This window comes from Limanda limanda, chromosome 4 (assembly GCF_963576545.1).
Source record: "Limanda limanda chromosome 4, fLimLim1.1, whole genome shotgun sequence".
Taxonomy (NCBI): Eukaryota; Metazoa; Chordata; class Actinopteri; order Pleuronectiformes; family Pleuronectidae; genus Limanda; species Limanda limanda.
This window is the reverse complement of record NC_083639.1, coordinates 26970316-27040884: the sequence shown is the minus strand read 5'-3', so window position 1 is coordinate 27040884 and position 70569 is coordinate 26970316. Positions and strand designations below refer to the sequence as shown.

The following is a 70569-nucleotide window of genomic DNA, read 5'->3' as shown; positions in this document are numbered from 1 at the left end:
TGGCGGAAGAGATGAATTAAAGACACGTGTTTCAGTTTAGTGAATGAATCCAATGTAACTTTATCTATTTTTAAAGAGAGAAAATCTATTCGGTAAACCGTCGAAAAACAGGCGCGATTGAGGAAACAGAAATTATCTTTTCAACCAAATTCAAACTAATTTTGACCTAGATGCACTTTTAGTTTATAAGAGTAAACGATGAGCACTTGCTTGAGTTGGGTTGTGCACAGTAAACGTTTGGGGTTTAAATAAAGATCCGTATTTAAGGAACAGCCTCGGACAGGTGTCGAGAAGAAGAAGAAGAGTTCCGCCACCTGTTTAAATGTCTCATTCGTTCTATTAACCAACAGATTCTCCTACAGCTGAAGATAACGTCATCAAATGTTTGGTTTTTTGAACAGTCCAAAAGCCAAAAATATTGAACTTATTACAACAGAGAAGGAAACTCAACGACCTCTCAACAAGAAGGTGAAACCGTTCGATCTATTTTTACTTGACTATTTATTTAAATAGTTGACAGTAAATTTTCTGTCGACCATCGATGGACAAATCAAATAATCGTTTTAAGCTCAGCGGTGACGTTCATACGCTATTTTTCACCCTGGAGTGAAATGAGTGAAGATCACAGGATGTCTTCTCAACTGCAAGGACCCTTCAAAATAAGAGTCCCTTCTTTCTCTCTGACTCTCTCTCCTAGTCTTCTTGTTTTAGAACATCACTTGTCTGAGCTGATGTGACCAAAGTGCCCTTGAGCAAGACCTGACACTGTCTGAATTCAGTTTGCGTTTTCTCCCGAGTCAGATTCTGGTTATTTCTTCCTCACGTTGCTCTGCTTTATATCCGCTGTCAGTATTTTTAGCTCTTTTCTTTATAAAATAATGATATAAAACAGAAACTTACAGGTTAATCTATATTTTTTGTCCTTTTCTGGCGGGCGGAGCCGATATAAAAAGCAGCGTTTTTACACACAGAATAAAACACAAGTCTGTTACGAGGAGTTTCATCGTTCACTCCCCCTCCCCCTCCTCCTCCTCCTCCTCCACATATAGTGAGGGTGTGTTCAGTTTGTCCTCTATTTTCAGAGTGATGGGCTCTATCACACATATGGGAGTCCATGAGAGGGAGCACATGTTTTCCAGTCCCAGGCAGCCCGGGTGGGCGGGTGGCGTTCCCCTCCTGAGACCTGCCTGGGAAGTGAAACATGGATCCGTGTCATCAGGCCTCCGACTCGCCCGTCTTCTTCCCCTCGTCCCCAGCCTCACTCTCCTCCGACGGGCTGATGCTGAGCACGAGGAACTGTCCGTCAGCGGCCGGCGGGTTGGCCGGACGACTCGAGGCGGCGATCAGACGACTCTGCTCCTCCAGATCCTGGAAGGACAAAGCTGGAGTTAGAGATCAAATCTAGATAAACCCCTGTCTGTCTGTCGCTCACACATCTGGAGAACCGTTCATCTGATCGGCTTCACACTCGACATGTGAATCGTTCAGGGCCCAGGGGGGTGCAGAGGGGGAGTTGGTGCAATTCAGACACATGATATGTTCAATATTAATATTTGGGGGGGGGGGGTTAGGGTTAAAGGATCAAAGGTCACCTTCTCTATCTGTCTCTGTTTGCTGAGTTCCTCCTGCTGTTTCTCTTTGGCCTTGTCCTGCTCCTTCCTCTTCTCCACTGCCTTTCGGTCCTGCACATACCCCCCCCCCCACCCCAAAAAAATGATTCACATCCACAACAACACCAGAAGGAATCATCGTAACATCCACACAATGAGGGAGTCGGCTCATAGACTGTTTATCAGGATGGATGATACGTCTCTACTTCCTTCCACCATCCAGAAATGAAGCCAAAATATCACAGATACAAACGCTGCCATCTTAAGAACTCCATGAAATGATAGAAACCATCTTCCACTACCATGAAGGAGGCAGGATTTATCACAGATATATATATATATAAGGCTAGATGTCTCGGCCAACGGAGACAAACGTTCGCACATGGCGGCCATCTTGCAACGGGCTCACCCATAACATTGTGTTGTAGTGGTACGTACTTTTTAAATAACCATAACTTGTTCAATTTTCAACCGATTTTGAAACGGTTTGGTTTGTTATAAACGTCAGAGATGTAGTTATGACACTGCATACTTATGAATAATTATGTTATTTTCTAAAAAATAGTATAATGTTCTAAAATAGGTACAAATATACATCAAGAATTATTTTATTTTATTTAAAAAGGACATGTACCACTACCAACACAATGTTATGGGTGGGCGGGCCGCCTGTGGCAAGATGGCCGCCATGTGCCGACATTCGACTCCGTTGGCCGGAAACACGGACGAGACATCTAGCCTTTATATATACATATCTATGGGATTCATGACCTATAATGTATCCAGCCACCAGGGGGCGACACAGACACTTTGGCTTCACTTTTGGGGAGTTGCCATGTCGACAGTCTTTAACCACAGTTTCTAATGAGTCTCACCATCTCGGAGTGGAAGGCGATCTGCTTGGCCAGACCGACACTGTCACAGATCTGAAACACATGAAGGAGAAGAGGCAGGTCAGACAAGACAGAGGGACACAACGGGGGGGTCAGACGAACGGATGGAGAGAGAGAGAGAGAGAGTGAGACCTTCTCTCCGTCGTTGTTGGACTCAAAGATGTAGCAGACGGCTCGGCTGTCGCCCCCCCGCTCACTCGCCGGCTGCAAGATGAAGCCAAACAGCCTCTTGTTGTCCTGATGGGACGAACACTGGACCACGCTGGACAGAGGGAACTGCAGCGGGAGAGAGGAGGAGGAGGAGGAGGAGGAGGAGGAGGAGGAGGAGGAGGAGGAGGGGGAGGAGGAGGAGGAGGAGGAGGAGGAGGAGGAGGGGGAGGAGGAGGAGGAGGAGGCCAAAAGAGAAAGATCAAAATAGAACCAATCATGAACAATTAGACACTGAAACAAAAAACAAGGATCTAATGAAGGAAGATCTCTTACCCTGAGTCGAGTGACTTGTGTCTGAGGATCAATGAGCCTGAAAGAAATAACGTACTTTCATTAAAATACTAAACTGTTTAGAAAAAGAGTTGAGCAAACAGCTAAGACCCAAAGGTCTCCTTATGAAATCCACATTCGAACTCACTGGATCCAGATGTTTATTTGGATCTGCACCAAGTTCCAAACACTAAATATCAGTCCACTAAATATGCTTGTTTTTATTCTTCTATCTCTAAATGTTAGAGTGGAAAACATAAATCCTAGATCCACCTCTTCAACAACATTTCATGCAAATCGGTTGAGTAGTTTTTGTGTATTAAATATTTATGTCTCGATGATGTTTGGGTGACTTTATGACTCTGTGGTATTTCCTCAAGTCAGGACAAACTTTAAAGATTTAACTACACACGACTAATCATCCAGGAATAACTTTAATACGATTCTGTGTGAAGTTATGTTTCACTAACGGTGATCAAAGACTCTTCTGCTCTGTCCTACACGTTCACACTGTGGCTGTAATGAACACTTACAGTCTGTAGAGGGCGCTACTGGGGCTGAAACACTCAACAGCAGATTCCTGTGTTTCCTCACAGCACAACATTTCTAAGTCGTTCAGATTTGGCTTCACCATGACAACACAGTGGCTGCGTGGTTCTTACTTGAGGCAGTCGCAGGTCACCAGCAGGTGGGACTCCGTCATCCTGAAGATGTTGTGGATGGCTCTGGCCGCCAGGATCTGTCTCATGGTCTCAGAGATGACGTCTGGGGCCTCGGCCGCCCTCACCTCCATGGAGCCCAGGAAGCGCACGATGAAGAGCTGGTGGAGGATCGATTCTGGACCACGTGGTCACAGGAAAGATTACACACACAAAAAATACCACACATACAAGAAAAGTTTTACAGTCCAATTTATATATAATACAAGACTGAATATAATCACAATTGTAAGATATAGAAAGTAAAAACGATAGACGTTACCTTCACTCTCTTCTGATGTGCTGTCTCCAGACTCTCCGAACGGATTACTCCTTCTGAAGGACACACACACACACACACACGCACACACACACACACACACACACACACACACACACACTTCATTGCAGATAAACCAGGAAGGATGAACACAACGTTTTCTAGCTTCACTCTGCACCACAGAGTGTAAAAAGTTCTGAACACAATGTCCAGCACTCCCACAACACAAAGGGAAAGTATATCATAGAACACTTTGAGGAGGACTCACTAATGACAGATAATAATTCTATAGTAGCTGTGGAGCATGAAACATTTTTCTTTATCAATGTTTTTAGTGTATTAGTAAGTGGATCTCCTCAGGTTGAGTGGGTGACGTTGGGATATTTTTGGCGAAGATCTCTTTTTGCATTGATCCTGTTTAGTCTTGTACACAAACACACACACACACACACACACACACACACACACACACAAACAAACACACACAAACAAACACACACACACACCTGCCGGACTGCGCCGCCGCCTTGCTCTGCCCTGAGATTTCTTCGCTGACGGGGGAAATGATGTCAAACTGGATGGGTGTTTCCGGGGCAACCAGGGCGTCCAATGAGAGAACGGAGATAGCGGGCGACGCCTCGGACCCCACGGAGCTGATACTGCTTGCTCGGCCCACCCGTCCTTTACTGGGATGGAAAGAGAAGTGTTTAGAGATCTGACCTGGCAGCTGATAGGTTGTGAGGTCAGTGTCAGTGAACTACCTGCTGGGTCTCATGCTCTCGTGTCTCTGCTGGAAGGACGGTGATGGCGTCACAGCCTCAATCGCTGATTGGTTGACTCTGGCGGCCAGCTCCTGCCAATGAGAAGACAGGACAGTCAGCTTCAACCAACAGGAAAACAATTTGAAAGCATCTTGTCCTCTGCTTCTTGTTACTAGGGTTGCAAAGGGGCGGAAAGTTTCCATGGGAAGTTAAGGTCGGGAATTTTGAAAAAATAAAAACTACGCAAATTAAACGGTAAGCAATAAAAACATCATTCAAACTCTATTTTAAAGATGTATGGAATGTTGAGTTTCAACCCTCCACTGTGCATTCTTCCATCACATGCACAGATAACTCCCAGCATCCTTCACTCTACAGCAGGGCTATTGAGGCCTGCTGTAGTGTGCAGGACTAGTCAGGTAAGTTTCCATGATATTACTGGGAAAATATATTATCATGCTTATTGAGGATTGTTCATCTGTTCATCTAGACTATTTCCATTAATTTATCAATCAATTGTAAAATATTTTCACAGACGATTCCAATTGTTTGGCGAACTATTTATATCTCTGGCATTGCATTAGTGTTTTTTTACAAACTTTCTTCTCCTCTTATTCTACAGAACAATGCCATGTGCACTCTCTCATGTGTGGAGACATTTCACCCCATCCAATGTAGAAGGAAAGGCTGTGTACATCTGCAAATACTGTGCAAAGACCTATGTTAAGAATGACACAACGATGCAGAAGCATATAGTCAAGTGCCCAAAGTTTCCTCAGGGCTCAAATCAGCCTATGACAAAACAAAATGTTTATATTTATGTCTGTATATGACAAGGTAAATACAGTTAGTATAAATTACTCACAACATTTCCAGTTTATTCCCGTTAATTCCCGTATCTTCCCGTAAATTCCTGTATATTCCCGTTAATTCCCATGGAAAGTTTCCAACTTTGAATATTCCCGGAATTTTGCAACCCTACTTGTTACCCTTGTTTCATATCGATCCATTGATGTTTAATTAGATTCACAACATTGCCAAAACTATGTGGACACCTAAACACAGCACTGACCAAACCCAGAGCTGTTGTTGGTAGCAGATGACTACATCTACAAATATCTGTCAAAGTTTCCTCTGTGACCTTTGACTGGGATGGAAGTAAATGAGGGAAAGACGGACACTGACCTCTGCGTTCTCACTCAGGTAGATCCTCTTGGAGATGTTGTTTATGGTGGAGATCCACTGGAGGAGGAAGCAGCAGATGGACAAAGTGAGAAATCACCAGAACAGCAGACAGACGTCACAAGCAGGAGAGAGAGAATCAAGTTACCTCCTCACAGTCCTTCCTGGTCTCCGCCTGCAGCGTCACGACTCTGACGGGAAACAAAGAGGGAGAAAGTGGCGTCAGTGCTTAAAATGACCAGAGCGTCCGATGGGAGTAACAGTGGAAAGAAGGGAGAGCGCTCTGACTTCTTGCCATCGAAGGACGTGACCTGGAAGCAGAAGCGGCGGTCGTCGCTGTCCACTGCCATGACGGAGCTGTTGTCCAGGTCGGTGAGCAGCCCCCCCGCCACCTCTCCGCGGCCCTGCTGCATCAGGTTACCCCCCTGAGTGAAGAAGTACTGTCGCTCCCAGGATGAAGACACCAGACCGGTTTTACTGAGAGACACACAGAGGAGGCACGTCAACAAACTCACAACAAGGGACGTGTCAACAACTTATTGGTAATTTCACCAGCAGAGCAGCAGCGAGCAGGTCCAAGCTCATGATATATAAAAACTACCAAACAGTGTATATAACAAGAAACACTTTGACTAAACATCAGTGTGATTAGAACGAGCAAAATGACTTTAACCCCTTCTGGGAAAATGTTATGTACTCTGACTTCTTAGTTGTTGCATGTCCCATCTGCTAACATGGAGAAGGTGGGGTTTATGACCTATACTGCAGCCAGCCACCAGGGGGTGATCAAGATGGTTTAGTGTCACTTTTATGTTGTCCATCTTTATATTCAGTCTGCGTCAATGAGTGTGTGTTTCTGTGTGTGTGTGTGTGTCTCTTACTTGCGGATGTACAGGTAGCCTTGTTTCCTGGTCAGGTTGCGACAGACAGGTGAGTGGGCGGGGTCAAGGTCACACGGCGCATACAGCGTGTCACATGATGTCTCTGTCTGCTGGATGGTCTGCTGCATCTGCCCCACCTCCGCCTCCATCTCCCGACGCACACTTAACACACACACACATGTTTAAAACTTGAGTTAATGTTGATAATAACTTTGTACTGAAGATTTTGAACATAGAACGGACAAAGGGAGGAGGAATGTAGGACGGTTCTTGAAGGAGGCGGGTCGGTGGAGGGTTTTTACTTCTGGACGCTGGTTCCTATGGTTCCCAGGAAGTCTTCCCACTGCTGGGTGAGGTTTTCTGACCCCAGCTTGAAGAAACTGATCTGCACAGAGAAAACACCAGAAACAGAAAATGACTGATTCCAAATGAACCTGTTCACTGCAACAACTACAACATCACAGCAATGTTTCTAACAGACTTGTGACTGACAGTCGCAGCTTCACTTGTCAGAACGAGGTCCAGCAAGTCAATACTGAACCATAGATCAGTAAAAAAGACTGAGAAGTTGTTAAAAGCCAGTGTTTTAAAACCTCTAAAATATGAGGAATTCTTACAGTGGCAGCTCTTCTAGTTCAGGATTGTCGGTTGTGTGTGTGTGTGTGTGTGTGTGTACCTGGGCCTGCATGTAGCCCAGCAGAGGCTCCAGCAGGGCGGTCTTCTTCTTGTACTGTAATGTGTTCAGTGAGCAGAAGTAGTGCATCATGGTCTGGTGCTGTTTCTTGCGGGAGGTGTAGACGTCCTCCACGACCTCGGCCCGCATCTTCAAAACAAACAAGACTTCTCAGCTCAGCTTCTCAGATAATATATCGTATACTGAGATATTATCATGTGGTCACAGATATTATATTTAAATTGATGATTGTATTGTAAAATGTTCATAAAGGAACAGAACTTTTACAGAACCCTAACAACTGGATAATGAAGAAGTTAAATGTTTATTTTATGAGTCTTAATTGTTTCTGCTGAAGTTTCAGTGTGGACACTCAATTGGGTAACAGAACTCATTTCAAAGCTTTATCTGAATTTTCCTAGTGACAAAATTACACAGTTCTCAAATAGAACATATTTATACATAAGAAATTAAGTGACCTAGGTGTTTAGTATTTAACTGTGGTATTAAAGTACTGAAGAATAAACCCACTGATGCCAGTACCTTGTCATTGTCCCTCTTCTTGGACAGGCGGCTGTATCGATTATTCGCTGTGTCATGATCTGCACACAGAAACAGACAAACGTTCATTTTGAAAAGGTGAAACATATTTTCATCATCTTTCCTTTTGTCCAGCTCGGCAGAAACAAGTTAGCATCGATCAAGACAAAAAACAAAAATGAGGTGAATATCAAACAATTGTATTTTTCCAGTCAAACGAAAGATGATCAGAAATGCATCAATCGAAACAACCTGACAAAGAGTAAAGATGATTTTACCATCGCTGGATATCTGGAAGACTTCTTTCAGAGTGAGGATCTCTGGAAAGAGACAAGAAAAACATAGATAAGTTATAGAAGAAGTTAAAGTATAAGGGTTGGTTTATTGGTAAATTAACCACATACAGAATAAACACATACTATCATAAGTGAACATTGTGTGTGTGTGTGTGTGTGTGTGTGTCCTACCCTTCAGGTCTCTTTCTTTGAACTGAGTGATGGGAAACATCATGGCGTCTGCGAGTTGCGTGGACAAGACAGCGTGACAGGAACTCAACTAGCAGGAGACAGACAGAGAAGAAGGACATTTCTAATCGTGAATCAGTTTTACAGATAAACAGCTCGTTAGTCGTCCGACTTCTTTGCATATTAGAGCAGATAGTCTGTGTCGCGCCCTAAAAGTAAAGCAAGACACAAATCTGTGTTTGTGTTCTCTCACCTCATCGATGACTGTTGCAAACTGCTGCAGGGTGGAGCTCATCACCTCATCATCGCCCCCTAGAGGAAAACGCTGCACACAACAACAACAACACCACAGAAGACATGAAACTGTGAACTCATTTCATGTGTTTTGCTGCCGTGGAGAAAGGATATATTTTATATAAAGGAGCCGAATGAATCATCTTTCTCACAGCCAAGAAATGACTGTTGCTTACAGATGATGAGAATGTGTTTTTTCTCGAGAATTAAATATCAGAAACATGTGTGTAGTCTCATAATCAGCATACCCTTATATTGAATATTAGGCTCATTCCATGTCAAATCATCACATAACATCACTTTGTGCTTCACCCTCACGGATATTAATGGAATTTGTCGTGCTGATTCGATCACATGAGAAACCAATGGAACCGGAATAAAAACAGCCAACCACTTAGATAGATAAGGAGCTGAAAATAACCTTTTAAACTATATGAGAAACTATATTTATCTCTGACCTCGGTATAGAAGATATGACAGGTCTGAGTCCCCTGTCAAAAATATTAGAACACTGTTATATCATATTTAGGAGCTGAGGCACGTCACGTATCGGTTCCATAAGTCCGTCAAGTGACCGAATCAGCAGGACAAATGTTCATTTAGAGCTGGCAGCCGGGTGTTGTGTTGGTAGAAAGCGGGTCACCTGTTTGTCGTACTCTTTCAGCAGCCTGGAGGTCAGGTGTGTGGCGGCACTGAGCTCGTTCTGGAATCATAAAACAGGCACAGCGCTGAGCATCTGGAAACACACTATTCAATCAGCTACATATTCACGTTGCTGTGTGTGTGTGTTTGTGTGTGTGTGTGTGTGTGTGTGTGTGTGTGTGTGTGTGTGTGTGTACCTGCGCGTCATAAATCCTCTGCATTGCCTGATAAAGCTGTGTACAGTAGTTGGAGACGGCTGCAGTGTCCTCCTCGAACACTCCCAGCAGAGAGCGGGTCTGCACACAGAGAACACAACAAAGTGGTGAAATGAAGCCCGTGTTAAATCATAAACCCTCCCTCCTCCCTGTGTAACTGCCAACAACCAAACCAGCCTGGATCCACACCTGCTGCCCGTCCCCCCCGGGGCAGTCTGGTATCAAGGTGCGTCTCAACTGCATTTTGTGTGAGAGGTAAAAAACTGTTTAATGCAAAAGTCGGCACTGAGAGAATAATTCAATCGCCACGCACGTATGTCTGTTGGCAAGGGTTCAGAAATCAACATTTTGGAATTTAAGATTTGCCCAAGATTTTGCAAACAACTAAGAGTTTTGGCATCAGTGTAGTAAACTGCAAAGCTTTTGGCCGATGATCTGTGAGGCCAAGATTCATGGAATGAGCTTTCCGATGGACAAGCCCTTCATTACAGTGAGTGCCTGGCCATGTCCAACTCCTCAAATTATAACAACATTTTCCTTCTATCTATCTATCTATCTATCTATCTATCTATCTATCTATCTATCTATCTATCTATCTATCTATCTATCTATTTATATGTCTATCTATATATGTATGTATGTATCTATGTATGTATCTATGTATCTATCTATCTATTTGTCTGTCTATCTATGTATCTATCTGTATATCTATATATCTATCTATGTATCTATGTATCTGTCTATCCACCCATCTATCTATCTATCTATCTATTCATCTCATGGTCAACCACTCAAATTATTTACTCACACAGTCGTTCCATTAATCTGACAGACGTCATACTGGTCATTGCTGACTGGGAATCCATCCATCTGCACTGACTGGGAATCCATCTGCACTGACTGGGAATCCATCTGCACTGACTGGGAATCCACCTGCACTGACTGGGAATCCACTTTCACTGACTGGGAATCCATCTGCACTGACTGGGAATCCATCTGCACTCACTGGGAATCCATCCATCTGCACTGACTGGGAATCCACTTGCACTGACTGGGAATCCATCTGCACTGACTGGGAATCCACCTGCACTGACTGGGAATCCACTTGCACTGACTGGGAATCCATCTGCACTGACTGGGAATCCACTTGCACTGACTGGGAATCCACCTGCACTCACTGGGAATCCACCTGCACTGACTGGGAATCCATCTGCACTGACTGGGAATCCATCTGCACTGACTGGGAATCCACTTGCACTGACTGGGAATCCACCTGCACTCACTGGGAATCCACCTGCAGCTCCACAGACTCCAGCTCCGGATCTGAGGTCGAGTCCCGAACCCGAACCTGCTGCTGGGCCTGAAGCATCTGTCCTCCCCGGCTCGGAGTGACAGGAAGCAGCTGGATGACACTTCCGCCTGACTTAGCAGCATTTAGCTCGGTGGCTAAGGAAGTAGCAGCCTGCTCATGATTAAAACGAGCTCATCTCAGTGTAAACAAACAGCTGGGCTGATGTTTGACACTTTGACCCTTTGACTCCATCGCTAAGAAGCCGGGGACCAGCGGGCGGGTCGCGGGTGAGAGCTGCCCGCTGCACAGCTCCGGTTCCCCGGCCCGGTGATCACCATCTCCCCGCTGGTTGTTGTTGGCAAACACCGAGGCTACACAGACAGCTAGCCTTGTTAGCATGCATGCTAGCTGGAGGCTCCGGGGAAAAGGCGTGTGTTACCTGCGGGCTGTCCTCCAGAGTCTCCTCTATCGGCAGCTTCTCTATCCCGGGCATGGCTGCGGCGGGCTCGCGGGGAATCGGTGCCGATCGACGGGGAAAAGACGCAAGAAATCACCGCTACAGCTCCAGAAGCTCCAGAAGCTCCAGGAAACCTCCGACACCCCAAAACAGATCCGCCCAGCTGCAGGAGGCCCGCCCCCTGGCTGCATTCTGATTGGTTAGGAAGTGACAGCCACGGTGGTGATTGGTTGGTTGTTTAAAGGGTGGGAGAGGCGCCATGTTGGATCTGAGCAGTGTCGCTGTTCCGCTGTGTTCGTGTGGAAACCAGAGCCAAAATGGCGGCGGGAGGGATTCTGCAGGTGTTTGTGGGATCGTAAAAGGAAACAGTCAAAAAAAACCTTCACTTAACTTTATAACAATACTTTGCACAACCCTCCATTGGTGCTTATAGTATTTTTAGATATTATATTTTATATTTATACTTGTGCAAATACACCACAGCAAATATCTTATATGTGTAAACCTGCTCTGCAATAAAACCTGATTGTGATTCAGTGTGTTCGTGCATAAAGTTGTCAGCTATTTTGAGGAACAGAAACGTGGGGGAATAAAAAAAAAAGTCAGAATTACCAATAGGATATTAATATTGATCATTTGTTGTTACTATTTTGGATGATAAAGTTTATTTTAAAAGACTGGGGCAAGTGTTGTGGAAGTTTTCTGGAAGCTGGTGAAAGGAGAACTCCGGCAGCAGCTGATGTCTCATGCAGATGATCTGCAAAATATATAAAGATAAATACATATACGTACATATTTATATTATTAATAATAATAACAATACTTCTTTAAGGATGCAAATAAAATCTTTGAACTTCTTTAAAAAGGACACTTAATGTCACTGGTGAGGCTACAACAAAGGACCTGTCAGGAGGCCATGAGTCCCCTTCTTCCAGTTGTAAAAAAATTAAAGTGTATATAATATAGTATATCAAAAATATCCTGGATGCAGGTGCTGCTATGTTGCTTTTGACATGATTTGGAGTCAGATACGCACTGTGGTGACGGTGGAGTGGAGTCAGGGTGTCGATGCATCAAATTACAAAAACTTACCGAAATAATTAACATTTTAACATCAGTGAATCAGACATCGGAGAATTTTTTTTTTTTTTATACTAACATTTTTAATTTGAGTTTGTCCCATCTATTAACATTAAGAAGGAGAAGGTTTATGATCTGCACTGCAACCAACCACCAGGGGGCAATCAACGTGATTTGGCTTCTCTTTTGGGCAGCTCTCATGTCGTCCATAATTACACACAGCCTATGGTCAACGGGGGGGGGGGGGGGGGGGGGGGGGGGGGGACCAGGGCACCATGAGGAAACTATTTCTTTACCACAGCAGCTCAGACTGTGGAGGCTGAACATGGGCAGCTCCAACTGTCCATAAGGGGGTTGTAGGTCTCAACACTCAGCTGGGTCCTGGTTTCATTTGCACAGTCACAAGAGTTTGCTTCTTAGGAAAATACAATAATTTGTTGCTGTAGGATGATTATTTGTGCGAATAAGCATCCTACAGTATGTTGGGTAAAACTTCAATCTAATCCATGCCATGTTAACCTGGTTAAGTTACAGCTCGTCTTCGGTCAGGCAGGTGGTTGATGGAGCAGAGGACGTCCTCAAAGACTCGACCTTCATGTTCCACGCTCCAGGAAGGTCTGGGACACAGAAGCCGTCTCCTCAGAGCAGGACAGGATGTGGTACAAGTCCTGCACCAGCCACCAGATGTTCCTGCTGCACTTCCTCAGGCACAGCTGTTCCTCTGGGAAGAGGCAGAAGGCCTGAACCGTCCCTGATACCGAGAAGTGGTCTGCAGCTGCCAGGACCTCCACCACATGATCCTCTGTCACGGGAACAGAGTGGGTGGAGGCGTAATTGATGATAAGGTGCATCATCTCGGGGATAGTGTGCATCTGCTCCTCGGAGATCGTGCATGTGCCAGTGAAGAGTGTGTTGTGGGATCAGCAGTGATCAGGGTCAACAGGTTTATGGAAAGTCCAGTTCCTTATCACAGTTGTAACATCTGGAACTTTTGGACCAAACAGGAAATCTGTGCCTGCACTGAATTCTACGAGTTAATTTTATTGTTACGTTCATTAAAGTCAAAGATATGTGGATGGGAATATTGCTTTAAAGATGATTCATCTCTCTGATTAATGGACTGATTGTTTCAAGCTCTAACATTATTGACTGCAAGCATTTGTACTCATTTTTGGCCACAAGAGGGCGACATACAGACGTTGTAGTAGTGCAGTCCTGAGAGGGGAGATGGACAGAAACTTTTTTACAATATATATTCTCTCTCCTTTTTTGGGGGGGAGAATCATACTCCAACTTTTGCTTTTTGTGCTCGACTGTTTTATAGAAATTTTTTAATGTATTTGTCTGATGATTTGTTACCGACTCAGATTTTCTGACAATGAATCAAGGTGTTAGAGTCTAGAAAGGACCCCATGCTGACATCTGATTGGCCCTTGAGGTGCCTGTCAATAGTTTTTTAAAAGTACTAATCACTGACTATTTTTTATTTGACTATTTTATTGCTTATTTTTATTCTCTTGTTTACCTCATTGTATCGGCTGCTGCAACCAGTTAATTTCCCCAGGTAGGGATCAACAAATTATTTCTTATCTTTTCTTATCAATGCTAACAACAAATATGACAATTTGTCTAGAAATGTTATTTTCCAGTCAACTTCTTAAAAGTGCATGTTGTGCTCTCTCTCTCTCTCTCTCTCTCTCTCTCTCTCTCTCTCTCTCTCTCTCTCACACACACACACACCTCCTCTCCTCCTCCTCCTCCTCCTCTCAGAGTTGCTCAGACTTGAGGGAGGAATGGCGGCTCCTCGCACTTTCTTCATCTCCCTCTCCACCTTCTTTCTGCTTTTATATGTTCCTGGTGGATCTACGACCTCAGGAACCAGGAACCCGAACCAGGAGAAATGTGGCTTCAAGGTAGAAAACTCTAAACTTTACTTCCATCGTGTAGATGTAACGACACGAAGCCTGAAGCTGATCCTGGGTCGATCGTCTCTAAAACTCTCCAGGCTCCTGCTGCTCGGTGCTTTCTGCTGGTTTCACTTCAGTTGTACTGGTGATAAACTGGTGTGTGACTGTTGGGTTTAGTTTCATCTTCAGTTTGTTAGTTTAATCTTCAGTTTGTTATTTTAATCCTAACTTCTCTGTGTGGATCGTCCCTCTCGACACCTTCCTTACCTGCGCGGAGCTGCAGCTCACGTTTTACGCACGGACCAGACTGCAACTTTAAAAAAGTTATATTTTCTAACTTTGAAGACGTTTTAAAAAGCAACTTTTCATCTGTTTTTATTACAGCAAGTGTTTTCCTTAGATGTGGCTCATGGTGCAGGATTTATATCCAATAAAATCTCACCTTTTAGAACCATTACTTTCTGAACAGACAGTTAAAAGGTAAAGTACAAACTAAACTTAACGAACATTTGAATGATATGTATCAGATCTATGCAGATTTTTAAAGACGACTTCCTAAGCTCAATGATTGTGTTTTTGAAAACATCACAATGATATAAACTGAAATGTAATGATTCAAGGAGAGATAAATTGCATAAATACACTAAGAGATATGATATAATATCTTTATATACAATTACAATAACAAACTTCATGTAGCCCAAAGAGAACCAGAAAATCAATGGTTAGAAATACACAGATTCCATTTTATTCCATGTTAATTTTGAGAGGTGAATTACAGTTTGTTAATGAGATGACCTGCATTGTGTGTGTGTAGATAAAAACAGGAATATATCTATAGAAAAATGTCAGAAGATATCTCACAAATTCTAAAGCAAATGAAAACAAATTGCTGGATCCTCCTCCTGATCCGGATCGGCTCAAAGAACGTCCTGGCTTCTCCCCTGACCCAAATCACATCAGTCCACCAAGCTGCATGGAAATCCGTTCTGTAGTTTGTGTGTAATCTTGTTTAAAAACCAATCCAGCTACACACAGGCCGAGGGGAAGCCTCCCTGTCGGAGGTAACGATCCGACCCGCCACCTCCACATTGTTCTGTGTCACAACCTCACAGCAGCTTTTTGTTCCTGAACATGAATGAAGCAGCTTTTGATCTGTGCTGCACTTTGAAGAGGCTTCGGAACTCACAGCTTCTCAGTGGGTTTCATCCCCGGTGGCTCCTGGGTCCACATCATGGTCCACATCCCAGCTTCAGACCAGGCCACATGAATGTTTGTTGTTTGTGCAGTTCTGCATCCATGTTGTCTCTCGTCATTGGTACAAATGGAGTTTGAGAAAGATTTCTGTGACGTCCCCAAAGATCATAGTGTTTCTACGAGTTTCTGCTGCTCAGAGTTTGAAAATACCGACACAATTAATCTGTTGGTCAATTAATGGTCAAAATAATGACAGACAAACCTTTAGAGATTGATGTGAAAACTGTGTGTGTGTGTGTGTGTTAGTGTGTGTGTGTGTGTGTGTGTGACAGATGTGTTTGCAAAGTTTGTGATTTTATATTCTTTTTCAAGTTTGAGTCATGGAAAGTAGAATTATCTGATCGTGTGTGTGTGTGTGTGTGTGTGTGTGTGTGTGTGTGTGTGTGTGTGTGTGTGTGTGTGCACGTGTGTGTGTTATCCTAGTTTCCTCTCCCTGGCTTTGAAGTGTTTTCTACAGGAAGCTTCACACTGTTTACTCTGAAGAAACATTCCTTCCTGCGACCCTCCTCTTCCACCACCCCCCTACCACACGCACACAACCACACACACACACACACACCTCCCCCTCTCTCTCCCTGCTTCCCCTCTCTTTTCAGAAACGCACACTTCAAAGGCGGCTTGACGGGGGGTGCAAGGACTTGCTATTCTACAGGTGTGAAGTTATTAGAGCTGTGTGTGCGTGTGTGTGTGTGTCACATAAATGCTTTGCCAGTTCCCCATGTGTGCGTCTACTTGAAAGGTCGGGTCAGGTATGTTCCACTGAGATAATGAGTTAATTACCTGGTTATTCCATTGGCTATTTTGATCGACAATTAATCAATTAAGTCTTTTGTTCTAAACATTCTTTGGCTCGAGGACGATTAAACATTTGTCTCTGTTATAACAGGGATCAGGATCAATAAAGTGTTGTTCTATCTATTGTGGTTTTTGTCAGGACGGCAGAGTTCACAGGTTAGCAACAACGTCCTGGTTTGGCCGTGGCTTTGACTTTAAATTCCCCATATGTGTGAATGGTTGTCTCTGACATGTTGGTCCGATGTGCTGGTGACACATGTCGCCTCTCGCACCGTGTCACCTGGGATCGGCTGACATTGGCTGGAAGGTAACATCAGTAATGAGGAAGCTTGGCCTCTGGCAGCCCAGGTGGAGATGTGTGGTGTGTGTTAGAAGAAGCATTGAGATGTTGCCTGGAGCCGGGATGAGGATCTGGCTTCAGAGGTCTGGTAACCTCACTTCCATCTAACTCAACACCCCCGGAGTTCTTTCATTTTCAAACCTGTAGCCTTCAGATCAAACCGATGCTGCACTCGAGTCACTTGATCACTTTATCAGACTTCACCGAGTTCCCTCTGGAGCCACTAGGGGCTCTTTCCACTCCTCTGCACAGAGTTCTCTTCCACACCTGAAAGCAGACCTTCGTGTGGAGAACATGTGGAATTCCCCTTCCAGTGTCAAGATGGACAAACAATCAGGTTTCTTCAGAGTCACTGAAGCACTTAAAGGAAACTTTCTTCTTCACTGGATGTTTCAGGCCGAGGCAGGAGGCCGACCGATGATTGAGATGCTTCTCTCTCTCTCTCTCTGGTTCAACACATCTGTTGAAGTCATCACATCGGTCTCAGCGGAGGAAGACTCACCAGGAAATCATTCAGCTTCCTCCTCTCTCTCTGTTCCGCTCTCTTTTCTTCATCCTTCTTTCTCTCTCCCCCTCCCCTCGCTTTTCAACGCAGGTTTCCACTGAGTAACCATGTCACGTATCCCATCATCCTCTGGGGGTCCGATGTGTTTTTGGCATCAGGAGGCCTCGGAGGGCGTCACGGCTGGGTGGGCGTCCGATGTGAAACACGTGTGGTTTTCTGGTTTTCTGGGGACTGGATCAGGCGGAGGATGAAGGGTCGATGCTTGACCTTCACCTCCTCCATAAAAAAACGAAATATCTCTTCATCCTCTCCGGTTTTTCTTGGGAATGAGATTCTCGGCTCAGCACCAAAAATGAGGAAACTGATTTTTCCATTAATGGACAGACTGAGAATGTGTCAGGCAGAGAACTTGGAGACGTACAGAAGATACTATTAGCTCCCCAGAAGAGAAGCTATGTATTGGTCGCTCCCCCTGGTGGCTGGCTGGAGTATAGGTCACAAATCCCAACTAAACAGTCAAATTGCATGTTTTAAAAATTTGGTAAAACGTTGACATCGGATCCTGACTCGCGATTGGTCGAGCGTGTGAATACAGCGGCTCCGCTACTGCGTTGAACTCTGGTTACGGATGATGTCACCAGTGCAAGTTGGCAGCAGCCATGACCGGGATGTTTTGGCTTCATTTCTGTACACTGGGAGGAAGTGTATGTAATTATGTAATATGCAAATCACACTTCCTGTGATTTGCATATTAAGTTTTGAACGGGCTGGTATTTCTGTCACGTTGCACAGAACAGGTGCGTGTGTGTGTGTGTGTGTGTGTGTGTGTGTGTGTGTGTGTGTGTGTGTGTGTGTGTGTGTGTGTGTGTGTGTGTGTGTGTGTGTGTGTGTGTGTGTGTGTGTGTGTGTGTGTGTGTGTGTGTGTGTGTGTGTGTGTGTGTGTGTGTGTGTGTGTGTGTGTGTGTGTGTGTGTGTGTGTGTGTGCGTGCGTGCGTGCGTGTGTGTGAGTCTGATATGTTGACGCGCCTACGTGTTGCAACACATCCACCTGAACAGTCAAATTCTTAAAATTGGCTTTGAATATGTGGTGAGGTTGAGAAACTCAGTTCCTGATTTAATTCATACTTTTGCTAGATTATTATTTTATTCAGATAAAGCTCCTGAACATCTGCTCAGATTCAGAAAACATTAAACATTTGACAGCCTCTTCTCTGGTAAATAAAAACATTTATTGTCTAAGGTATTAAATCAGCTTTTAGTCTATTTGTTTGCAATGTTTATTATTTCCATGCCATCTTCAGGTCAAAATCAAGATACAGAACCATTTGAATGAATGCATTTCTGTCCTAAAACCTCATTTATAAATTGTGAAAGCAATATAGCTACGATTGAAAAAGAAAAGTTAATAAATGAAATAAATAAAATCAGAATATAAGATAATACATCATGATCAAGATTAAATCAGATCATAACTAAAGAAGAACTATTTCTTTTCCACTCTTGGATCATTTATTCTTTAAAAAGCTGATTTGTGAAACATGGTGTTTATTAGGATTCAGGATTTTAGCAGCAGTTTATAAATCAACATTTAATTCAAGTTGTGTGAAGTTGGAGTTAGAGCTTCAGTGCTTCATATCTTTACTCTTTGCTTGGCCGAGCCGATTCTCGGAGCTGGATGAAGGGGAGCGGGTTTCTCGTCCGGGCAGTCGAGCTCTTTTCAGTTTGTGTCCAGGGGTCCGAGACCCTCACACGGTGCACATGTTCAGTGTCGTCAGGTTCTGTCCTTTCAGAGGAAGTCACAGTTTGTCCTCGTCCTCTCGGTGAAGAGGAGTGGGAGAGAGTCTTTTAAAAGACAAACTGTCACAGCAGGAGTTGGGTGGCTCTTCCTGGGTGAGGGGGAGGAGGAGGAGGAGGGGGAGGAGCTGGGATGAAGAGGAGTGGTGTGGGGGGTCATTCAGGAGCAGTCATGCACGAGGAGGAAGCTGCAGGTTTTGTTCCTGTGGTGGGAAATCTCTGGTTGGCTGCTCCCGAACATGCACACACACACACACAAACACACACAAACACACACACACACACACATTGTTATATTTTTGTATTTCTTCAACCATGATTTCTTTTTATATCATATCACTATGTTCGTTTTAATAGAACAGGAACTGATAATGTTCGAGGGGAGGAAGGTTTGAATTTGAGACTTGAGACCACGTTTGTCTGAATTATCCAGAGAATCATTTTGTGAGAGAACTGGTGAAAACTCTGGAAAACTGGACGTCTCATATCCGCTGTTGGACGATTGGTCGTCTCAGGCTCACATGTTGAAAAGCTCTTCTCTGTGTGTCATCACCGTGTCTGTTTTTACCATCAGCACCTGATGATTTATGGATCTGTAGCACACGGGGACGAAGCTTACCTCCATTTCCTGTCCACACTGGAACCGCAAAACAGTAAAGAGAAGACTACTGCTCTTCCGGTTTAATGTTTATGATTCTATTAGGCAGTTGAAGTTTTTGACAAAGCTGTGTTTTTACTCAGTTAGGTCTCGTGTCACCTTCTCGTCTTATCTTTTAAATCATAATTATTAATTAATTAAAAAGGTTAAAAACGATGGATATGTCAACACTCGCACTCAAACTAAAATCCATTTTAAAAGCCAATGCAATCCTTTCATGTAGTTTTATGGGAGCTGGCTTCACTCTTGCGAATATGTAAATCCACAGAAGGAGGTAATTTAGGCCGTAACAGTGTTTGTCTGGTTTTACTTGTTCTTCCCGAGAGAAGCTCTGCTGTGCTTCTTTGTATTCATTTACTTTGTTCTTACTCTCTGTATGCATTGTATAAACCTATGACCTATATTCACTGTATATACACTGTATTTGTCAGAATGGTTTAACAGCATAATGGATATACAGTATATTGTTTTAGAAATTAACTAAAAACAGGAAAATCTCCAGAAAATGGTCAATTGCCAATTCTACAGATTCTACCCAGAGGTAATTCCCCTAAACAGCTCTAGTGTTGCACTGGGAAGTTAATGCTCCTTAAAATCACACACGTACTGTAGATGTCCGGTGCAGCCATGTTGTCCCATATGGTAGTGTTTGTCTGTGTGTGTTTGTGTGTTGGTGTGTGTGTGTGTGTGTTTGTAAGAGACAGGAAGACATTAGGGGAACAGAGCAGAGTTTTGAGCCCTGAGGCCTTTGCAGGAACAAGACCCTCATCAAGCGAACACACAACCACACAGTGTTGTGTGTTCGCTTCTTTGTGCCGTTCTACGAAGTTCTCTTGTTTTAGCCTTAAAACTATACAGATTGTGTTGCTGCAGCTGTAATGTGTGCGACCGGTCACAGCCACACACAGGCTGCTACTTTTCTTTAATAGAGAAAATGGTAGAGAGAGATTTACACACATGCTCTTCCTCTGGAGAAAATACAGAAGAGCTGCAGAGTTCGATCTGAAAGCAGCTTTAGTGACAGACGGGTGCAGCAGCCAATCATTGGGTTCAGACTGAAAAGTTGTGTTGTTTAGTCCCTTGAGTGCAACCGACAATTTAATTTATTCATGGCTTTTGTAACGTGAAGAGAAACTCAACTAATAAGAAAGCGTTTTAGAAACAAATGATCAACCCTAAGACTTCACTCTTAGACGTTCCGTAGCAGAAACAACAGAAGTAGACACATTTTTTATATTTAAGACAATACTCTGAGACTTTCTGATGAAACAATAAGTTCAGATTATGAATCTCGACAGATGCTCATTCTCTACAGACAGAGTAATGGAGCTCATGACCCGGCTCTGGTCCTGGTTCACCGAGCAGAACTCTCCTCATTGTTTGCAGCTCGGCTCACGAGAGTCTGTTGATTAGAGGTCAACAGGGAGTGTGTCCCCTGTTCTCCGTCCCACATCTGGAACTGCTCTGTCGGCCCCAAACAAGACCAGGCAGAGGACCAGTCTGCTACATGAACCCTGAGAGCTGTAATTGAAGGAGTTCCTGTTTAATCAGATTCCTCCTTCTCCTCTTCCCTCCTTCCTTTTTCTCGTTCTTCCTTCCCACCTTCCTTCCCTGCAGGCCGGCTGATTACGTCTCCCGTCCTCCTCCCTTCTCTGGCGTACTTTCCTTCCTCCTTGCATCCTCCTCTCCCTCGCTCTTTTTCCTGTGATTTCCTCTGGCGCTGTGATTAATTACTGTTGATGTTCAGCTAACTGAGCTGGCCTGATTACAGCAGGAGCTGATTGTGTGTGTGTGTCTGGTGTGTGTGTGTGTCTTGTGTGTGTCTGCGTGGGGGGGTTTTCCGAGGGGAATTCTGCTCTTTTCATGCTTAAACTTCTTGTGTTTTTATATTATGATTCTAAATGTTTGTTTTTAAAAAGTGAAGCTCTGAGTCGAACCTGCAGCATTTCTCTCTCTGGAACTGTTTGACCTCCAACAGCTGCTCCTCCGTTCTTTTTTTTATTACGAATAATGAACGGTTCTTTTATTATCTTAGTTTTTTTTTTTATCTTCTTTTCTTTTGAGTTGTTTGATGATGTGACTCAGTTTGCTCTGGCCCCAGGGTGTGTGTCTGTGTGTGTGTGTGTGTGTGTGTGTGTCTGGGGTGTGGGTGGAGGGACTATAATGATTATTACTAGTGAGAAACACCTGGCCACAGGAAGGAAGACAAGTATTTAGCTCTGTCTTTATAATTGTAGGAATTGTCAGTTGTAAAGAGTGAAGGTTTCTCTCATAGTTTTCAATTCTGAGCTATTGAAAACTCCCGTGTCTGACGCAGTGAGATAGTGTAGGATGGTTTCTGTCGGCACTTTGTCGGCCTGGTGGTCGGTAACAGCCTCCGTTGTGTTGGAATGTACAGATGTGAACTGACAACAGCATGTGTGGAGAAAAATGCCGAGCTCTCATTAGTTAGAATGACGGCACTGTAGTGATGCAGCTCGGGTTCAGACACAAAGGATTCCAACAAACAAAGTGTCGTGCACAACACAAAGGGGAACATGGGTCGGCTCTGGAAGCAGCGGCCAATCAGATACAAGCATGAGCTTTTCAACGTGAACAACATATTTCAGCTTATAACCTGGTGACGGTCGTTTGATGCAACGATTGTCTCGTTTATTTAACAATTCATAAATCAGTTGATGGATAAAATACAAAAACTTACTCCAGGGGCTTTACAGTAAATCCCTCTATCAGAGATACTTGTGTTCCTGTTTTTTCCTTTTCAGTTTTGCGTCAATTGAAAATTAAAGTGTTGGATCCCAGATACTTTTCTCCCACATTCCAAGAACCAGCGTTTCTCGGGGCTTGGTACTTTCTCCCCAGTGCCACCAGTCAGGAAGTCTGCTTTTTTTTTGTGATTTTTTTAATTAGCCTCCCATTTCATGCTGCCAGCAGGACATGTGTGGTCACAGCAGCATGTAAACCTGGAAGGGTCAAAGGTCGGCAGCCGAAACTAAATCTATAATTAATAGCGACAGGATAAACGTGTGTGTGTGTGTGTGTGTGTGTGTTTCTGTCTTTCTAAGGACATTTCCCTCTGTCCTCACTTCTTCAAAGGGCTGTTTGAAGCTTTACTTCTGGTTTATGGTCGATGCAAGTGTTCGTTTTAAGGGCCGGGGGACGGAGTGTGTCAATGAAGGTCTTCACGAGGATATAATTACAAACGTATGTGTGTGGATGGGCTGTTGAGGTACATTGGCTGCTAACAAGCATGGCACACCTTCAGTAACACACACACAGACACACACACACGCACACAGTAGGGGGTCTGTCTGATTGATTTCAGGTGTGTCTGACACCTCTGTAACAACTTCAAGTGTGTGTTTGTGCGTGTGTGTGTGTGTGTGTTGCACATGAAAACAAGGTCAAACCTATAAAACCGCCCTGCTCTGCTGAAACAAACCTTATGAGAATCAGCGTCTGTGTCCTGGGACGCAGAGAGGGGGATTCTGGGTAACTGTAGCTCGGGGGGGGGGGGGTGCAGTGATGTTCACACACGTCCTCTTATCTCAGTGCTCATCATGCGCTGCTGCATCTGCTGCCCTTTGTGTTGGATGGAGCTGCTGGGTGGAGTTCCAGGTCTGACACCAGCCGCTGGAGCCGGGTGTCGTGTTACAGTCAATCAGAATCAGAATCAGAATTCTTTTATTTGCCAGGTATGTTTGCACATATAGGAAATTGACTTGGTGTCGTTGGTGCACTGAACATAAAAACAACAATATAAGAAAAACAACAATATATAAGAAATAGAATAAAATAAAATAGAATAAAAGTCCCGAAGCAGCAGGAACTCAAAGTGACATTTTCAAGTTACTGCTTTTATTACATATGTCCATTTGTCAGGACCATAGACCGTAAATACAGATGGACATCGCGTCTACACCATCGTCCCCTTTCCCAAGAATGAAGCCAAAACCTCCTGGATTCGAGCGCCGCCATCTTGCGCTGGTGACGTCATTTGGAACCTGAGTTTATCAGAAACATCCCTTTAATCCATGTGATTAAAACACAGAGCCCACAAAGTGTTTTAACAATGTTAGGTCTCTGATTAAACTAACAAACCTCAAGGTCTTTTCTTTAATGTCATGTGATCTTCTCTCTCTCTCTCAGGTGCAGTCGGGAGCAGATGGAAGTCGCAGGTTGGCCGTCACCTTCAGAGCTGAGAGTGAGTTTCAACAGTTTCTATGGTTTTACGTTGGAATCCAGTCGCCCTTTGGTATTAAATCATATGACGATACTGTTTCTACATTGAACTTATCTTCAGTGTCGTTGGGAATTGTGAGTCGATCCCTGTTCATGTGCAACATTTAGGTGATACAGCGTCAGAACATTTTCATTGCTAATTTCTGATCAGACCCCCAACATACCCAGGATGGAAATCCTCATCACATCCTGCACCTCCTCCTCCTCCTCCTCCTCCTCCTCCACCATCTTCCTCCTCTTTTGTTCTTTATTCTGTAAAAGTCAAGTTCCTGAGCCGTGGCCGATCCCTCCCTCCTGCCTTTGTCCGTGACCATGAGCGAGAAGCACGTTCCTTTGTTTGTGTGTGTGTGTGTGTGTGTGTGTGTGTGTGTGTGTGTGCGTGTGTGTGTGTCCCAGTTTTCAAGCAGTCCTCATATTAAACTATATACATAGCTTTGGTCCTATAAGTGAAGAAACTTTTTTTTTTAAATCAGAAAACACTCAACCAATAAAAAGCCATAATAACCAACAGCTTCTTTTGTTTAACATGAATGTTACGTCCATGAATGTGTTGGTTATAATTCCATCAACAAAACATTTGCCAGTTAGTTACTCATTTAGTCTCTGAAATATGAAAAATGCAAACTCTCTGAATAACAAGGGGTCGTGTCTCCGGTCTCTTTCGGACCAGAGGCGCTCACGTGTCTGTCATGTTTTATAAACAGAGCTAGAAAACAATATTTCTTGAGTAACTTTGATTGAAAAATGACAGGATGAATCAATTCAGATGACTTCCTTGTTTTTCTGTGACTAATTGTTGAGCGAGGGTTTAATCTTTTCATCGATCACTTTGAAGGAAAGCAAATCATTTCATTTCCAAAAATGTGAAACTGCTCCTTTAGATACAAATTAAAAAACAGCGGCCGTGACTCCCTTTCTCTCCTAAAGTGATTCATTTTCATTGAATCTGATTTTAATACATATTATGTCACCGATGATGTGGAGGTCAGGGGTCAGAAGGTCATGTGACTGAAACGATGATGGTTCCTCTTTAAGAACTGAGGAAATAGAAAAAGATTTTAGACCCGCAAGGTTTAAGCCAAAGTAAAGCACGGAGGTGTTTTAGCATGACAATCGGAATCAGGCTCATTGTGTGTGTGTACTGAGGTGTGTGTGTGTGTGTGTGTGTCTGTGTGTGTGTTGAGGGTGTGACACACCTCACTGCCTCCTTTCCTGTGAACCTCCAGCTGGAGGAGGATGAGAGGATGAAGGAGGAGGAGCCTCTGAGTTTCCTTCTTCGGACTCGGACTGTGGTTGCAGTGATGTAATGGAGAATATAAAGCAGGGTGACCTTTGACCTGCAGTTGGTCACATGCGTAGAGATCAGAAAATCTTCACACACATAAGACTGGAGACAGAGTATTTTTTATAGCCCAAAAAAATCCAACATTTAGACCAGGGGTTTTCAACTGGTTTTGTCCCAGGGACCACCATTGTGACTAGAAAGTAATCCGCGGCCCACTGATGTGCCTACGCGTGTGCCTAAGGAAGTTTTAACATTTGGTTTTCCAAGTTGGTTTTATTTGAAAACCTCAAACAAATCTATAAAAATCTGTGAAAAAACAACAAAAACGGTTGATTTTCAGTGCTTCAGAATTTAAAACAAAATTGAAATGCAGTTTGTAGTTGTACTGCATCAGAACCAGATGTATATCAATATATAACGTTCATGACTTAAATGTACAGACATGTAGGCGACATGTTGAGAGAATGTTAAAGTAACGGTGATCAATAACAATCAACATAAACTGGGGCTACAACTGAAGAGGGAAGATGACAAAGTAATGCAGAATATGTCACAAATGATAATCATACAATATCACACAAACAATTGAGGCCTACTCAAGTTTAACCTCATGATCACCAGCACCTTTATATTATTTGTAGGGCTGGGCAAGTTAACTCGTTTCAATGGAGTTAACTTGAGTTAACTCAAGTGATGAGTTAACTCGATTAATTATTTTATCTCGCATTCACTCAGGTTTGATTATTTATTGTTTTATTGTGAAAGTCAGGCTTTTTTTGTGAAAGTCTGTTGCTGACTGCTGCAGAACAGGAAAAAAGAAAATAATTGGCAGATAAACAATCGAGTTAACTCATCACTTGAGTTAACACGATTAAAACGAGTTAACTTGCCCAGCCCTATATTTTAGACATATTTTTCTTATTTCAGATATTTTTCACGATATTCAAGAGTAATCTGGAAATGTGTCCAAATATCGAAGCGAATTTTGCGGACCCCCTGCAATGCCGTCGCGGACCACCAGGGGGCCGCGGACCCCCGGTTGAAAACCCCTGATATAGACCAAAACTATCCAGTGACTGATCTTAATAACTAATATCCATTGTTGTACAGGAACTTTGAGCCATAGTGACATGTTCCCTCATTTCCATCAACAGACACACACTGTTGTGGTTAAATACCAAATACACCTAATATATATATCGAGAATATATTGATTATTAGCCGACTATTATTATTAACAGATTTTCACCCAACTTGTTGAACAGATGGGACACGGACCAAGACAGAACCTGTGAAATTCTGGCATATTTAGGGGACTTCTATCTTTCTATGAAGCTGTTTTCTGATATGAACTCAGTCAGAAACCGACTCGGACTTTCTCATTCCCACCTACAGCTCCTGTGTGAGTTTGGTGCTTGTCTGAAAAAGCAATTTGTTGCAGCTGAATTGAAGTTAAGGGGACTGTTGGGCCTTGGTTGACATTCAGAGTTTAGAGTTAGATCCAGGCAGTGTATAATGTCAACTGTGTCTCTTTACTGAATTAGAGACAAGTTGCCAAGTGTGCGTTCATTCATTTGTTCTCAGAGGAAAGTGATGCCAGTAAAAAGCAGCAGAGTTGCATTGTTAGATTTTTGACACAGGAGAGAAGAAGACTTTCTTTGTCTTCCTCGGTCTTTACTTTGTCCTCATCTCTCGGGAGCTTTGGAAAAGAGGCAGAGGAAGAGGAGGAGGAAGAAGGTTGTGTGAAAGCTCCAACCTCCTTTTTCTGCTTCTTTAAATGGAAGGAGATGGTTCTCTCCTCTTCATCCAGCTGTGAACTTCTCCTCTTATCTCCTCTTTCATCCTCCTCCTCTTCCTCCTCTCATTTGTCGTACAAAGAAGCTCTGAGGTCAAAGAGGATTGACGGAGGAAGAGGAGTAACAATTAAGCTGCGACCTTTCCTTCCTCCTTACATCCTATAGAGGAGCTTTATGATGGCCGAGGAGGAGGAAGAGGAGCGACCAGCTGTGACCTTCTCCTTGAGCCCTGAACATGACCCGGCTCTGAAGAGGAAGAGGAGGCCAGAGGAAAAGGAGCATTGACCTTGTGTATCCCAATGACCTTTTAACCTCATCTCTATCACCTCCATCCTTCTTTAAGCTCCCCTCCTCTTCCTCCGCCTCAGTCCTCTCCGTCTATACGCAGCAGTAGGAAGGAGGAGCAGTCAGTCGTGTCTGAGCTCACGCCCCTTTTCCTTTCTGCGTCCTAAGTCCATCTTTTCTCCTCCGGTCCCTCCCGGTTCATGGCTGGCTGCTCTTCTTCCTCCTCCTCTTCCTCCGTCCGCCCAACTTCGTCTTTCACAAGAGAAATCAGGAGCAGGAGGAGGAGGAGGAGGAGGAGGTGTCAGAGTACACATGGTGAAGGTGTGGTTTTTTAAAAGTGTGAATGACAGTTCAGTGCAGGTGACTCCTGAGTTTCCTGTTTAATCAGCGGTGTCCTGTTCTCACATATGTCACATGACCTTATATTTGTCTTTATCTGAACCTTTTTTTTTTTTTTCAGTCCGAAAAGAAAAGATTAAATCCTATTCTTTATTTTTTGCTGATAATTTCTTTGATAAATGCTTTAGTCAATGAACAAAAATGTGTCCAAGTTGAAAGTTTATGTTATAACATGTCTTGTTTTTGTTTGATTTAAAGTCCTAAAACCCCAAATAACCAAATATTCTGTTTACAATCATATCAAATTAAGGAAAGGTAGAAATTCTTCTTTTTTTAATGGTTGAGAAATGACTGAAATTACTAATCAATTATCGTTCTATCAGAAAACACCTTGAGGGTAAATGTAAAATTAACTTTCACTACAGGATATAAACTCCACCCTTCACTAACTTATTTAAAAGATTTAGGTGCTGCATCGAAGAACAAACCATTGAACCACAGTGCATGATGCAGAGAAGAAGAATAAAAGTTATTATTGTTTAGACGAGTTTAAAAATGGTCTCATCCGTGTCCCGGCTCTGAAACGTCTAATGGGCTCAGACAGAACAAAACTGAGGAAGTTGTCGAGTCCAAATTGTAAAACAGAAAAAGTTCCTAGTTTGTCTCCCGAGCTCCGAGGTTTCTGAAACGAATCCAACACGAGCGTCTCCACACGAACACGTTGACACAATGAGAGAAATGAACAGAAAGATGCTGATGGAAACACGTGTCGAGCAGGTTTTAAGTGTTGAAATATATATATAATGGTACTTTGTCACATGCACTGTGGTTATTAATCTCTCGTTCTCTGTCTCTCGCCCGGCAGACTGTTCAATAAACTACCCGCTGGGGAAACATGTCATCCACGAGGTCGCCAACGTCTCCTTCAGCCACCTGTCCTGTGAAGACCAGGCCGCTGTGGTGGTCCACTGGTCCCCAAGTCCACTAGGTAACTTACCTGTCTGTGTACCTGTCTGTGTACCTGTCTGTCGCCCTGTCTGTCTCCCTGTCTGTCTCCCTGTCTGTCTCCCTGTCTGTCGCCCTGTCTGTCGCCCTGTCTGTCTCCCTGTCTGTCTCCCTGTCTGTGTACCTGTCTGTGTACCTGTCTGTCTCCCTGTCTGTCGCCCTGTCTGTCGCTCTGTCTGTGTACCTGTCTGTCCCCCTGTCTGTCCCCCTGTCTGTCCCCCTGTCTGTCTCCCTGTCTGTCTCCCTGTCTGTGTACCTGTCTGTCCCCCTGTCTGTCGCCCTGTCTGTCCCCCTGTCTGTCCCCCTGTCTGTCCCCCTGTCTGTCTCCCTGTCTGTCGCCCTGTCTGTGTACCTGTCTGTCTCCCTGTCTGTCGCCCTGTCTGTCTCCCTGTTTGTCCCCCTGTCTGTCCCCCTCTCTGTCGCCCTGTCTGTGTACCTATATGTCTCCCTGTTTGTCCCCCTGTCTGTCCCCCTCTCTGTCGCCCTGTCTGTGTACCTGTCTGTCTCCCTGTCTGTGTCCCTGTCTGTCCCCCTGTCTGTCCCCCTGTCTGTCTCCCTGTCTGTCTCCCTGTCTGTCTCCCTGTCTGTCGCCCTGTCTGTCGCCCTGTCTGTGTACCTGCCTGTGTACCTGTCTGTCTCCCTGTCTGTCTCCCTGTCTGTCTCCCTGTCTGTCTCCCTGTCTGTCTCCCTGTCTGTCGCTCTGTCTGTGTACCTGTCTGTGTACCTGTCTGTCTCCCTGTCTGTCTCACTGTCTGTCTCCCTGTCTGTCTCCCTGTCTGTCTCCCTGTCTGTGTACCTGTCTGTCTCCCTGTCTGTCTCCCTGTCTGTCTCCCTGTCTGTCTCCCTGTCTGTCCCCCTGTCTGTCTCCCTGTCTGTCTCCCTGTCTGTCCCCCTGTCTGTCTCCCTGTCTGTCTCCCTGTCTGTCGCCCTGTCTGTGTACCTGTCTGTGTACCGGTCTGTCTCCCTGTCTGTCTCCCTGTCTGTCTCCCTGTCTGTGTCCCTGTCTGTGTCCCTGTCTGTGTACCTGTCTGTCTCCCTGTCTGTCCCCCTGTCTGTCCCCCTGTCTGTCGCCCTGTCTGTGTCCATGTCTGTGTACCTGTCTGTCGCCCTGTCTGTCTCCCTGTCTGTCTCCCTGTCTGTCTCCCTGTCTGCCTCCCTGTCTGTCTCCCTGTCTGTCCCCCTGTCTGTCGCTCTGTCTGTGTACCTGTCTGTCTCCCTGTCTGTCTCCCTGTCTGTCTCCCTGTCTGTCTCCCTGTCTGTCTCCCTGTCTGTGTACCTGTCTGTCGCCCTGTCTGTGTACCTGTCTGTTTCCCTGTCTGTCTCCCTGTCTGTCCCACTCTGTGTCCCTCGTCACTCTGCTCACAGGGTTCTATAGAGAGAAAGTTGTAGAGAGGGAAGAGGAAAAGTGAGGGAGGAGGAACAGGAAAGGAAAACCTTCAAAGTGCTCAAATCTGTAAGATTAGCCGGCTGTGTGTGTGTGTGTGTGTGTGTGTGTGTGTGTGTGTGTGTGTGTGTGTGTGTGTGTGTGTGTGTGTGTGTGTGTGTGTGTGAGTGTGTGTGTGTGTATGTGTGTGTGTGTGTGTGTGTGTGTGTGTGTGTGTGTGTGTGTGTGTGTGTGTGTGTGAGTGTGTGTGTGTGTATGTGTGTGTGTCCCTTTGATCAGCCTGAGAAAGAGGATCACATCACACACAACAATACCACGATTTGACCGTGAAGGAATGTGTGTTGGTGCATGTGCTCGGTGTAAGGTGAACCTCCCTCTCTCTCTCTCTCGCTCTCTCTCTCTCCCTCTCTCTCTCTCTCTTTAGCTGTGACAATACACTCTGTTGTTTTCTCACTGACACAGAAAAGTTCCAGGTCTCGTGTGAACAGCTTCTGCTCAGTGTCACTGCTGGAAGTTTAAAAACAAACTGGGAAAGTTTTTACTTTATAAGAGTAAACCCCGCCTCCTCCATTTTAGTGGATGGGACATTGACTTAACTAAGAAGTCGAAGTATCAGGGACGTTTGCTTCATCCATCTTCTTTTACAGTCTATTATTGATCAAGTGTTGTCCCTGATCTGTAAATACAGCAAATACTTTATTTATACATAACGTTTCTAGTCTTATCGTCCACAGAGCTCAACATTTACATGAAGATTTGATGCTTTTCATGGTTTTATATCACTATTTGCACTTTTATGCGACGGGGAATCACTAGGACCTTGTGATTTATCCTCTGGAACATCAGATGTCACAGCAGTCCATCCAAGGGTTGTTAAGATGTTTTAGCTCAGTAAAAAAGTTCCCTGTGCTTTTGAACTTTAGTGTGTATCGAAGTGGAGGATCTGCTCTTCTTCACCTGTGGCTCATAAAGACTTTGAATCAGGGCCGGAAGATTGAGATCTCAGCACTGAAGAGAAGGGAAAACATATAAAAACCTGAGCAGCAACCTGGCGTCACTGCAGCTGCTGCTAACATGCAAAACATCCGAGAGAGAGAGAGGGAGGGAGGGAGAGAGAGAGAGAGGGAGCGAGCGAGCGAGCGAGCAGAAGAACAGGTTTTTCTGTCTTGAGGCAGATTCCTGAATTATCTCTCTCTGTCTCTCTCTCTCTGTATTTCTCTTCCTCCCTCTGTCCCTCTCTCTCTGTATTTCTCTCTCTCTCTCTCCCTCCATCCGTCTCTCTCTCTCTCTCTCTCTCTCTCTATCTCTTCCTCTCTCTCCAACTATCTATGTTTACCCCTAATAGAAAAAACATGTCCTGTGGATACAAAGGTGTAATTACAAGACAGACGTGTCTTTGAGGATCAGAGAGGATGAGGGTGGGGGAGGCGAAGAGGAGAGGAGACAAAGGAAAGAAATAGTTGACACGAGGTGAGGAAAGGAAATGAGAGGTGACGAGGAGTAGGGGAAAGGGAGCGAGGAGAGGGGAAGAAATCGATCAGAGGAAGAGAATTAAATAAGAAGAGGAGGCGAGGAGAGGTAGTTTAGTGAGGAGGGAACGAAAGGAAAGAAAGAGATGAGATAGGAAGAGGAAAGGGAACAAAAAGAGGGAAGGGAAAGGAGAAAGGAAGGCAGGGAGGGAAGGGAAGAAGGAGACGAAATGAGGACAGGTCGTTTTGTGATGAAAGGGATGAAAGAAAACGAGAGAGGAGAAACAAGGGAAGGAAAAACAACAGAGGAAGGAAGGAAGGAAAGAGAGCAAGGAAGATCACAAGCAGGCAGAGGAGGCATTAGGGGAGGACAGGAAAAAATAAGTGATTTAGTAAAGTAGATAAATGGAGGCGATAAGGAATGGAGGAAAGAGCCTGTGGAAGTCGGTCAGCGTTCTTGTTTTGTAGTTCCAGCCCCTTGCCAGTGGAGGGCGCTGCAGGCCCCCCCGGTGTCCCTGTGTCGGAGGCTGAACTTTGTGTCTCTGTCTCTTCAGGGATCGAACACATTAAAGGCTTCAGAGTTTATCTGGAGGACAAGAATCCAGAAGGGAAACAGTGTCAACATCTCATCCTCAAAGATCCACGACAACTCAACTTCTCTCACAAGAGCACGGTGAGAAAAAAACACCCGACTTCTCACAGAATGATTCACGGATAGGGTTGCAAAGGGGTGGAAAGTTTCCGGTAAATTTCCGGAAACTTTCCATGGGAAGTTTAGCTCAGGAATTTGGGGAATTTTGAAAAAAAAAAAAAATACGCAAATTAAACGCTGAGCAATAAAAACATCATTCAAAACTCTATTTTAAAGGTGTATAGAATGCAGCACACGCTGTACTTTGAGTTTCAACCCTCCACTGTGCATTCTTCCATCACATGCACAGATAACTCCCAGCATGCTTCACTCTACAGCAGGGCTACTGAGGCCTGCTGTAGTGTGCAGGTCTAGTCAGGTAAGTTTCGATGATATTACTGGGAAAATATATTAGCATGCTGATTGAGGATTGTTCATCTGTTCATCTAGCCTATTTCCATTCGTTTATCCATCAATTGTAAAATATGTTTACAGACGATTCCAATTGTTTGGCTAACTATTTATATCTCTGGCATTGCATTAGCGTTTTTTTACAAACTTTTTTCTCATCTTATTCTACAGAACAATGCCACGTGCACTATCTCATGTGTGGAGGCATTTCACCCCATCCAATGTAGAAGGAAAGGCTGTGTACATTTGCAAATACTGTGCAAAGACCTATGTTAAGAATGACACAACGATGCAGAAGCGTATAGTCAAGTGCCCAAAGTTTCCTCAGGGCTCAAATCAGCCTATGACACAACAAAATGTTTATATTTATGTCTGTATATGACAAGGTAAATACAGTTATTTTAAATTACCCACAACATTTCCAGTTTATTCCCGTTAATTCCCGTATATTCCCGTTAATTCCCATGGAAAGTTTCCCACTTTGAATATTCCCGGAATTTTGCAACCCTATTCACGGATGAATTAAATCCGACTTCTAATTTACTTTATTAAGCGGGTGCAATATAGATAAAGCTTGTTTTCTCGTTCACTGATAATTTATTTCCATCCTCCTCCAGAAGCTGAGCAGTCAGCCGTTCAGCGGTTTGACTTTCGACACCGACTACATGGTTCGTGTTGTTCCTTTCCCGACTCTGATGAACGAGAGCTTCTTCCCTCCATCCTTCCTCAGGACCAACTGTGAGTTTAGCTCCGCCCAGATCCGGACCAGATCAAGTCCTTTGCAGATTCATTGATTTATCACGTGATGATCACAGACCAGCAGTGAGAGAGAATTGAGATATACAAAATAAGGATGGCCCAGATTATGTCGAGTTTAGTTTAACTTTGTGAAATTACTGGACGCATCAATAATCTGATATTCTAATCATCATTCACTGACTGGTCACTAACTCACAATAGAGGCTAAACTAGTTTTTCTCTGTTAACTTATATCTAAGACGACTGTTTGTGTTTGTGTGTCACAGCGTGTGAAGTCCTCCTGGGATCAGACAACTTAGTTTGCAAACCATGTAAGTCCCTCAGTGTCGCCATGACAACCACAACCACATGTAGACAAAGGAAGTGCCGGTTTTCGTTGTGTTGATCGGAGATTGAACGTGTGTGTCTGCTCGTCTGTGCAGTCTGGAAGCCGAAGACCCTGAACGTGTCCCAGCTGGGCGCCAACCTGCACGTGGCGTTCGACCAGGCTCCGCCCTCCTTCGGCTTCCACTTCTACAACCTGTACTACAAGCTGAGGCACGACGGGCCTTTCAAACTGCAGCGCTGCAAACCAGTGAGGCCACATTTACACCCGGACGTTAAAATATGTGATTGATGAAGTATAATACTCTCCCTGTCAAGTTTCCCAGAGTCTAAGTGCTGAGTGTTAACTCTGTGCAGGACGTGAACCAGCTCAGAACTACATGCATCCTCCAGAACGTCACTCCAGGAACCTACACTGTAGAGGTCAGTGAACGCAGCACAGCACGGAACTCTGATTTATTTCCTCTGTTCCTCCCTCTCATTTTGGTTTATTGACTTTTTGTCTTCTCCTGTCAGCTGAGAGACGACGGGAACACGACCAGGAGACAGACGCAGTACTACGTCAGCCAGGGTGAGACACACACGCTACACAGAATGTTTACCTTCTCCACTTTCAGCGTGTTCACGTTCCTACTTTTGCTTTAAACAACTGAATTCTATTGTCTCATGCCGGGTGTGTGTGTTTCGTCCTCCAGTCCACTCCGCCTGGGCGGGGCCTATCCGTGCCATGGCCATCACGGTGCCTCTGGTCCTAATGTCCGCCTTCGCCACTCTCTTCACTGTCATGTGTCGCAAGAAACAGCAGGGTGAGAAAAGGGTTAGGGTGTCGCTTATATATACACTCAATTATCTTCTGATTATTGGCTTTTATGTTATTTATTGCTTTGATATGCGTTAGTCTCTAAGGCTGAATTGGTTTTAATAGATTTGTAGCATCATATGGAGATTGGCTTAATTGATTGATTGAAAGACGGAAATGATTATTTTCCCTATTTTCTGACATCATATTGACCAGATGATTCATCAGTGAAATAATATACAGATTAATAGATAATGAGAATTCTTGGTTACAGTCTTAAGTCACTGACGCTGCGTTATTTGAGCGTGTTAACAGACCTCACAGTTCTCTGATGAGTCCGTCTCATCGTTTCATCTTCTTCTCTCAGAAAACATCTACAGCCAGCTGGACGAGGAGAGCAGCGAGTCCTCCAATCAGAGCGCAGCGTTGAACCCGGAGCGGCCGTGGCCTCGACCCAAAGTCTTCATCTGCTACTCCAACAGAGACTGTCCCAAGCACACCAGCGTCATCCAGAGCTTCGCCTACTTCCTGCAGGACTTCTGCAACTGTGAGGTGAGATGAAGCTCGACCCCCTGACACCAGACTGGAAGCTAAAGTTAGAATGGTTCCCAGTTTGACTGCTGGTGGCTCCCCTGTGTTCAGGTTGTGTTGGACCTGTGGGAACATCTGGAGATGTGTAAGGAGGGTCAGATGTCGTGGCTCAGCCGCCAGCTGGACGACGCCAACTACATCATCACCGTCTGCTCCAAAGGACTCCGGTACGCCACTCTGTCCACTAGATGGTGCTAGATTAATGATTTACTGCTTTATAATCAATATCCACTATAATCTATTAAAATTTCAATGAGACATTAGATACTCAGCAGCTTCTCTCACTAAAAGATAAAGTATAAGTTTATATTTGGAGGCGTCACACCTATCGCTATTGCTTGATCACATGTCCTCAGCTCCTCCCCTTGTTAAAAAACCATACTTCATTCTGTCCATCCATTGTTACCTTCCCTTTTCCCTCCTTTATTCTTTCCTTGTTTTTTCTCTTGCTTTGTCCCATTTCTCCCTTTCTTATTTTTATTTGAGTTAACTCTCTGTGTGTTCAAGAACTCAAACGTCAGAGACAGTTGCTCAAACTTTCCAGGAAATGTCAAAACAAAATCTGGAAAATTCTCAGCTAGCAAGTTGTGTTGTTAACACTTCTAAAATAACTATGGACACAAACGTGTAAAAAAACAAAAATACACAAATCTCAGGTCTCTAAACTGGCGATCTCCTGCTACGTTCTTGTTTTTAGTTTTTTTCAATTTTCTGGATATTATCTAGAGTGAATGTCTGAAAACCATTTAATAAAGCCCGTTCCAAATATTAAAAAAGGAATGAACAGATTCCACAGATCATTAACCTTTCTCCAGAAACATTGAACCGTCCCTCCTCCCTCACACTCCTCCTTCTTTCCCTTCTTCTGCTTCTGTCTGATTCCAACCCGCTCTGTTCTCTTCCTGCAGCTACTATGTGGAGAAGAAGAGTCGCCGAGGGAAGACGCCAGTCAGTCGCCGTAGCAACAGTAGCAGCAGCGCCCCGATCTGTGGATCTGGCAGTGACCTGTTCACGGTGGGCGTGGCCATGGTCGCTGAGAAGCTGCGCATGGCGAAGCAGAGTGAAGGCGGGGGGGCTCAGGAGCTGAACCGCTACATGGCGGTCTACTTCGACTACTCCACGGAAAACGACATCCCCACCATGTTGAGTTTGGCTCCCAGGTAAATACAGACCTGTGGACAGAGTGACATAATATAAACATACAGCTAAAATCCATTGATGGTTTTGTTGATGCAGATCTTTAAGATTATTCTACGCTCAGTCTCCAGATGCAGTGATACTTCCTGTTTGCTGTTCCTCTAGATTCAAGCTGATGGACCAGCTGCCTCAGCTCTTCAGCCGCCTCCACTCCAGTCAGTCCAGCCTGAGCGACCGCGAGCAGCAGCCGCTCAACGTCTCCAGGAGGAACTACTTCAGGAGCAAGTCCGGCCGCTCGCTCTACGTCTCCATCTGCAACATGCACCAGCACATCAGCCAGAACCCCGACTGGTTCGAGAAGCAGCTGGCTCCAGCCGTCGCCTCCTCGGCCTCCTCCAAACATTCTCCTCTCCCCACCGTCCCGGGGTCCAGTCCTCCGGAGACTCCCTGCGCCTCCTCCTCCTCCTCGCCGCCGCCCGAGCGGAGGTTTGACTCCGGTTTGGTTCTGAATGAGGTGGCGGTGAGGACGCCGCCGCTGGAGGGCAGGAACGGAGTCCCGAAAAGGAACATGCTCCTGCTGGCTCCTGGCTCCAGTCCCAGTCTCAACCTCAGCTCCAATCCCAGTCCTAGTCCTGGTCTTTGCCCCAGTCCTGGAGTCTGTCCCAGTCCAGGTCTGCCACACTGCTCTGGTTCCCTGCGTGGACCCACTTCAAGGTAAAGAAAAGACAAATACCTCCTTTGAGCTTTAGGGGTTAAGTTCTCAGGGACACATTTTGGAAGTTTTCAGTTTTTCTCAAACGAAACTTGAGGCAGTTCTCACATGTGTCTGTTCAGCAGGTTGACTCAGGATTTTAAAACTGGAATGATGGAGACAGTAATGTTTGGCTAGGTTTAAAAAAGAAACAGCACCCCAAGGTTCTGCAGTTGCATCTGGGGACTTAAATATGTACATTTGTTTTTTTTTCTTTTAGAAGAAAAAACACAAAAAAAGAGATAGCAGGCAACTTGGAGTAAATTTTACCCATCTTGGTTTCAGGCAAAAAAAAAAAATCATATAAAATCTGAAGGTCAGAAATTAGGAAAGCCCTTAAGACCTGTAAAAAGTAACTGAGTGGAACATGAAAAGTCCTCTTTTTGTTTTAGATCATACACTGCGTTTGGTCAGTATTTTTGAGTTAAGAAACCCCTCTAGTCTACTGTACAATAAACATTGTGTGTAACGTCCACACAATAGTTTCTCACTTTCACTGCAGTTTAGCATCACATGTGAAGAATGCAACCAGAGATTCTGCATTCACTGCAGTGGAGCGTCCAGGTGATGGGTGGAGCAGCAGGCAGGACACAACACATAACTTCACAAAGTATTTTTCTTTACAGAACATCACCAAAAAGTCCAGAATCTCCTCTTTCCAAATTGACGACTTATCACCTTCATCCTGAGATACTCGTGTTCTCTTTGTGTTTCTCACTTTTCACACTGTTCTTACAACTGTTAAACAACTGCTGCTCTTCCTCTCCTTCAGGTCCAGCTCTGGAGTGTCTGGACTTTCCCCTGAAGAATCCTCCTCCACCTCCTCCTCTGCTCCATCCATCCTGCAGGAGGGGCTGTTTCCTGGCTCCACCCAGGAAGAAGAAGGCCACCCCAGCCCTCCGGAGCTCCCCCCTCCTCGGGATTCCGGCATCTACGACTCGTCGGTCCCTTCGTCGGAGCTGTCCATTCCCCTGATGGAGGGACTGTCACATGACCAGGCCGACTCCTCCTCCGTAGCCGACAGTGAATCCTCCTCTTCGGGCCTGGGTAAGGCCGGCGGCCATGACTTTGTAGAAACTCACTACATTCAAAACATCATTATTAGGGCCCTGACTTGTTTCTATAGTTTTAATCATTGGTTTTGATGATTAAACTGAAAAATGTCAAATGTTGTCTCTGTCTATCAGGCTCTAATCATCATATACATTTGTTTTGTATTCATTCGATTTGAGTTTGTTTCCCGTCATGTGGGTAAAACACTGTTTGTCTTCCAGGGGACGAGGAGCCGTCTGTCCTCACGTCGCTCCACTGCAGCTCGGCCACAGTGTGTAAAGCGGAGCTGCACCACCACCACCACCTGGAGCACAGTGAGGGACTCGCTCCGGTGCACCACCACCACCACCACCTGGAGCACAGTGAGGGACTCGCTCCTGTGGCCTCACTGTAGGAGGACGACTCCCGGCCAATCACAAGAGGACCAAAAGAAAACTGTGTTGGTCTCAGACTTGAACCCTTTCACCTAAGTGCTGTCATCTGATCGTCATGGAAACAAAAACTGGAATAATTTAAAGGGCATTTGGAGTTTCTCCTGTTCTTTCATCGTAGGAAACTGTCCCATTATAAAACACTTGGTTTCTAAAACATTTGTCTGTGGTAACTATGTCAACTCCGCACTAGACCCTGGCAACCATGGTAACCAGTGAGTTTTTATTTTAAACTTGTCCTTGGGTATTATGGTAACCACTGCAATCTGCAAAACTGGACCATGGTGACCACTGCATGTAGAAGACCAGTCCACAGCCTCTATGGTGAGCTGCTTGTTCTGCACCGTTGGCTCCAGAGTTCTACAACATCATCGCGCCACAACACTGATATCGTTGGTTTCTATGACGATTCCAGAACCCCAGTGATAACAGAGGTACATATTCTTCAATGAATGCTGTCACATGTAATGTACCTTTTTATTTTAGTGTGGTCAATATAAGTCACAGAGTGGAATTCAGTTTGCAATAGAACATTTTATCAATAATCATATTATGAATACTGAGTTTTTCCTCTAATATGTTTTAACAACATTCTTTTTTTTTTTATGTTTTAAACACAGAAATTGTCAGAAGAAATTTGATCAATCAAATCTGCAAAAAACTGCTAACATGACAAAACACATTTTATTTCTCAAAGTCAGATGCACCTCAAACTCCTTTGGCAAGTGGAGCCTCTCCTACAACATTATATATATGAGTACTGTGGTTACTAATTGTAAAGTATTGCATTTATATATCTGTACGTCTTTAAGCTTTCTAATCGTTTTCTAGCATTGCTGCAGGGACCAGACAGAACCAACAAGGCTTTATAAAACCAAACCACTGTAAAAACAACATTCCTGCCAGAACGAGACAGAAATAATCTAGTTTTAAATCAAAACTTTGAGATAATACGTCAGAATTTTGATTTTAAAAAGGTACAAAGTTATTCGGCAGTGTTTTTTGATTAACCATGAAGATTCTTATTTAATGATTCCTAACTTTTCATGTAACTTATCATCTGTCCCATCAACATGTTTCTGTCCTGATCAGCAGTCGTTAACTTCTCTCATCTGGAGTCAAAGTTTCATAAAGTATTTCTGTTCCTGGACACAAACATTCCCGTTGCTGCTGAAAAACAAAGCGTCTGGTTCATCAGCAACTCTTGTTTTATTCTCATGGAACATTCAGCATTTCCTACTTGTAAATATAATTTGTATTTTTTTATTATATAGTATTTTTTTTCTTGGAAATGTCTTTTTGTATAGTTAGACTGTTATTTCCTATTTTTCTACATTTTCTATGTACATGTACTGTTTTATAGTACCTTAATGTAGAGAATAAATAAATCCATCTAATGAAACCTTTTCGTTGTTGTTCTTCAATGTCTCTTTAGAGTTTAGGAGTCTTAAGCAACCTTTGCACAAGGCTAAATGTAGTTGTGCACAATCAACGCCACGAACACTCAGTGAAGAAGTATTTATAATGTTTTATGGCTGGTTATTATCTCTGGTTGGGCTCAAGCTGACAAACGAGTTTGAGTTCCTTCTAATGAAACCCACAGAGAGTCTGTGACATGAAGAGAAGCGGACAGCTCTTCAGTGTGGGAGCTGTGAAGCGTCAACACCAAAACCAACAGGAGCCTCCAGAACTCACACAGCTGCACAGACAGAGCCAGCAGCAGCCTGCCTTCACAATAAAAGCACGGAACCCTTCACACTTGACCATGGCTTCAATTGTTGGATATTTTCATTTTCAGTTAATTCACCAATTAGATGATGTTCAATTGTTCAGCTTGTATTGGAGAGGGGGCTGAACCTGCCAACATATGAACGGGACAGATTCACACCAAACCTGATTTAATGTGTGTCAGAGAAGAACGTATTAAATCCCGTGCTGATCCGGATCAGGCTGTGTTTTTAACATGTTCAATGATTTCTCAGAATATAACTCATGGAACTTCACGGCTGGTTTTCAGGATTATGTGAAATTTGATGCAGATCCAAATAAAAGCCTGGATTTTGTGTTTTACTGAGGGGTCTGTTGGGCCTTGTTGAGCTCAGAGTGTCCTTCTAGTTTAAATAATTAAACCAAGAAAAATACCAGCTTGCTTATTGGTCTCAATATTCAAATTTATGTCCATTCGTCTGTTGGAAAACTTTTTTCTGTCGACTTCTCTTTTGCCTATAACACTTTCAACGGTTAAATGTAAGATTCAACTGACCAGTTTTATCTTCTCAGTGTTAGTAGGTGTGAATGGATTATGGGACAATACAACTCCTGGTTACATATATGTTAAAGCATTTTCCATTTTCTCTACACCGGTGTACGACAGTCAGATTGAATAATATGTGTTTCTGGGATATTGCATCACTGTCGAAATGTTTTTAAAAGTGTCATGACGTCGTTTTGCATCTTTCTCAAGTATCCATGCAGTAATTTTGCATGTTTTTCTACTCATTGTGCAGCATTTTGTGTCTATGCATCCATGTATGCATCTGAATAGTATTGTTTACGTCTCCTTTGAATATCTTTTGTGTGTGTTTGTGGAAACCTCAGTAATCCATCCATAGGAGGTGATTTTCAAAACCAGATGTGTCCGTGGCTCTTATTCTGAAGGCTCGCCTGGAAGACAGGTGTGTAGTTGTGTGTGTGTAACTTGACGTTGAGGACTCAGTGAGTCTCAGTCTGTCGTTCAGCTGAGACCAGAGACCGGAACTTTCTCTACTGGTCCCAGTCTCTCTGCTGGTCCCAGTCTCTCTGCTGGTCCCAGTCTCTCTGCTGGTCCCAGTCTCTCTGCTGGTCTGGTCTGTTTGTCTGGTTGCTGGTTTGAATCCGGTGGAGCAGCAGCTGCTGACAGATGCGGGCAAGTGATGGATGTCAGCGGGGTTCAAGGTGAGAGACACTTTCTATTTCTACCAAGAAAGAAAGAAAGAAAGAAAGAAAGAAAGAAAGAAAAAAAGAAAGATGGTGAATGGAAGTTTTTCCGTTTGAGTAAGAGAAGAGGAATGTGAAGAGATAGAGAGGATGTGTGTGTGTGTGTGTGTGTGTGTGTGTGTGTGTGTGTGTGTGTGTGTGTGTGTGTGTGTGTGTTTGACAACTATGTAGAAAAGTTTCATTCTGGTAACTATGAATGATCTGTGGTAGCTGACACATTATGCAGTGTACGAGAGAGAGAAACAGAGAGAGAGATATAGAGAGAGAGAGAGAGAAGGGGGTTTTATTGCAGCTCAGTGAGTCACAAGTTTGCCTGAGAGTGAGTCTACACACACACTCACACACACACACACACACACATTCCTGTACTTGTACTGTATCTTAGTGAGGACTCACTCTAACCGGAACCTGAAACTAAATAATAAATAACTAAACCTAAAACCTGGAGTTAACCATTAAACAGGCGTGAGGAGCGACCGACATGTCACTTCATAAGGTCTACGCTCAAGTACACACACACACACACACACACACACACACACACACACACACACACACACACACACACACACACACACACACACACACACACACTCACACACACAGTCCTATGTAAACAGTTTGTCATCACAGCAGCTCAGTGTGAAATGAGGATGCCAACTGAAGACGGACTCGGAAAAATACCAACAGTCCTTGATTTAAATCTATTTATTTAAATCTTTCTCTGAGCGGAGAAGCTTCTGCTGCACTGAAGGAAACGTTTCACTTGGTTTTACATCTTCAAATAACTGATTCAGTGCAAACTCAGAAGCATCAACACTCGCACAAACAAAACCATCTTTGAGACACATTCATTTGACATAATTTGTTCCATGTTCCATTCGCGAACATGGAGGAGGCAGGATTTATTACCTCTTCTGCAGCCAACCACTAGGTGATGATCAAGATGAGTGGGGATCTATGGTGGGGAAACCTGCAGACAGTGACAGGAGGAGAGAGAGAGAGAGACCGGGAAACCACTTTACATGAACATGTGTGAAGAGGAAATGAGACAGATGGAGAGAAAGAGGAGGAGAGAGGAGCTCAATGCATCATGGGAGTGTGGCTGTCCAGTGTTAAAGACACTTTAACAATCACAGCCTCATCTGGTAGTGTTTTAAATAAACAGCAAAATAAATATCTCATTTTCAAATAAAGGCAAAGGCTGCTGATAGTGTCAGGTGAGGATCGGAGGAGGAATGTTGTTCTGCTGCCGACGCACAATGAAGTGATTTCTGTTCTGCTGCTTTGTTCTGCAACTAATCGTTATGTTTCCGCTGACAGTATGTGGCCCTGCAGGTTCCACCACTGTGTGTGTACGTGTGTTTGTGTGTGTGTGTGTGTGTGTGTGTGTGTGTGTGTATGTGTGTGAGTGTGTGGTGATTAACAGCTTAAATCAGGTCAGATGTGTCCCACAGCCCAGACACAGTCAAAGTTCTGCTCTGCTTTGCTTCTGTGCTTTGAACGTTTCACACGTATGTGACACAATAAAAGTACTAAAATAAAAAAGGTCTAGAGGTCAAAGGTCACAGAGACCGATCCTCAACTCAGCGTAAGAACAAAGAGAGAGAGAAAGAAAAGACTTAACAGACTCAATTAACCAAATGGTTTCCTAAAGTCAACAAAAATAAACTAAAACTTATTTAATAATTAATAATCTTGGTAGTTAATTTATTTAAAGTCACTGAATAAAGGGGGAACAACTTTTTATAATATAACAGGGTCTTGATGAGGGAAGAACCTGTCTGATATTATAAAATGAATGAAAGCTAATGAGAGTGACAGGATCATATGTTTGTATAAAACTGGGTCAGTAACTAATGATTATTGGGATCATTAATTAATGGGACTATTATGCTGAAGTAATTGATTATTTGTTTAGTCTTTTATTATGTCAGGAAATGTAAAAAAAATAATGAGAGGCTGAAACTTGAAATCATTTGTTTGGGCCTCTTCATTTGAAAACATTTTAATTGACAAATAATAAATAAGATTAAATAATATTTAATTAATAATTAAAACTAAATAAACGAATTGATGAGTCAACCAGAGATATTGGTGTTAACAACAACTGATAAATGCCTTTTAAAAAACCCTTAGAAAATATGTTTACTCTTTTACATTCATGCATTTTTGTATTTGAATAACCAGCACAGGTTTCACAAACACACATTTTCAGTTTAGTTTAAAACAGAGAAAAGCATCAATTCATCACAGCCTGGGACCAGAGAATATTTGTAATTCTGGCCGTAATGAAAGTCGACTATTTGATTTCTCAACCACTGATTTTGGCAGAAATGTTTGTTAAGATGTTTTGTGAATTTAAATAAAAGATAATCTGGAACGTGTTGGGTTTTGAACAGTAAAGTTTAGTTTAAAGTAGGTTTATCGGAGCAGGTTCAGGTCTGAGTTGAGCTTTGCTGGTCTGAGATCAGCTGGTCAGCGTTTCCTCTGCTGTTTCCTGAGCTGTGTCCTCACACCAGCAGGAAATGATTCTGTCCCACCTGTTTGTTTTATTCTACATCTGAATCATCGAAAAGTCTCATAATCCTTAATAATTAAGTTTGAAAGTTCATTGTTGAAACAGCACTTCACAAAATAATCAACACATGAACATGAAATACAGTAAACTATCTGTGTGTGTGTGTGTGTGTGTGTGTGTGTGTGTGTGTGTGTGTGTGTGTGTGTGTGTGTGTGTGTGCAGAGAGAGAGAGAGAGACAGATTGAAAACAGATGGGGGGGTTTGATGTTTGATTCAGCCGAAGAAAATAGAGCGAAAGACCAAGAGAGAGAAAATTGTGACCCTGCAGCAAAACACACCTCTGATCTGGATTATAAGAGAGTGTGTTTGTGTGTGTCTGTGTGTGTGTGTGTGTGTGTGTGTGTGTGTGTCTGTGTCCAGGGTGGGATGATTTGTGCTTTTGGAAAAAAGAATTGCAACTCCCAGGAATGAATGAGTCACACTTAAAGACACGCATATTTAAGCTTGTATGCACACACACACACACACACACACACACACACACACACACACACACACACACACACACAGAGGAGGCTGTAAAGCTCTGGTCAGTTTGTAGGTTTCAGGTTTATTGATAAAATCAGTGAGGACGTCTCTCAGTGGAGCTCTGAGAGACGTCCTCACTGGAATCCATCACGTTGGTTTGGACATCGTTCTAAAACCGTGGAAGATAAATATGAACTTGATGAATCCACATGATCTCAGCTACACTGATGTTAGTTACAGGTTTGCAGCTCTGTCTGTGACTTCCATTAAAAACCATGTTTACATAAACAAGATCTGGATTTTGATTTGGATCTGCACCGCCTGTCACACTCTTGTAGATTTTCAGTCCCTGTAATGTTTTTCGTGCAAAGTATTCCCCCAAGAAATCATCGGATTTGTTGAGAGACGCCCTTTTTCACAATGTTAAAGAAAGTGGAAAACAAATCCTGGATCCGAACCCTGATCCAGATCTGCACCAAACTTTAATGGGTTCTCTCCTGACCTATGTTACATCCGACCACCAAGTTTTGTTGTAATTCATCTTGTGGTTTTTCTGTAATCGTGCAAACCAAGCAACAAACAAACAGACAGGAGTGAAAACATCAAGTCTTTGGCGGAGGAAACGACCTCTGACCTTACACCATGTGGTCAGGGGGCCGCAGATGTCATGAAGACTTGTTGCCTGTTTGGTCGTTTCCTGCCTTAGTCTCAAACCTCCATGTGTCACGGTGGGAGAGATGGTGCATCTACGACTTATCATCATTGGCATTAGTTTTATTACTGCAAAGTTTTGGGCTCTGTTTGGCAAATTACACATTTTGTAGATTTTTTAAGTGAAAAGGACGCAATTTTTTCCCCATGCATTTATGCTTTTTATTTTACAAACATTGAACAGTGGTCTCAAAGTCTCAAGCAGCTACTGAGCCGTCAATCTGCTGCTGACAGCTGCAAATACATGAGCCCTTATGTAACTTTGTAAACGCCCAGTTTAACATGAATCAATGGAAACAACAATTATCGTCCATTTATGAGGTTTGTTTGGATGCGTCAGGTCTCGTGTTGTAACCTCCCCTCTGTGAGGTTGATGCTGTTCGGTGTTGACTCCAGTCGTCTGCATCTGCTGAGCTGAGATCTGACGCACTGGGCATCAAATCATCGGGGGGATGTTGATGTGAAACCCTGACACGTGCCGACTGTTGCTGAGTTTCTGCTTCAGGCGCTGGCCGGCGTCTGGAGGTGATGTCACCTCCTGGCCGCTGCTAACCGGGCGTGTGAGGTTCCTGCGATGGTTTAATCATCGTTTAAAAACAATGAGACACTGAAGTGGAAAATAGAAATCTGCCTCATCATATGAAACGATATGAATCAAGACTGTGACCTGACTCCCAGAGAGCATTGCTGTAAGAAACATCCAATCAGAGAGTCTGATGATGTCGGGACGTTAGTAGGGTTGGGTACCGAGAACCGGTTCCAATATGGAACCGGTTCCAATACAACCGGTACCTACCCGGACCGAAATGCAACGGAGATTTTGGTGCCTCATTTCGGTGCCTGAGCCAATCGAAGACTGAGGTCTCCGCTCCTCCCGCCTCCTCACACTTCCGCTCCTTCCTTCACGGGAAGCGGCGGGCTCCCGCGGGGCCGCCCGGCGCGGGGACAAGAGTCTGTCCCCGGGCTCCCGCGTGTGTCCGGGCTTCCGTGCAGGTGGGGGGGGGAGTATCTCCTCGTGAGCCCTCTCCCCGGCTCTAGCTGGCCCCCCCTCCCCCCCGCCGGGCGCATTTCCTCCGTGGCGGTGCTCCGGGACCGGCTCCGGGTCGGCTTGGAAAGGCTCGGGGCGGGAGGAACGAAGACCACGCCGAGACAGGTTTCACAAAAGCGTCCGCAGTTTAGGGGGACGAAGGCGGGAGGCCGAAGCCCCCCTGCGGCAGCCTCAGCCGCGGAGAAACGGGGGTCTCCGAGTGATGGAAAAGCGACCCTCAGTCTTCATTTGGCTCAGGCACTGAAGTCAGAGTCACGAGTCAGAGTGTGTGTGTTTTGTATTTATTTTTATTTATTTAAGTATAGTGTAAACTTTTGTTAACAGTTCGTATGTTATTCATAGTTTTAAGTTATAAAGGGTTTTGTATATATTTATAATCTGCTTTAAACAGTTAATATATTTGGCAATTAAAAAAGCCTTTCTTAGTCAAGCATCGTTTTGTGCACTTTTTTGAAAAAAGTATCGGTTCAGGCACCGTTTAGGCACCGGTATCGTTTTAAAAGTATCGGTTAGGAACCGGTATCGGATAAAAACCAAACGATACCCATCCCTAGACGTTAGAGATGAAGCTGTGCAAAAACGTTTCTTTAGTCTGTTTATTGTCTTGTTTTTATTTGTATGTATGGTTAAAATCATTAATAGATTCAAACAAGTAAATACATCCGTCAGAATCAAGTTTATCGTCACTTCCATCTTCACACTCAGCGCACTGCGGCACGGATAAACGCTTCACTTCCTACGTCCGTCACGGGATGTCGATCTGGGAGTCTTGTCTTACATGTCTAGTTTGGACCCGATTTGACCAAATATGCCAGAGATACAGAAACTCGTGTTTTGATAGCGTGTAATCAAATTTTGATGATGTCCGATTGTTGAGATGACATTCCCAGAAGTTGAAGTTGATCCGATGAAAGCCGTACGATAAGTTCGTCAAAGTACAAATGTGGAAGATGGCCAAAATAGCCATTAAAGTCAAAATGGCGGGCTCCCTGTCTAGCATCTCTATCCAAGAGACTTATTTGTTTGTTATGAAAAGACACATGTCCCTATAGATTTTTGTAGATGTCGGCCAATCGTAGTCCCGGGGCTGCCCTTTAGGGGGCACTAGTCAGTTATTTTGCCAGGCCCATTCCTTAAAACCATATGAGTGTCTGCAGGGAGGGGGGGGGGCTGTTGTCACAAACATGTAGTTTGAGGGAGGTCGAACTTCTAACACCGAAGTTACAGCAATTTTGCCCTGGAAAAGCCCAAAATGGAAATGCAAGTCCTTCGAAATACAATTGGGCCTTTCGGTGCTCGGGTTCTTTCAAACACCTTCATGTCAGTGTAATTATAGATTTCTGTCTTTACAGAGTGAGAACTAAATATGTGTGATAAAGGAAGGTCAGTGTTTGATTGACAGCTGATCTCTGTGCGGAGCAGAAACGTCACCACGACGAACTTTGATCAACAAACATGGAGATAAAAGAAGTTAAAGATTTAAACACAGAATCTGAATCACTGCTTTTAATGACTCAAATCTAATTGAGTTTCCAGAACTCAGCTGTGGATCCATAATAAAGCCTAACTCCAGCATAGAGAGGCTGAGTGAATGTGGTCTGGACTCTGTGGAGGAGAGTCATGGTGTCAGAGACGCTGTAGAAGGACAGAACACCTGCCCTGTGATCCAGGTACACTCCTACTCTGGAGGACCGAGGACCTGACCATCGAGTCTTGATGTTGTTGTAATAAAAGATATAACCGTTTCCATAACAAGATAACGACCAAGATTTATCATAGTATCCAAATCCACATTTATCTGAGTTTCGTGCTCTGCTGATGTTCTTGTATGCGACTGCTACACCAACTACTTCCCCCACCTCCACCTCCACCTCCCAGTAACAACGTCCAATCAGACTCTCTCCACTCAGGACCTGATTACAATGAGGGAATCTTTTTGGGTGATTAGAATAAGACTGATCTTCTCTCATACATGTTACTTTTCTGTCTCCCTCAGATAATAACAGATGTTTGTTTGCTGTGTTTGGATCCAGTGTGATTTCCTGTGAATATCTTAAGAAGTCAGCTCTGGTCTCTGGCTCTGGTTGTCGCAGTAAAACATCCACTTGAGACACAATCTGTAAAATCTCTGTCTCTTCCTCACTCAAAATGTCCTGTAGTCGACCTCCGACCTGTGACACAGCTGCTGTCACGTCCTCAAAGTTCCTCAGAGGACGGCTCCTGATGCTGGATGGGTGTGTAGATTCACTGAGTGGTGATAGTGAGGGGTAGTTGTGTAGAAGCTGGTTGTGATCCTCTGTGTCTGAGAGCTGCTTCAGTTCATAGTCTCTCCTCTTCAGCTCAGTGATCTCCTGCTCCAGTCTCTCCTGAAGCTCTCTGACTTGACTCACTTCAGTTTCCTGCTGGGATCTGATCTGCTGCTCCACATCAGAGCTTCTTTTCTCCAGCACACAGATCAGCTCAGTGAGGATCTCCTCACTGTCCTCCACTGCTTTATCAGCAGAGCCATTGACGGCCTCCTCCTCCTGTTGAAGCAGCTTCACGTCTTTCTCGGTGTCCTGGACTCTCTGCTGGATTGTTTGTCTCCTCAGCCCGAGCTCTCTCTGCCTCTCAGTCCTTTCTTCTGCAGCTGACACTGTGTCGTGGTCTTTATGTTCATCCACAGAGCAGAGATAACAGATACTCTGCTGATCAGTGCGGCAGAACATCTTCATCACCTTGTCGTGACGAGAGCAGATGTTCTCCTGGAGCTTCTCCGAGGGCTCCACCAGCTTGTGCTTCTTCAATGGAGGTGACTGAAGATGGGGCTGGAGGTGTTTTTCACAATAAGAGTCCAAACGAACCAAACAGGACTTGAGAGCTTTCCGTTTTCTCCCAGGGCAGACATCAGAGGCCACATCATCAGGTCCAGCATAGCAGTGATCAGCAGGAGCAGCTTGGAGTCCAGTCTTCTTCAGCTCCTCCAGTGAATCAGCTAACATGGTGCTTGTCTCCAGGACAGGCCTCGGTGTGAAGGTCTGTCTACACTGAGGACAGCTGTAGCTTCCTCTCTCCTCCTCTTTGTCCCAGTGGGTGTTAATACAGCTCAGACAGTAGCTGTGTCCACAGACAGTAGTCACCGGATCCTTCAGTAGATCCACACAGATCCAACAGGAGAGTATTTGTCTGGCCAGTTGATTTTCTTGCTGCTTCATTTCATCTGCTGCCAGTGACTGTAGAATATTTTCACTTCCTCTAAGCGGTAACAGATCTCTGCTCCTCCCTCTCTCGTTCACTTCCTCTCTTTCCCGCGTTTTAACACACTATTGAAAAGAGCAACAGTATGGTTTTACCTCTCCTCAGCAGCTGCTGCCTTTATGTCAAAGCGGTTGGTGGACAGAACGATCAATGACCAAGCTCACGTCTCCGCATTGCATGCGTTTTGCGTACAAGGATAAACGCTTCACTTCCTGCGTCTGTCATGCACCGCTGGACCACGCTCAGTAATCACGCATTACAGTCCACCCCATGAAGTTAGACCCCATAGTGAAAACTTTATCTTAATCTAATTTAGTTTTAAAACGAGGCTTACCTCCTTTTGGCAGAAGGTGGTGCTATCGCTATCACTACACTACACTAATATATCTGTTTTCTCTCTTCAGATCGTGTAAGTCTTTCACCTTTACATCTAAGACATCAAACGAATCTAACACCACTGACACTGTGACATTAAAGCAAACTGACAACAAAGAATTATTTGCAATGCATCCTTTGAAGTGTTCTTTTATATGTACAGATCATTTGAGCTGTATATTGTAAAGCAGCCAAGAGCAGTTCATCAAAGTTTAAAACATGTCACTTTTTGTAGCCAGCCGGTGACAATGATGAGTCAATATTGACACATGGATCTGATCAGGGCGGGACTGTGAATGTGTGAATGAGGTTTGAGGCTGAAAGAACAATGCACAGAGGAGTTATAACAAATCCCTTTTTTCGGTAGTTAATATCTCCATCTTGTTGAGATGACCTCCACAGAATTTGACTTTGATCTAATGAAAGCCCAAGGACAAGTTCCTCAGACTTTGTCATTTGTTTGTCATGAAAAGACAAATGTTCCTATAGATTTTTGTACATGTCGGCCAATCTTAGTGCCGGGGCTGCACTTTAGGGGGCGCTAGTCAGTTATTTTGTCACGCCCATTCCTTAAAACCATATAAATATCTTCAGGGGGGTTCTGTTGTTACACAAACGTATTTTGAGGGAGACTGAAGCATGAACACTGAAGTTACAGCAATTTCGTGTTTAATGGCGAATTGATAAAATTGACGCCACTAATATGGTGTTTGAGGCCCAGTATTCTTATGCCATTATCAATGTCTTGAGACACTTTTGACACAGTTTGACATGGTTGCAGTCAGTGATGAGGAATACTTCCAAGTGTAAGATGTTCCAAAAACAAGACATTTCCTGTTGCCACCAGGGGGCGCTGTGATTTTAATTCATAATTTCTGTGTAGATGTCATCAGGCCGGGACTCTTGTCTTACATATCTAGTTTGGACTCGATTGCACCATGTATGTCTGAGATACAAAAATTGTGTTTTGATGGCGTGTAATCAAACATTGGCGCCATGCCACGATCACACCGTGTGATAAACTCGAAATTCAAGGTAGTTCATATCTCCGTCTTGTTGTGATGACACTCATGTCCATATGAAGTTGTTCTGATGAAAACCCTGGGACAAGTACGTCAAAGAACATTTTTTGAAAACAGCCAAAATGGCCACTAAATCCAAAATGGCGGGCTTCCTGTTGCGTTTTTCCCATTGCACCTCCGACTTTTTTTTTTTGTCTAGTCATGATACACCTGGGCTACGATTTTTGTGAAGATCGGTGAAAGCTAACCGAGGGGCTTTTCCTTAGATGGCGCTGTTGAGCCATTTTGCCACGCCCATTTCAAATTACTCCAGAATACAATCACTTTTTGAATTTCCTGCAAACTTTGGTAAGAATTTGAGCCTGTGTAGGCCCTGAAAAATCCCAAAAGGGAAATACAAAATCTTTGAAATACGATAGGTCCTCCCACCGCAGGTGCTCGGTCCCTGAATAATAGAAAAACTTTGTTTGTGGTTTACATGCATTGACGGACAGAAAGCCCCAGGGGGAGCTCTGTTCAAACTCAAACCTAAACCGCTGTGTTCTAAGTATTATTTTCTCCCACCAGGTCGACGCGTCAGAAGGAAACTTCCTCCCTGTCTCTTCTCTCCTGACGGCTGGTCCCTCAGAGGGGTAAGAACAGATCTCCCATGTGAAATGTGTCATTGTGTTCCCTGCACACGTCCGAATCCACCAAAGGTCCGAACACAGGAACGGAAATCAAAAGTCCGAACACAACGTCCCTCAAAAGGACAGAATCTTGTCAAAGGACAAGGAGTCCTGCAGGAGGTGGTGTGCTCCTCACAGGTCACCGTGGCGTCAGTCTGGGATTGAATGAAGAGCGAGGGGACAGAACTGTGGCGAGTTCTCCGGAGTTACACTCAAACAACTCTCCTGTAAACGACCTGTTTTGATGTATTTCCAGTCAAAGCTCATCGATGTGCAGCACTTTTCTCTTTCACACCTCAGTCACACACCAGCAACACAACGTGGGGCTCAGCGTCTCGCCTGAGGACACTTCAGCTCGCCTAATGGGGAAGACTGGGATCGAATCGCTGACCTTCTGTGGTTAGTGGTCGACCCGCTCTACCTCCTGAGCAACAGCATCAAGCACTTTGATAAAACTGTGCAAGGGAAGCGAGGAGAACTGGAGCTGTTTTAAAGACGAAACGTGTTCACAACAAATATGGATTTAATTGAGTTTCGTTTTTATCTGGTGGGAATAAATGTAAAATCTCAGTTCTGCAGGTAAAGTTCAGTGTGGAGCTAAACTATGAATCATCTAATATTTACACTGACGCTTCAAAATCCACCTCCACTGAGATTTTTATAAACCAGAGTTTATGTTGTTTGTGTCAAAGTCTCTGTCGCCGGTGTCTCCGTGTCTCCTGTAGCTCCTAATTATAGACGCCTGTTCCCCCCCCCCCGTCACTTCCTGTTTGTCCAATAGGAACGGAGTGGACACACACACTCACACACACTCAAACACACACACATATTGTGAATGGTTCCTGTTCCTGAGGGTCTGCTGCTCCACTCAGACTGTGACCTGATGAGTCGGAGGAGGACGAGGGAGAAAGGCGGCCGACAGAGGAGGGTAGAAAACAGCAGGAGAGAGAGTGAGGAGCAGAAAAGGCACTGGAGGAGAGAAGGAGAAAGAGAAAGAGGAGAAAGCAATGTGACGGTGCAGGAGGAGAGAAGAAGTGCGGACTCCAGAGGAGGAGAGAAGAGATCGCAGATGGTGACTTTCACGTGAGGAGGAGAAAAGAAAGCAGAGCTGATGTGACTTTGGGGTAAAAAAACAAAAGAGGAGATCTGGAGAAGGAGGAGAAGCAGATGTTTGCAGAGAGAGATTCATTAGCACTTGAAGTGGGATTGAGAAGCACATCTGGTCCTGATGATGGGCTGCTGCCTCTTTGTTCACTACCGGGTGAGTTTCAGTCTGTGTTCCATGAAGGTTCTGAAGGTTCTGAAGGTTCTGAAGGTTCTGAGGGTTCTGGAGGTGGATTCCTCACAGAGATGAGAAGGGAAAAACTTTGTCTTGTTGTCCTATGATGTGTTTGTTGTTTCATATTTACGATTTATACTGTTTAAGTCCAGAGTCCGATTTCCCATCAGTCTCAGTCAAACTGTGTCAGACGAAGTGAAAGTGTTTATTTTGTTATAATGATGTTAATGAACAGTTGTCACACATGGAACAATGATGCAAATCTGTATGTTTATGACTGATATGGATTAGAGAGTTAAAAAAATACTGAAAACTAACAGTATATATATATATATAAATATTGAAAAAATTGGCAGTGATTCCTAAGTCTTACTTTTTACGATGCTGATACGAATCATTGGCTGCTTCGCACATCCTGTGTCTGTTTGGACTTGACCAGTAGGGGCAGTAGTGACCTCTAGTAGCGCCATGCTTTTATATTTACAGAGAGCAAATCTGGAGTAAACGCGACTCTGGTTCTAACGGAAACTAACCGAACCCGACCCGAGCCTAAGGTTTTCCCTGATTACCGACAGTGGACGACCAACATGAGTGAACCCGACCTGACAAATTATCCAACACACCTGAGATCACCGTCAGATATTGACTGTGATCGTCATGGGAACAAAAAACTGACAAAACAACAGTTCAAGGATAAGTGAGAAGACGATCGCTTGAGATTCTAAATTAACAACTTAATATATAGAAGCTCAATGTGAGACTGTAGAAGGAACTCTGATTTGCAGTTGCCCCAGTCGTCTTAACACAAAGGGTAATTAAGAGAACAGACCTTATATGGACGGGAGGAGCAGACTCCTCCTCTTCCTTTGCGCTGGTTTCTATAGCAACGATGTGTTAAAGGTAAAGTCTGCCAGGTTATATAACGTCCGGGCAACAACAACGTCTCAACACAATACTGAACAAACAGCCGACTTCCTGCTATTGTTCCACTGCGCTACGCTGATCTCAACATCCTCCCCTCCTCCTCCTCTGCTCCTCCTCCTCTTGTCCTCCCCTCTTCCTCCTCTCCTTCTCCTCTCCCACTCTCCTCCTCTTCTCCTTTATCCTTCCTTCCTCTATCACCTCTCATCTCCTCTCTCCTCTCCTCACCTTTCTTCTCCTATCAGTTAATCTATCTGACTGCATTCATCTCCTCTCCTTCTCTCCCCCTTTTCTTTTCTGACTTTCCTTTTACTTCTACCCTCTTCTTGTCTCCTCTATTTTTCCTCCTTCTGTTTTTCACCACCTCTCCATTTTTCCTCCTTTTCCTTGTTTCCTCTCATTCACTTCTCTCTCCTGTTTTTTTACATTCTTTTCACCCCTCTCCTCTCTCCTCTTTTTCACCCTTGTCTCTCATCCTTCCATCTTCCCTCCTCCTTTTCTTCCTCCTTCTTTCTATGTGTCCTCCTCTCCTTTCCCCTCCTCACCTGTCTTCTCTTTTACCTTTCTCCCCCCTCTTTTCTCCTCCTCTTATCCATTATACCCTCCTTTTGTTTATTCTTCCTCGCCTCCTTCTTTCCTTACTCCTCCACTTGTCTCCTCTTCGGTCCTCCTCCTCTCACCCTTTTTCTGCCTTCCTCTTTTCTGCCTTTCCTCTTACTCTCCCCCTCTTTGGCTCCTCTCTTGTCCTCCCACCCTCACTCACCACCTCTCCTGTCCTCCCCTCATCCTCCCTTTCTTCTCTTGTTCTCCTCCTCCTTGTTTCCTGAGCTGTTTGTCCTCGCTGACCTTCTCCATCAGACTTCCTGTTGTCGTCGTCATGGCAGCATAACTTTGGTTCATTGTCACGTAGCGTAAACCTGCGCAGCCTCCCTCCACTCAAACAGTGGTTGCCACGGTTACCACTGAGGTCGCCTGCCCCTGAAGGATGATGATGAATTTTGAGTGTTTCTTTGTCTTCTGTGATATTTCTATCAGTATTTCGAGGTCGGTCGGAATAAACAGGAGATATGAGGTCGTCATCTCGGACTTTGGGAAAATTGTGATTCATTCATTTTCAGAAGTAAAACAATCCATCTCTGACAAATGTATTTAAGTTGCATTTTGAATTTTTAGCTGGGCCCATGTCCCGTCAACTAAGGTGGGCTTTATGAGCTATACTGCAGCCGGCCACCAGGGGGGGACCTAGACACTTTGGCGCTTGGAAGCCATCATGTCATCCATCTTTACAAACAGTCTGTGGTTTATCACCTCTCACATTATGTTTGAGTCTTTTGTTTACCCATAAAAACATAATTTAATATTTATATCTTGTGTTTGTGTTGCAGAAGAAGAGGAAGCAGGCGAGCAGGGATGCAGACTCCCTCAGTCTCTGCAGTCTGGACATCAACGTAAGTTCAGATCCTTTAAACTCACTTCTCTTAACTGTGGACTGAAAGAGTGTTGAAATGTCTCAGAGAAGCTTTATTGATGTGAGGACGTGTTGGACTTTATTTTAACAAGGATAAATATTATGGTGGTAGAATGTTGGCGCATTAGAAAATGACCCAAACATTTTAAAACCAAAGAGTGACTTCTGTCGGTTTTCACATACAATTTTAAAGAATAAGGAAAAACTTTTAAAATATGAAGAGTTGGGTGGATTCACAACAGCAGCAGCTCTTTTGGTTCAGGAAGCAGAGGATCATGGGTAATATCCTGAGATGGACAGATTTAGTTTTTCTCCACATTAAAACCACTTCATCACCCGACAGAATAAATCCCCACATGTGGCTGCAGAGGGCGCTGCTGCTCAGTAAATGCTTCAAAGTGTTGCTTCAAACTAATGCAACCTTGCAACAGAAAATTTAAGTCATGTATTAACAATAACATGGCTCTGTTATTCTTTGTGTGGTAATTTTGAGTCTCTCTGCTGTTGTTTTGCATTATTTTGTTGTTGTAGTAGTTTCACTTCATGTTTAGAACCTATGTTTGGTGAAGTCCCTTCGTAGTTGAATGATTCAAGCTGCTTAACGTCTCTTCAGAGAAGTGTCTTCTTCTTTTCAATTTGTGTCTCTCTGTAGTTGTTGGATTGTTTTTGTCTCCTCTATCTTTGTCATTGTTTTGAGTGTCTGTGGTTGTGTCTCTTTGTTGTCACTTAAGTCATTCTGGGCCCGTTTAAAGTTGCTTGACTTAATTTAACTTTTTTCAGAGTTATAATGTTTAGAGACATGTTGATTCATCTATTTAATAATTTTGTAAGAGGTTAGTTGATTGATTAAATAGCCTCTATTTAATAGATTAGAATTCTGTGGTGGTCGGTCATATTTATATATAGGAATAGAAACATGACGGAGTCTGACTGTGGACCCTCGGGGGGGCTTCACTGTATTGTTAGCTCCCTGGCAGCAGCCCGTTCCTTCCTGGGCATTCCCCTCTCTGCTCAGGATGTCCCGCCTGCTCAGTCGGCTGCAGTGCGACAAACAGACCCACACAAACCCTCAGTTTGAGGCCGGTACGAACCAACGCTGCCAGATAACCAACAGAAATGAATTACACTCTATTGTTTCTCCACTGTTCCTCCCTGCGGCTCCTTGAGTCACAGACTGTCACATTGTCCTCCGACTGATAAAACAGGACCTGGAGGCCACTCTGTCTGTTTTAAGGTCAAAGGTTAAGATAAGGGGGTTTATATTTAATCTGGAATATCTGGAGTGGAGGCGAAGACAATTTGATCAAATGTTCATTTATCCTAAATATATTTTCTGGGTCCGTTGTTATTTTGTACAAATCCCCAAAATATTCAGTTTAAAAATCAATAAAACAGAGAGAAGCAGCAAAACCTTCTCATATAAGAGACGACAAACAATGTTTGACATTTATACAAATTATAAATCAACTATAAAAGTGAGAATAATTAATCAGCTGTCATCATTGTTGCTACGCATGTTAACCAGATGTTTAGTCCTGTCGTTCTTTATTCACTTCAGAGGTTTTCGTTTGACACCAGATTCGTTATTGACTTTTTTTTACTTGTTAATTAAAATCTGCTGAAGCCCTCAGGGTCACATGGTTGATTAACAGCTATCGATCTGGGTCAGTGAACCAAACTGTGGGAAGACACCTTTATTTGGAATAAGAGACGTTTCCTCTGGTAGTTTTCAAGTAATATGAGTTGGGATTTTGTGAAAGAACCAATTTCCATTTGTGTTTTCATGGTTTTGTTGTATTTTCTGTATTTTGGATATTTGTGGCTCTATATATCAGGCTGTTTGGTTTTGTCCACTCAAGTTTTAAACATCAGAACTTTGAATCTTGAAACATTAAGCTTGATACAGAGCAGTGCATTTGTGTCAGTGAAGGATTTTGATAAAAATGCTGCCTCTGTATTTTGAGAAGATGGGGAGTGTTTGGTCTTTCTAGGTTTCAATTATATTAAAGGTTTTGTAAATTTAAGCACATGGCAATTTATCTATCGTGTTTTAAGTCTCTCTCTTAACCATTAATAATAAAGAAAATCCACTCTTCCATTAGCAACCGTAATTCTTTGTTAAATTCAAACACAAGGCAGTTTCTCTGTGTCAGTGCAAACAGCTGATCTCAGTGGATGACTCCCGCTCTGTGCTTTTATATCGGGGCGTCCTCAACTCTCCCATTTACAGACAATGGATCTGAATCAGAGGGCTGAGCCAAGGTCAGTTGTGTCGTGAGCTGTTTTTCATTTGAAGTCACAAATCAACATCGATGCTCTGACTCAACTTTCACTGGAACCCGTTGGGAATGTTTCTATGAATAACACAATGGTTTTTTTTTCACTTCAGACATTTAGACTTTTCAGGTTTAGATAATTAATGAATAGAATTTAGCTGCTTCTGTTCTGGGATCCTGGTAATGTGCATGCTGCTCGACTGTCATTACGTCTACATGAATATATATATTGACATTTACAGTTGTTTTCTCTCCTGACTCACTTAAACCGTAACCATGACCACGCCGAATTATGGCTGCAACCAATTAATTATATGATCAATTAATACGATGATTCTTTTCTAGATTAATCTGTTTGTTTATTAAATGTGAGCAAATGGTGAAACATTTTTTCCTATAGTATAGCGAGTCTTCTTGTAAGTTTTGGGTTGTGCAGCCATTTATCCAAAATCCAAAACTAAGATAGCGGAACATACCTTGACTAACGGTCCTGTTAAATCCTCTAAAGCTCCGTCAAATGTCACACTCATCGATATCAGTTCTCTAAAAATTTCAAATCTTTTTCATCAAGGTCCATGAATTATTCTCTCAATGTTAAAGAAAGTAGAAACAACACTGGTTCAGTTTGGTGGAAATGCGTCCTGTAGTTTCTGTGTAAACTTTCCTACAAACAAACCAACCGACAGTATTAACTCATCACCGATTAATTTAAGTCTGCAATGAATTCAGTTACTTTGGTTACATATTCTTTAATGTGAGGATTTTAAGTTTTACTTTGTCTAATATCTTTGTAGTCTGGACTGTTGGTTGGAAAAACGTCACCATTCAATATCACACTTCAGTAAATTGTGTTTTTTCTCCACTGATGAACATTTTTAAGACCAAATAATTCATTACATTATTATTATTAAACACTCGTTAGTTCTAGTCCAACAACTTTTGTTTCAGCTCTATAATAATAACATCTCCAAGTTCTGCCCGAACCAGGAATCAGTTTTAACCCTAGAATGTGGAAAATGTTCATGTCCCGACACAGTGAGTCTGTGTTCACATGTTTGTTTCTCCAAGTCAAAGCCATTGAGTGGACCACGAGCTGTGGAACCAGGACAGAGCTGTGTCTGCCTGCAGGCTCCTCTTCCTCGGACTGGGATCATTACGGCTCAGATTGGTATCGACTGATGATCCACTGATCAGTGAAGTCTCAGCAACACCAGCAGATCCAGTATCTGCTCCACTAATGTCACTGTGCATACACAGGACAGCTATTATGAACTTTTACTCAAATATAGACACAAAATTTGTTTACACTTGTTTTCTCTTATTTGGTGTTTTGCTCCGTTGCTGCATTGTATAGCTGGGTGCAGTGCTATCGTCCGTAAAGTTTTTACCATCCAAGCCGACTGTGTGACCTCATAGTTTCCGTTTGCGTACATGCACACATTGCAGTTCTCTCTCTCATGCGGGAGTGTGAGCTTCCAACAATGCAATGGACCAATGGGATCAATAATATAAATTTATTCTTTGTGCAAAAGCACTATGATCCCTGACAGAGGAAAGAGGTGGCCCAGAAAACAATTAATGAAAATGTAGGTGGGGCAGGGGAGGAAGTACAGCGAGTGAGGCAGTGAACAAGTGAGTCAGAGACAGAGTGGGGGGGGGATTAGCATCTCTGAGAGTGAGAGAGAGAGAGAGAGCTTCAACAGGGCATTTAAAAACAGTTGGCGGCAGACGAACAGAACATCCAGAAGTTCTGAAGCTTTTACCTTCATCTGACCTCGGCCTTAAAGATCCTGAGGAACTGTGTGAAGCTCTGCTCTTTATGGACCCTGCTGCTGCTGCTGCTGATCTGGATCTGGATCTGGATCTCCTGCCCCTGTCGGTCCTTTGACAGCATCAGGTGCACTTGAACCTTGCGAACTTGATCCAGACGAGCAACTGGTTCCAAATTTGTTTTTTCTGAGTGAGCTTGAAGAACCAAAGAACTGTTGTTGGAAACTCTACTGGTACCAGGTTCTCTCTGGACTCCGGGTTGGTACCAGCAGCTTTTTGGATACTTACGGCACTGAAGACTCTCAGTGGAAGCTCCATCAGACCTTGTTGGGAAACTTTGCTGGTGGTAAAACTGGGTGCTGTGCTGGGTTGTGTATTGAGCAGTATGGTGGCGGGTCAGAGTCCCGTCTGCCTGCTGCTTCAGAGGATCAGGTCAGGATGTCCGGTAGAGTTCAGCAGAGGGAACAGTGACATGAGGAAACAGGTGGAGGTAAGACAGAGGAACTGTACTTCACAGTTTCATGTGAACTGGTCAAATGTGCCTCATTTCTTTTAAAGTGAATCTCAGCACCTGCATAATTAGTTTCTTTCATCACCACACTCTTGAGTAAAGCATCATAGTTACTGTTCATTCTGTTCACACAGCGAATCCATGCTTATTCGTCACTTAATGTGAATTTGACAAGGCAAATTTATTTTTACAATTGATAGATCTTTACATAGAATACATACCCAAGACAAGACAATAAAAGCTTTCAAAAATAAATTAGATACATAGAGAATAAGAAATAAAGGAATAATTTAAGAAGAGTGGAAGTAACAGACTTTTATCACCATATTGCATATATGCACATATCCAATTGAGATAGAGTTTTGTGCAAACTGTTTCTGATGGATTCTTCCCTGACTTTTATGTAATGCTGCTTATTAACAGGTAATGGCAGTTGACTGTGAGTCCAATATTCAGGACACATGTTTTTCAAATTTCTTTTCAAATAACATTAACATCCTGTTAAAGATTTGAGTTTAAAGGTAGAAAGTGAGACAGTTTTCTGCTGTGAACCTGCTGTCGTTCGACAACCAGTCGACTGAACTGAATTGATCTTTGTCAGATTGAATCAACTGAAACGCCGTCACCCACAGAAACTCATTACCACATGTTCAATGGAAACTTCACACGTGCAGAGGAAGTGATCTCCTGATGTTTCATCCTCGCTCAACCTCAAAGTTTTATAAAACAACACGTCCATCTTTGATAAATACATCATCTGCTTGTTCAGAGGAAAACATCAGAACTCCGTCATCAGCAGGTTTACACACTGCTGAGTCAGTCTGACCGGAGAGAAGAGACTTTTATCTTTTAGTTGGAAACTGTGGACGATCTGTCGTCAGATCTGAGACATGGAGGCCGAACGTTTCACTTTGTCTTTGAGCGATTGAGGACAATTGAGAATAATCTTTATTTTATTTTGATGAACTGGTTCCTGAGTTTGAGCAAACTTTGACAGTTCCAGTATTCCAGTAGGTCAGCTGACTGTGGGCTGCAGGGCACACACACACACATACACACACACACACACACACACACACACACACACACACACACACACACACAAACATACACACATTGATTTATTATAGGTCTGTAATCAGGTCAAGTAGCCTGGTGGCATTTTCTACACACAAATAGACCCTGATCATGTGAAGGCCGGTGTGTGTGTGTGTGTGTGTGTGTGTGTGTGTGTGTGTGTGTGTGTGTGTGTGTGTGTGTGTATGTGTGTGTGTATTTGGCAAAAGGGAAACCATTTGAATCATACTATTGTGAACTTACAGTATATCATCAACACCGAGTCAGCCTTTCCGCAAACTACTTGAACTTCTAGACACACACACACAGACACACACACACACACACACACACAACCTCATTCATCATTTGCCTTACGGAAAGTCCATGAACAACAGCTTTGATAACCAGTAAATTGTGTGATTTCATTTCATTTCTCTGGCTGCAACTTCTCTGTTTCATATCTCTATAAAACAACTTGATGTGCGTCTGTGATTTCCAGTTTCAGTTATTTTTATTTTGTTTTTTATTGAATCTATGTCCTTTAACGTCATGTTGTCTGTACAGGTTTGTTTACTGATGAAAATCATCATGATATGAAGAATTTTATCTAATTCTCTTGTGTCCAAAGAACTTTGGATCTTTAATTTTCTTTGGATATGATTGTCAGACATTTTTGAAATTAAATTACTGCATTTTAAAAGTGCACTTGTAACTGTACTATTAGTAACAGTTTTTGCCTGTTTTGGGGGATTTGACCCCAACCTGTACTGATGTCCAGAAGCTGCCGGTGGCTGCTGTGAGAATAGATGGAGCCTAATGTTGTTGTTTTTTTTGAATATTTTATTTTCCCAAATATTTTCACAATGTAAGAGAACATGCAGAGGATACAGAACACTCTACATTCAACATTACAGAAAATGACATAACAAATTTAAAAAATAAAATAAATACACACATAGATGAGATGGAGCCTAATGTTTGCACCATTGACATTTCAAGTCTTAATGTACATGACTGTCTGCCCCAGTGTCTCTCTTTGATAGTAACAACGTTCAGATCCTCATTAGCCTGGAGGTGTGAAAGTCATCTGAGTTGGATTTGGACTTGTCGTCTGGGCCTCAGTCCTCTTGTGGACTCTGGATCAGGAGACTCTTGTTTTCATGTGATGAGCTGAAGATGAATAGACTCTGTTCTCTGCCACAGGAGCCCAGCACCAAGCGCAGTAAGCCTGTCTCCCGGGGGACGTCTCTGGCCAACCTGCTGCCGCCCGTCAAGACGGCGCCGCTCAAGAGGATCAGTGAGACGCTGCAGGTGAACCCCCCCCCCCCTCCTTTGTTTTGTATTGTATTAGTTAAGATAAGTTAAACTTTATTGATCCCAGGTCGGGTAATGTCACTAGTTACAGCAACAGAAGGAGACAAGAGAACACAGGAAATTATAGAATGGAATAAATGAAAAATAAGATTTGTTAACTCAAGCGATGCTGGAGCCAGAAGTAACATTTAAAAAATAATCTTCAATATCACTATTATGTATAGTATAATAAATATAAGCTGCTGCTGTGAGGACTCTCGGCTATACTCTGGCTCCCCCTGCAGGTCGGGTGCCTAATTCACTATATATAAACGACCTAGTGATGCTTTAATGGTTCAGTCTCGACCAGCTGAGCTACCTGGTGAACCTATGCACCGGGTTGGAGATGGAGGAGTCCTCCACCGACTCCAGATGTTGAACCTGAGACAATAGTCACAACAAGCAGAGAAAAATAAAGAATAAATGTAGTAGATATTATTTTACAGTGTGCATTATAATGTGTTAATAAGATTGAGATGAAAACAGTGTTTAAAACTCCTCTGTGTCTCTGCAGCGCTCCATCAGTTTTCGTAATGACAGCCGGACAGAGAGAGCTGCTCCTCCTCCTCCTCCTCCACCGCCTCCTCCCTCCTCCTCCTCCTCCTCCTCCACGATGAAGACGCGTGTCACCTCGGCGACGCTCTCCGTCCCCTCCTCCTCTGTTACTGCGACCCGGGGTCCCACGGCAACAGCCCCAGCCGCCAAGCGCCGGGACAGCAAACTGTGGAGCGAGACGTTCGATGTCCGACTGGGGGCGACACAACCGCTGAGCCCGAAGGAGATCAAACGACAGGAGGTGAGAGACACTGGAGGAGCTGTTGTCGTTTGTTAATCATTCATTTTTCTGTGTATACAAAGCAACAATAGCAGAACTTTGAAAATGAATTACTCCCATGATTTACTCTGGATAAAGAGATGTACAAGAGAAATACAAATATAATAGAAATATATATATATATATATTTTTTTTAACAATATGTTTATTAGTTTTTTTCAGGTAATCAAGTACAAACAGACAAACACTAGGAGTAGGTAAGAAATTATGCCAAAATGAAAGGAAAAGAGAAAGAAAGAAAAAAGAGTCAATTGAAATAAAATAAAATAAAGGCATAAAAACAGAACCAAAAAAAACAAACAAACAAACAAAACTAACAAACAAACAGGGCGTGCAACTCAAGACAATGAAATGTATAGAAATATATATTTAAACCAACTTTACCAAATATAAAAACAATATTTGATTTGTTAAGGCGTGTTGTTTTATCCTATATAATGAGAGAAGCCGATCCAAGATTTTGGTTCAATCAAATGTTTTATTTAAAGATACAATGAAAAGTTATTCATAGCTATGGACAATTATCACAGCCTATGCTAATTAAGTTAGCAGTAGGAAGTTGAAAATGGCCCCGAACAGAAGGGGTTTGATATAGTTATAACAGTAGATTTGATGTGATTGGTTATGAATATTTGGAGGGGAGTCACCGCAAATCACTTTGGATCTCCCTTATTGGTCCAGCCGCAGTCCCACGCCTCTTGTCACCGAATCCAGGAAGTGACAGCGAGCAGCTCTCCGTCATGCACCTACGCTACTCTGCCGGTTGCTGGGGCAACTCTATCTACCCTGACAATTTGATGTTGTCTCGTAATTCAGCCTTGAGTAGAAAGTGTCTTGCTCCAGCCATCTCGGCTGCACCAACTTAACCATAACAAACTCTTTTCGACTCTCCTATTAGACTGACCATCCTCGTGACGTACAAACATTATTAGCAAATTCCAAATATTAAATATGATAAGCGAAAGGTTGAAAATAATGATTTGTATAAGGTAATGTTATTGACCCACTGCTCCTACCTCCCCTTCCGCCTTTATGAAAAGAGTCATTCATTATGGTTTGAGAAACTATTATTGTGTTATTGTGTGTGTCTGCTCCATCAAAACAATCTTGACTGTGAATGTGTAAACATTCGCATCCTCGAAACTAAACAATGTCATACTGACTTTGCCCCAGAAAGGACAGCTCCTTGAATTCTGTCTGATGTTGAATACAGCTAATGAAAATATGCTTTAATATCCAAGAAGTTAATTATGAGGACAACTAAAAGATACATTATTGGCACTAAACAGCAACGGTTATTAAATTAATTTGTATGTGCATTATATCTAGCTAAAACTACCTCTAGCTTTATTATTAAGAGTTCTTTCAGACACAACCTATAGTTAAAAGTTTGAAATTCCTAACAGATTCTAATCCAGAAGTAAGTGAAAATGAAAACGATCAGGTAACTTCATTAACTCTCTCTCTCTCTCTCTCCCTGCAGGCTATATTTGAGTTGGCTCAGGGCGAGCAAGACCTGGTGGAGGATCTAAAATTGGCAAAGAAGGTAAAAAAAAAAAGATCAGAGTTTTCTCCTACGATTCTGGTATTTTCTGAGTATTCTCACGCGTGTGTTCCTTGTGCTCTGCAGGCTTATCGTGACCCGATGCTGAAGTTGTCCATCATGACCGAGCAGGAACTGAACCAGATCTTTGGAACCTTGGATTCGCTGATACCGCTGCACGAAGGTACCACGCAGCCCCTCATGGAAACGATGATCCACTAAAGTCGGGATCATCTCTGAAAAAACATTTCTCTTATTCATTGTATTTGTCGTCCTCAGCTCTGCTCAGTTGCCTCAGAGATGCCAGAAAACCGGACGGCTCCACCGAACATGTGGGACACATCCTGACTGACTGGGTGAGTGAGTGTTTCTCTTCCTTCAGCTCAACCGTCCTGGTGACCAGTGGTGGGAAGTAACGAAGTAGAAATACTTTGTTACTGTACTTAAGTAGATTTTTCACATATCTGTACTTTACTTGAGTATTTCTTTTCCTGACGACTTTTTACTTTTACTCGCTACATTTGAACAAAAATTTCTGTACTTTCTACTTCTTACATTCTCAAACTGGCTCGTTACTTGAGCAGCGGAGGTTGGCACAGCTCTCTCTCTCTCTCTCTCTCTCTCTCTCTCTCTCTCTCTCTCATCCAGGGTTAAACATTTGTAAAATTATACATTATATACATTATATTCATATTGTTGTTATAATTTTTCAGTCAGTTGAGATAAATCTTGAGGAGAAACATTTTGGGATGATTTGTGTCTGTATAGGACTACTATAAAAAGCACTTTGCATTTTTAATTTTGGTACTTGTACTTTTGCTTTTGATACTTAAGTAAATTTCAACACCAGATACTTTTGATACTTGAGTACTTTTAATATGAGCTACTTTAAGACTTTTACTCAAGTCATTTTCTGATGGGTGACTTCTACTTTTACCGAAGTCACTTTCAGGTAAGATATCTGTACTTTAACTCAAGTATGGCTTTCAAGTACTTTATACACCATTGCTGGTGACCACCGTCTTCCCTCGTCTCCTGCTCGTCACTCACCAGCTGTCTGTCTGTGTGTCCCTGCAGCTGCCCTGTCTCTCCTCCTACACCCCCTACTGCAGCAACCAGGTGAAGGCCAAGGCCCTGCTGGACCAGAAGAAGCAGGACCGGCGGGTGCAGGACTTCCTGCAGCGCTGCCTCCAGTCGCCCTTCAGCAGGAAGCTGGACCTGTGGAACTTCCTGGACATTCCCCGCAGCCGGGTGATGAAATATCCCCTGCTGCTGAGGGAGATCCTGAAGCACACCCCCCACGAGCACCCGGACCAGCAGCACCTGGAGGAGGCGGTGAGGGAAACAACACCTCACATTTAGGGTTAGGGTTAGGGACTCTTCAGCGTGCGGAATGGAGAAGACAGGGATCGAACCCAGTTTGACCTTCTGGTTTCTGGATATAAAAAAAGGACGACCCACTGTACCCCCTGAGCCACAGTCACAGGCACTTGTACAAACTGTAGATAGAAGAGAATAGAAAACAGACACACAGTGATAAGCGACAACATGAAACAACAACAGTCAGTAAGAGAAACAGGCTCATGCTCAGGGTTGTATCTAGGGTTGCAAAATTCCGGGAATATTCAAAGTTGGAACTTTCCATGGGAATTAACGGGAATTAACGGGAATAGATGGGAATTAACGGGAATATACGGGAATTAACGGGAATAAACTGGAAATGTTGTGGGTAATTTATACTAACTGTATTTACCTTATGTCATATACAGACATAAATATAAACATTTTGTTGTGTCATAGGCTGATTTGAGCCCTGAGGAAACTTTGGGCACTTGACTATATGCTTCTGCATCGTTGTGTCATTCTTAACATAGGTCTTTGCACAGTATTTGCAAATGTACACAGCCTTTCCTTCTACATTGGATGAGGTGAAATGTCTCCACACATGAGATAGTGCACGTGGCATTGTTCTGTAGAATAAGATGAGAAAAAAGTTTGTAAAAAAACGCTAATGCAATGCCAGATATATAAATAGTTACCCAAACAATTGGAATCGTCTGTAAACATATTTTACAATTGATGGATAAACGTATGGAAATAGGCTAGATGAACAGATGAACAATCCTCAATCAGCATGATAATATGTTTCCCCAGTAATATCATGGAAACTTACCTGACTAGTCCTGCACTCTACAGCAGGCCTCAATAGCCCTGCTGTAGAGTGAAGGATGCTGGGAATTATCTGTGCATGTGATGGAAGAATGCACAGTGGAGGGTTGAAACTCAACGTGCAGAGTGTGCTGCATTCCATACATCTTTAAAATAGAGTTTTGAACGATGTTTTTATTGCTCAGCGTTTAATTTGCGTATTTTAGTTTTTTTTCAAAATTCCCAAAATTCCCGAGCTAAACTTCCCATGGAAAGTTTCCGGAAAGTTTCCGGAAATTTACCGGAAACTTTCCGCCCCTTTGCAACCCTAGTTGTATCACACAAATCTGTAGAGTGGATGTCACTTTGTGGAGCTAAGGACACCGGCAACACTTTTTCAAAACATTTGTAGTTGCCAGACTCTATAGCGCCCCCCAGAGCTCAAACTGGCTGAAGGAGTTCTGGGAGATTTGTGTCAGGACACTCCTCACTCTCCTCTCAGTTAACAGTTTGGTCTTTGGGGGTTTGACGTCAATTTCACCAGAGGCAAGACCCTGGAAATGTTCCTGGTTCTGCAGAACATTCAACAAGAGGCTCAACTCAACCGACCACATTCATTAAATGAAGCGAAAACACATTGTGTGCTCCTCAGATGCTGATGGTTCAGAGCGTGGTGGCCGACATCAACAGGCGGACGGGGGAGTCGGAGTGTCAGTCCTTCAAAGATCGTCTGCTGTACGCCGAGGTCGGACAGAGGAGCGAGCTCATCGACCGGTCCAGGAGCCTCAGCTGCCACGGAGAGCTGAAGAACAACAGAGGACTCGTCAGTATATACATATATTTGCTATCCATATATTTTCTTCTCTTCCTCTTCTGTATGCGACACATTCCTTCCGTTGTTTATAAAGTCTCTTCATCCACATCCAAACATGTAATTTGTGGAAAAGAAAACCATCTTGACCTCTTCTCTCTTTCTCTCTGTCTCCAGAAGCTCCATGTCTTCCTGTTCCAGGACGTCCTGGTCATCACCAGGTCCGTCTCGCTGAACGACCCCCCGGTCAGCTACCAGCTCTGCCGCCAGCCAATCCCCATCCGGCAGCTGGACCTGGAGGACCTATCGGACGGAGAGATGAGAGTGGGCGGGTCCATCAGAGGCGCCTTCAGCAACAACGAGCGCAGTGAGTACTTCACAAATACCACAAATACACAGACTCACCATCCAATTACATTCACTAGTTTGTTTATGTGGCTGAGTGGGAACAATCCCTGCAGGTTAGGTGGAAAATATTGTGATGGAAATTCATCTTGAGATTTGAAATAATGAAATTCAAAGACCGGAGTTGCCTTTGAATCTTTATAATAATAAGCTCTGCAGAGTTTACATAACAAGCACGGGTGCTCAAAATGAAACAACCGGCCGCAAGTTTAAAAAAGTCAGAACTTATACAAAGAGGTGCTTCATAAAACGTACTATGAAAAAAGACATGAAGTCATCATCTGTGTCTATCTGCTGTGTCCGTGAGACACCTGGTCAGTTGAATGTTCCCTTACAATATGAAACCAGAGAGTTATTAACACAGATTCATGTGTTAATCTTTACCGGCACGGATAGATGGAACGAGTCGATATACTTTGACCAGGAGTCCACAGAAGTTTGGCTTTGTACAGAATATGTTAAGAGTAACTTGATATAACTTTTAACCAGAGTAATAGGCTTTTATTTTCAGATTTATTTATATTTAGCAAATTAAAAAGACAGGAGTTAATAAAATAATTAGGGCTGGGCAACGATTAAAAGTTTTAAACGCGATTAATCGCATGATTTCCCTGATTAATCACGATTAATCGCATTTGTATACGCAAAATCCAATAATGAATTAAAAAGTAGTGTATAGCGCAATTTTATTTTCAATGTTCTGCCATATGAACGAAAGTGCCATAACATTTGTTGTGCAAACACTTTTAACATCAGCATTTAATACAGTAGCAGTTAAATAAAATATTCAGTGTAAATCTCAACTTAACAATGTTATCAAAGCAAAAATATATACAGAGTTAAAGGTCAATGCCACTGCCAGGGCATTAATGTTATCCTCTTTGTTATGAAAAATCTATACTCCTCCCTGCGTCTAACGTAGTCTGCCGAAGCCTCGCTCCGCTCGCTGTTTCGTTGAGTGATTTGCTGATATCAACTGTGTGTTTTGCATTCAGGTGATATTTTAGACTGGAAGTTCTCCGGTGATAAGAAAATTCACCTCGGCAGTGGCTACAAATTACTTTGGTTCTGTCGACTCCGCCGTCTGGAAGAACTTTAAAATGAAAATGGCCATGTAAAAGCTCCGTAGCCTTATCCATGGTTGTTTATCCGCCAATTATTTTCTTTTTTCCGGTTCCGCAGCAGTCAGCAACAGACTTTCACAAAATAAAAGCCTGACTTTCACAATAAAACAATAAATAATCAAACCTGAGTTAATGCGAGTTAAAATAATTAACTGAGTTAAATAAGTGATGAGTTAACTCGATTAAAACCAGTTAACTTGCCCAGCCCTAAAAATAATACCAAAGGATTTGATGTTATTCACAAACAAACCAGATTCCCTCACAAGTGTATTTTGAAACTTTTCAACAGTTATCTGTATTCTTTGGTAACAAACATCCCGTGTCGCTCTCCTCTTTCCAGCAAAGAACTTCTTCCGGGTTTCATACCGCGCCGGAGGTCAGCTGCAGAGCCACAGCTTCCAGGCCAGCGACGCCTTCAACAAGCAGCAGTGGATCAACTGCATCAGGCAGGCCAAGGAGGCCGCGGCGCTGACCGGAGACCAGCCACCACGGACCGCCCCGTGTCCGGAGACGGGACTGGGGGGACAGATTGGACCACTGGGTGGGACAGCGCTGAGTTTGCAAGGGGATTCAGGGCATGAAGAAGAAAAGGGGATGTGGGGGCAGGCGGGTCTGGGTGGAGGGAAAGATCTGAGTTTAAGTAAAGAGGAGGGGCCAGGTTTGTCTCAGGAAACAATGACGGGTAAGGAGACGGAGACGGGTTTGAGGACAGGTGAGATGGAGACAGGACAGCGTCTCTGTGATGAGGCGGACGCCAGAGCAGACTGGAAGATAGACGGAGGAGGAAGAGGAGGAGAAGGAGCGACTGTCAGCAATGGTGTTCCCACCTTCCTCCTCTCCCCTGCTCCTCCACCTGAAGAGGATGAGGAGGTGATGGCCGGGGAGCGGAGTGACCCTAAGGAGGAGGAAGAGGTCGGCATGGAAACGAGCGGGGGGGACTCCATGGAGGAACTGTCCCTCAGGTGCTGAAACGAGGACCAGACAGAAGAAGGACTGGAACAGCAGCCAATCAGACAAGGGACTTCATGATGAAGTCAAAGACAACAATCAAACAAAGTTGTTACGACGCGTTTACCACACGGCACCTGCTGTATCCTCACTGCTGGTAACCATGGGAACCACTTACTCTGGACCACTGGGCCCATGTTGGGAGGATTTAATGAGAAGTGGACGATGCTCCAGACCTCCCAGTGAAAGTTGTTCCCCAGGGACATGCTGCAAAAACATTGTTCAGGCTTCCTCAGGTTGTTCACTGTAACTTCCCTCAGACTCCACACACACACACACACACACACACACACACACACACACACGAAGAACAAAAAACATTTACCAGAGGCTTGAATGTTCATTGGACTGATTTGCTCAAAGGCTGAATATGAAAAAGTAGAAACTGGAATGTTTGTGATGCTCAGAGAAATAATGAATGGTTTCAAGGCAGGGGTGGGGGGGTGGGGGGGGGGAGCATCCTGTTTCTTTATTTGTGGGGTTTGCATTTTCTCCCTGTGTGTGATACCAAACTCCAAACACAAGCAGAGTCATTACGTTGACTGTGTGAATGTGACAGAGACAGACTGTGATTGTGAACTCC

General features: G+C 43.6%; 4 protein-coding genes across 4 annotated transcripts in view; 2 read left to right on the top strand and 2 right to left on the bottom strand.

Annotated features, from left to right (window-relative positions):
- appl1 (adaptor protein, phosphotyrosine interaction, PH domain and leucine zipper containing 1) overlaps window positions 1–11506 on the bottom strand; it is an 11987-nt gene extending 481 nt beyond the window's left edge. Inside the window, exons 1-22 of the mRNA XM_061069531.1 lie at window positions 11344–11506; window positions 9596–9694; window positions 9400–9459; window positions 8716–8787; window positions 8466–8553; window positions 8277–8318; window positions 8002–8060; window positions 7462–7608; window positions 7088–7170; window positions 6786–6947; window positions 6193–6381; window positions 6053–6095; window positions 5908–5964; window positions 4723–4814; window positions 4468–4647; window positions 3965–4017; window positions 3646–3820; window positions 2987–3023; window positions 2636–2779; window positions 2486–2536; window positions 1593–1682; window positions 1–1368 (exon numbers count right to left, since the gene is read on the bottom strand). The exon at window positions 1–1368 is cut by the window's left edge and continues 481 nt beyond it. Of these exons, the coding sequence (XP_060925514.1) occupies window positions 1216–1368; window positions 1593–1682; window positions 2486–2536; window positions 2636–2779; window positions 2987–3023; window positions 3646–3820; window positions 3965–4017; window positions 4468–4647; window positions 4723–4814; window positions 5908–5964; window positions 6053–6095; window positions 6193–6381; window positions 6786–6947; window positions 7088–7170; window positions 7462–7608; window positions 8002–8060; window positions 8277–8318; window positions 8466–8553; window positions 8716–8787; window positions 9400–9459; window positions 9596–9694; window positions 11344–11397 (2130 nt within the window). The 5' untranslated portion in view covers window positions 11398–11506 and the 3' untranslated portion in view covers window positions 1–1215. The remainder of the gene's footprint in view (window positions 1369–1592; window positions 1683–2485; window positions 2537–2635; window positions 2780–2986; window positions 3024–3645; window positions 3821–3964; window positions 4018–4467; window positions 4648–4722; window positions 4815–5907; window positions 5965–6052; window positions 6096–6192; window positions 6382–6785; window positions 6948–7087; window positions 7171–7461; window positions 7609–8001; window positions 8061–8276; window positions 8319–8465; window positions 8554–8715; window positions 8788–9399; window positions 9460–9595; window positions 9695–11343) is intronic.
- A 2728-nt stretch (window positions 11507–14234) lies between these two features.
- Window positions 14235–38352, top strand: il17rd (interleukin 17 receptor D). The gene is made up of 16 exons (XM_061070005.1): window positions 14235–14354; window positions 23847–23901; window positions 28510–28632; window positions 32057–32175; window positions 33162–33282; window positions 33570–33614; window positions 33726–33877; window positions 33985–34050; window positions 34144–34198; window positions 34323–34433; window positions 34794–34978; window positions 35069–35184; window positions 35926–36177; window positions 36320–36868; window positions 37678–37952; window positions 38180–38352. Exons 1-16 carry the CDS (start codon window positions 14235–14237, stop codon window positions 38350–38352), a joined length of 2517 nt encoding a protein of 838 aa, XP_060925988.1.
- A 9341-nt stretch (window positions 38353–47693) lies between these two features.
- Window positions 47694–49367, bottom strand: LOC133000131 (tripartite motif-containing protein 16-like). The gene has a single exon (XM_061070004.1). It carries the CDS (start codon window positions 49365–49367, stop codon window positions 47694–47696), a length of 1674 nt encoding a protein of 557 aa, XP_060925987.1.
- A 2944-nt stretch (window positions 49368–52311) lies between these two features.
- arhgef3 (Rho guanine nucleotide exchange factor (GEF) 3) lies at window positions 52312–70265 on the top strand. Its single transcript, XM_061069106.1, has 11 exons — window positions 52312–52736; window positions 55061–55123; window positions 61963–62070; window positions 62627–62908; window positions 64431–64493; window positions 64578–64674; window positions 64770–64846; window positions 65568–65825; window positions 67291–67461; window positions 67627–67816; window positions 69319–70265. Exons 1-11 carry the CDS (start codon window positions 52704–52706, stop codon window positions 69945–69947), a joined length of 1971 nt encoding a protein of 656 aa, XP_060925089.1. The 5' UTR covers window positions 52312–52703; the 3' UTR covers window positions 69948–70265.
- The last annotated feature ends 304 nt before the right edge of the window (window positions 70266–70569 follow it).

What these genes read in the sequence shown, in the direction of transcription:
- il17rd (XM_061070005.1), top strand. Translation starts at nt 14,235, where the DNA reads ATGGCGGCTCCTCGCACTTTCTTCATCTCCCTCTCCACCTTCTTTCTG. An exon ending in CGTCACCTTCAGAGCTGAGA is followed by an intron (nt 23,902 to 28,509) that starts GTGAGTTTCAAC and finishes CTCGCCCGGCAG; the next exon opens with ACTGTTCAATAAACTACCCG. An exon ending in GTCTGCTCCAAAGGACTCCG is followed by an intron (nt 35,185 to 35,925) that starts GTACGCCACTCT and finishes CTCTTCCTGCAG; the next exon opens with CTACTATGTGGAGAAGAAGA.
- LOC133000131 (XM_061070004.1), bottom strand. Translation starts at nt 49,367, where the DNA reads ATGAAGCAGCAAGAAAATCAACTGGCCAGACAAATACTCTCCTGTTGG.
- arhgef3 (XM_061069106.1), top strand. Translation starts at nt 52,704, where the DNA reads ATGATGGGCTGCTGCCTCTTTGTTCACTACCGG. An exon ending in AGGAGATCAAACGACAGGAG is followed by an intron (nt 62,909 to 64,430) that starts GTGAGAGACACT and finishes CTCTCCCTGCAG; the next exon opens with GCTATATTTGAGTTGGCTCA. An exon ending in TGAAGAACAACAGAGGACTC is followed by an intron (nt 67,462 to 67,626) that starts GTCAGTATATAC and finishes CTCTGTCTCCAG; the next exon opens with AAGCTCCATGTCTTCCTGTT.